The sequence below is a fragment of the Bombina bombina genome, chromosome 3 (genome assembly GCF_027579735.1).
Source record: "Bombina bombina isolate aBomBom1 chromosome 3, aBomBom1.pri, whole genome shotgun sequence".
NCBI lineage: Eukaryota > Metazoa > Chordata > Amphibia > Anura > Bombinatoridae > Bombina > Bombina bombina.
The window spans coordinates 1,167,411,180-1,167,483,268 of NC_069501.1; the positions used below are offsets into that span (position 1 = coordinate 1,167,411,180).

The window sequence follows — 72,089 nt, forward strand, 5'->3', positions numbered from 1 at the left end:
AGGATGTGTAAAAGTGCACAGTATATACGTATATGCATTTTGTAATCGACTGATGGCTTTCACATGATACGGGGAGGGAAAATAGGATTAACTTTGAAACGAGCAATAGAATATTTTCTGGCAAATGTCAAAGTCTAAGTAAGTGCTGTAGCATTGTCTCTTTAGTGTGTATTTTGGCAATTATTCAATTCTACTGTATTAAGTGTTCCTTTAAAAGAGGGGAATCCTCTCACTGCATTTACTAAGTATATATGAAGGTTAAAGGTACACTAAACAACTCTTGCTTTTATGTAAAAAATGCTTTGTCTGATGCTCCCTAGAAAGGCCAAAAAGCTAATTTGATTTGCAGCATTTGCAGGTTAAAGAATTTGGCCTAGATTTAGAGTTTTGCGGTAGCCGTGAAAACCAGCGTTAGAGGCTCCTAACGCTGGTTTTAGGCTACCGCCGGTATTTGGAGTCACTCAAAATAGGGTCTAACGCTCACTTTTCAGCCGCGACTTTTCCATACCGCAGATCCCCTTACGTCAATTGCGTATCCTATCTTTTCAATGGGATCTTCCTAACTCCGGTATTTAGAGTCGTTTCTGAAGTGAGCGTTAGAGCTCTAACGACAAAACTCCAGCCGCAGAAAAAAAGCAGGAGTTAAGAGCTTTCTGGGCTAACGCCGGTTCATAAAGCTCTTAACTACTGTACCCTAAAGTACACTAACACCCATAAACTACCTATGTACCCCTAAACTGAGGTCCCCCCACATCGCCGCAACTCGATTAAATTTTTTAACCCCTAATCTGCCGACCGCCACCTACGTTATACTTATGTACCCCTAATCTGCTGCCCCTAACCCCGCCGACCCCTGTATTATATTTATTAACCCCTAACCTGCCCCCCACAACGTCGCCGCCAGCTACTTACAATAATTAACCCCTAATCTGCCGACCGCAAAGCGCCGCCACCTACGTTATCCTTATGTACCCCTAATCTGCTGCCCCTAACACCGCCGACCCCTATATTATATTTATTAACCCCTAATCTGCCCCCCTCAACGTCGCCGACACCTGCCTACACTTATTAACCCCTAATCTGCCGAGCGGACCTGAGCGCTACTATAATAAAGTTATTAACCCCTAATCCGCCTCACTAACCCTATCATAAATAGTATTAACCCCTAATCTGCCCTCCCTAACATCGCCGACACCTAACTTCAATTATTAACCCCTAATCTGAAGACCGGAGCTCACCGCTACTATAATAAATGGATTAACCCCTAAAGCTAAGTCTAACCCTAACACTAACACCCCCCCTAACTTAAATATAATTTACATCTAACGAAATTAATTAACTCTTATTAAATAAATTATTCCTATTTAAAGCTAAATACTTACCTGTAAAATACATCCTAATATAGCTACAATATAAATGATAATTACATTGTAGCTATTTTAGGATTAATATTTATTTTACAGGCAACTTTGTAATTATTTTAACCAGGTACAATAGCTATTAAATAGTTAAGAACTATTTAATAGTTACCTAGTTAAAATAATAACAAAATTACCTGTAAAATAAATCCTAACCTAAGTTATAATTAAACCTAACACTACCCTATCAATAAATTAATTAAATAAAATACCTACAATTACCTACAATAAAACCTAACACTACACTATCAATAAATAAATTAAATACAATTCCTACAAATAACTACAATTACATAAAATAACTAAAGTACAAAAAATAAAAAAGAACTAAGTTACAAAAAATAAAAAAATATTTACAAACATAAGAAAAATATTACAACAATTTTAAACTAATTACACCTACTCTAAGCCCCCTAATAAAATAACAAAGACCCCCAAAATAAAAAAATGCCCTACCCTATTCTAAATTAATAAAGTTAAAAGCTCTTTTACGTTACCAGCCCTGAACAGGGCCCTTTGCGGGGCATGCCCCAAGAAAATCAGCTCTTTTGCCTGTAAAAAAAACCATACAATACCCCCCCAACATTACAACCCACCACCCACATACCCCTAATCTAACCCAAACCCCCCTTAAATAAACCTAACACTAAGCCCCTGAAGATCTTCCTACCTTGTCTTCACCTCAACAGGTATCACCGATCCGTCCTGGCATCCGGTGCTGAAGAGGTCCAGAAGAGGCTCCAAAGTCTTCCTCCTATCCGGCAAGAAGAGGACATCCGGACCGGCAAACATCTTCATCCAAGCGGCATCTTCGATCTTCTTCCATCCGGTGCGGAGCGGGTCCATGTTGAAGCAGCCGACGCGGATCCATCCTCTTCTTTCTGCGTCTCCCGACGAATGACGGTTCCTTTAAGGGACGTCATCCAAGATGGCGTCCCTCGAATTCCGATTGGCTGATAGGATTCTATCAGCCAATCGGAATTAAGGTAGGAATATTCTGATTGGCTGATGGAATCAGCCAATCAGAATCAAGTTCAATCCGATTGGCTGATCCAATCAGCCAATCAGATTGAGCTCGCATTCTATTGGCTGTTCCAATAGGATTTATTTTACAGGTAATTTTGTTATTATTTTAACTAGGTAACTATTAAATAGTTCTTAACTATTTAATAGCTATTGTACCTGGTTAAAATAATTACAAAGTTGCCTGTAAAATAAATATTAATCCTAAAATAGCTACAATGTAATTATAATTTATATTGTAGCTATATTAGGATTTATTTAACAGGTAAGTATTTAGCTTTAAATAGGAATAATTTATTTAATAAGAGTTAATTAATTTCGTTAGATAAAAATTATATTTAACTTAGGGGGGTGTTAGTGTTAGGGTTAGACTTAGCTTTAGGGGTTAATCCATTTATTATAGTAGCGGTGAGCTCCGGTCATCAGATTAGGGGTTAATAATTGAAGTTAGGTGTCGGCGATGTTAGGGAGGGCAGATTAGGGGTTAATACTATTTATTATAGGGTTAGTGAGGCGGATTAGGGGTTAATACATTTATTATAGTAGCGGTGCGGTCCGCTCGGCAGATTAGGGGTTAATAAGTGTAGGAAGGTGTCGGCGACGTTGAGGGGGGCAGATTAGGGGTTAATAAATATAATATAGGGGTCGGCGGTGTTAGGGGCAGCAGATTAGGGGTACATAGGGATAATGTAAGTTGCGGCGGTTTACGGAGCGGAAGATTAGGGGTTAATAATATAATGCAGGGGTCAGCGATAGCGGGGGCGGCAGAATAGGGGTTAATAAGTGTAAGGTTAGGGGTGTTTAGAATCGGGGTACATGTTAGAGTGTTAGGTGCAGACGTAGGAAGTGTTTCCCCATAGGAAACAATGGGGCTGCGTTAGGAGCTGAACGCGGCTTTTTTGCAGGTGTTAGGTTTTTTTTCAGCTCAAACAGCCCCATTGTTTCCTATGGGGATATCGTGCACGAGCACGTTTTTGAGGCTGGCCGCGTCCGTAAGCAACTCTGGTATCGAGAGTTGCATTTGCGGTAAAAATGCTCTACGCTCCTTTTTTGGAGCCTAACGCAGCATTTTTTTGGACTCTCGATACCAGAGTTAATTTTATGGTGCGGCAAGAAAAAAGCCTGCGTAGCGTTAACAACCCATCTACCGCCAAACTCCAAATCTAGGCCTCAGTGTTTTGGATTTGTACGGAGTGTGGAAAATGCACAATCCTTACACATAATCAAGACTTGTTTAAAAGGACACGAAACCCAACATTTTTCTTTTGTGATTCAGTTAGAAAATACAATTTTAAACAACTTTCCAATTTACTTCTATTATCTATTTTGCCTCATTCGCTTTGTATCCTTTGTAGAAGAAACAGCAATGCACATAGGTGAGCCAATAACATGAGGCATATATGTGCAGCCACCAATCAACAGCTCCTGAGCCTACCTAAGTATGTTTACAACAAAGCATACCAAGAGAACAAATTAAATTAGATAATAAAAGTAAATTCGAAAGTTGTTTAAACTCACGTTCTCTCTCTATATCATGAAAGAAAAAAAATTGGGTTTCATATCCCTTTAATACCCTTTTAATATAAAATTTAAGCTAAGAAAATGTTAAAATGAAAATGAGATGACAATTGGAACACTGACTAAAACTTGTAACATCAGAAAAACAGAATTTATGCTTACCTGATAAATTACTTTCTCCAACGGTGTGTCCGGTCCACGGCGTCATCCTTACTTGTGGGATATTCTCTTCCCCAACAGGAAATGGCAAAGAGTCCCAGCAAAGCTGGCCATATAGTCCCTCCTAGGCTCCGCCCACCCCAGTCATTCGACCGACGGACAGGAGGAAATATGTATAGGAGAAACCATATGGTACCGTGGTGACTGTAGTTAGAGAAAATAATTCATCAGACCTGATTAAAAAACCAGGGCGGGCCGTGGGCCGGACACACCGTTGGAGAAAGTAATTTATCAGGTAAGCATAAATTCTGTTTTCTCCAACATTGGTGTGTCCGGTCCACGGCGTCATCCTTACTTGTGGGAACCAATACCAAAGCTTTAGGACACGGATGAAGGGAGGGAGCAAATCAGGTTACCTAAACGGAAGGCACCACAGCTTGCAAAACCTTTCTCCCAAAAATAGCCTCCGAAGAAGCAAAAGTATCAAATTTGTAAAATTTGGCAAAAGTGTGCAGTGAAGACCAAGTCGCTGCCTTACATATCTGGTCAACAGAAGCCTCGTTCTTGAAGGCCCATGTGGAAGCCACAGCCCTAGTAGAGTGAGCTGTGATTCTTTCAGGAGGCTGCCGTCCGGCAGTCTCATAAGCCAATCGGATGATGCTTTTAAGCCAAAAGGAAAGAGAGGTAGAAGTCGCTTTTTGACCCCCTCCTTTTACCAGAATAAACAACAAACAAAGAAGATGTTTGTCTGAAATCTTTTGTAGCCTCTAAATAGAATTTTAGAGCACGGACTACGTCCAAATTGTGTAACAAACGTTCCTTCTTTGAAACTGGATTCGGACACAAAGAAGGTACAACTATCTCCTGGTTAATATTCTTGTTAGAAACAACCTTAAGAAGAAAACCAGGCTTAGTACGCAAAACCACCTTATCTGCATGGAACACCAGATAGGGCGGAGAACACTGCAGAGCAGATAACTCTGAAACTCTTCTAGCAGAAGAAATTGCAACCAAAAACAAAACTTTCCAAGATAGTAACTTAATATCTATGGAATGTAAAGGTTCAAACGGAACCCCTTGAAGAACTGAAAGAACTAGATTTAGACTCCAGGGGGGAGTCAAAGGTCTGTAAACAGGCTTGATCCTAACCAGAGCCTGAACAAATGCTTGAACATCTGGCACAGCTGCCAGTCTTTTGTGTAGTAAGACAGATAAAGCAGAGATCTGTCCTTTTAGAGAACTTGCAGATAATCCTTTCTCCAAACCTTCTTGTAGAAAGGAGAGAATCTTAGGAATTTTTATCTTATCCCATGGGAATCCTTTGGATTCACACCAACATATATATTTTTTCCATATTTTATGGTAAATCTTTCTAGTTACCGGTTTTCTGGCATGAACCAGAGTATCTATCACAGAATCTGAAAACCCACGCTTCGATAGAATCAAGCGTTCAATCTCCAAGCCGTCAGCTGGAGGGAGACCAGATTTGGATGTTCGAATGGACCCTGAACAAGAAGGTCTTGTCTCAAAGGTAGCTTCCATGGTGGAGCCGATGACATATTCACCAGGTCTGCATACCAAGTCCTGCGTGGCCACGCAGGAGCTATCAAGATCACCGAGGCCCTCTCCTGATTGATCCTGGCTACCAGCCTGGGAATGAGAGGAAACGGTGGAAATACATAAGCTAGGTTGAAGGTCCAAGGTGCTACTAGTGCATCTACTAGAGTCGCCTTGGGATCCCTGTATCTGGACCCGTAGCAAGGAACCTTGAAGTTCTGACGAGACGCCATCAGATCCATGTCTGGAATGCCCCATAATTGAGTTATTTGGGCAAAGATCTCCGGATGGAGTTCCCACTCCCCCGGATGGAATGTCTGACGACTCAGAAAATCCGCCTCCCAGTTTTCCACACCTGGGATGTGGATCGCAGACAGGTGGCAGGAGTGATCCTCCGCCCATTGAATTATTTTGCTCACTTCTTTCATCGCCAGGGAACTCCTTGTTCCCCCCTGATGATTGATATACGCAACGGTCGTCAAGTTGTCTGATTGGAACCTTATGAATCTGGCCTATGCTAGCTGAGGCCAAGCCCTGAGAGCATTGAATATCGCTCTGAGTTCCAGAATGTTTATCGGGAGAAGAGACTCTTCCCGAGACCATAGACCCTGAGCTTTTAGGGATTCCCAGACCGCGCCCCAGCCCACTAGACTGGCGTAGGTCGTGACAATGACCCACTCTGGTCTGCGGAAGCTCATTCCCTGGGACAGATGGTCCAGGGTCAGCCACCAACGGAGTGAATCTCTGGTCTTCTGATCTACTTGAATCATTGGAGACAAGTCTGTATAGTCCCCATTCCACTGTTTGAGCATGCACAGTTGTAATGGTCTTAGATGAATTCGTGCAAAAGGAACTATGTCCATTGTTGCAACCATCAACCCTATTACTTCCATGCACTGCGCTATGGAAGGACGAGGAACAGAATGAAGCACTTGACAAGAGCTTAGAAGTTTTGATTTTCTGACCTCTGTCAGAAAAATCCTCATTTCTAAGGAATCTATTATTGTTCCCAAGAAGGGAACTCTTGTCGACGGAGACAGAGAACTTTTTTCTATGTTCACCTTCCAACCGTGTGATCTGAGAAAGGCTAGAACTATGTCTGTATGAGCCTTTGCTTCTGACAGGGGCGACGCTTGTATTAGAATGTCGTCCAAGTAAGGTACTACTGCAATGCCCCTCGGTCTTAGAACCGCTAGAAGGGACCCTAGCACCTTTGTGAAAATCCTTGGAGCAGTGGCTAACCCGAATGAGAGGGCCACAAACTGGTAATGCTTGTCCAGAAAAGCGAACCTTAGGAACTGATGATGTTCTTTGTGGATAGGAATATGTAGGTACGCATCCTTTAGATCCACGGTAGTCATAAATTGACTTTCCTGGATAGTGGGTAGAATCGTTCGAATGGTTTCCATCTTGAACGATGGTACCCTGAGAAATTTGTTTAGGATCTTCAAATCCAAAATTGGTCTGAAAGTTCCCTCTTTTTTGGGAACTACAAACAGATTGGAATAAAATCCCATTCCTTGTTCCTTTATTGGAACTGGGTGTATCACTCCCATTTTTAACAGGTCTTCTACACAAAGTAAGAATGCCTGTCTCTTTATTTGGTTTGAGGATAAGTGAGACATGTGGAACCTTCCCCTTGGGGGTAGTTCCTTGAATTCCAGGATATAACCCTGAGAAACTATTTCTAGCGCCCAGGGATCCTGAACATCTCTTGCCCAAGCCTGAGCAAAGAGAGAGAGTCTGCCCCCCACTAGATCCGGTCCCGGATCGGGGGCTACTCCTTCATGCTGTTTTGTTAGCAGCGGCAGGCTTCTTGGCCTGCTTACCCTTGTTCCAGCCTTGCATCGGTTTCCAGGCTGGTTTGGGTTGTGAGGCATTACTCTCTTGCTTAGAGGATGCAGAATTAGAGGCCGGTCCGTTCCTGAAATTGCGAAAGGGACGAAAATTAGACTTATTTTTAGCCTTGAAATACCTATCTTGTGGAAAGGCGTGGCCCTTTCCCCCAGTGATGTCTGAAATAATCTCTTTCAATTCTGGTCCAAATAGAGTTTTACCTTTGAAAGGGATGTTAAGCAATTTTGTCTTGGATGACACATCTGCTGACCAAGACTTTAGCCAAAGCGCTCTGCGCGCCACGATAGCAAACCCTGAATTTTTCGCCGCTAATCTAGCTAATTGCAAAGCGGCATCTAAAATAAAAGAGTTTGCCAATTTAGGTGTGTGAACTCTGTCCATAACCTCCTCATATGGAGTCTCTCTACTGAGCGACTTTTCTAGTTCCTCGAACCAGAACCACGCTGCTGTAGTGACAGGAACAATGCATGAAATTGGTTGTAGAAGGTAACCTTGCTGTACAAAAATCTTTTTAAGCAAACCTTCCAATTTTTTATCCATAGGATCTTTGAAAGCACAACTATCTTCGATAGGAATAGTAGTGCGTTTGTTTAGAGTAGAAACTGCCCCCTCGACCTTAGGGACTGTCTGCCATAAGTCCTTTCTGGGGTCGACCATAGGAAATAATTTCTTAAATATAGGGGGGGGGGACAAAAAGGTATGCCGGGCTTTTCCCACTCCTTATTTACTATGTCCGCCACCCGCGTGGGTATAGGAAAAGCGTCGGGGTGCACCGGAACCTCTAGGAACTTGTCCATCTTGCATAATTTCTCTGGAATGACCAAGTTGTCACAATCATCCAGAGTAGATAACACCTCCTTAAGCAGTGCGCGGAGATGTTCTAATTTAAATTTAAATGTCACAACATCAGGTTCAGCTTGATGAGAATTTTTTCCTGAATCTGAGATTTCTCCATCTGACAAAACCTCCCTCATGGCCCCTTCAGATTGGTGTGAGGGTATGACAGAACAATTATCATCAGCGCCCTCTTGCTCTTCAGTGTTTAAAACAGAGCAATCGCGCTTTCTCTGATAAGTAGGCATTTTGGATAAAATATTTGCTATGGAGTTATCCATTACAGCCGTTAACTGTTGCATGGTAATAAGCATTGGCGCACTAGATGTACTAGGGGCCTCCTGCGTGGGCAAAACTGGTGTAGACACAGTAGGAGATGATGTAGTATCATGTTTACTCCCCTCATCTGAGGAATCATCTTGGGCAATTACATTATCTGTGGCAGTACTGTCCTTACTTTGTTTGGACGCTATGGCACAATTATCACATAAATTTAAATGGGGAGACACATTGGCTTTCATACATATAGAACATAGCTTATCTGAAAGTACAGACATGTTAAACAGGCTTAAACTTGTCAACAAAGCACAAAAAACTTTTAAAACAAAACCGTTACTGTCTCTTTAAATTTTAAACAGAAAACACTTTATTACTGAATATGTGAAAAAGTATGAAGGAATTGTTCAAAAATTACCAAAATTTCACCACAGTGTCTTAAAGCATTAATAGTATTGCACACCAAATTTCAAAGCTTTAACCCTTAAAATAACCGGAACCGGAGCCGTTTATAAATTTAACCCCTATACAGTCCCAGCTATAGTCTTTGCTGAGACCCAACCAAGCCCAGAGGGGAATACGATACCAATTGACGCCTTCTAGAAGCTTTTCCAGCAATTTTTAGATCCTCACACATGCATCTGCATGCCCTGCTCTCAAAAAACAACTGCGCAGTAATGGCGCGAAAATGAGGCTCAGTCTATAACTAGGAAGGCCCCCTGACTGGAAAAGGTGTCTAACACAGTGCCTGCCGTTTAATAAACGTTCCCCAAGTTTATAAATGCAAATTGTCAGCCTAAATCTGAATAAAATGCCCAAATAAAGCAATCGATTTAGCCCATAAAAATGTCTACCAGTTTTTTAGCCCATAATAAGCCCTTTATTCTGTTTGTTTGACTAAGAAAATGGCTTACCGGTCCCCATGAGGGGGAATGACAGCCTTCCAGCATTACAAGGTCTTGTTAGAAATATGGCTAGTCATACCTTAAGCAGAAAAGTCTGCTAACTGTTTCCCCCAACTGAAGTTACTTCATCTCAACAGTCCTATGTGGAAACAGCAATCGATTTTAGTTACTGTCTAAAATCATCTTCCTCTCACAAACAGAAATCTTCATCCTTTTCTGTTTCAGAGTAAATAGTACATACCAGCACTATTTTAAAATAACAAACACTTAATAGAAGAATAAAAATTACATTTAAACACCAAAAAACTCTTAACCATCTCCGTGGAGATGTTGCCTGTGCAACGGCAAAGAGAATGACTGGGGTGGGCGGAGCATAGGAGGGACTATATGGCCAGCTTTGCTGGGACTCTTTGCCATTTCCTGTTGGGGAAGAGAATATCCCACAAGTAAGGATGACGCCGTGGACCGGACACACCAATGTTGGAGAAATATGACACTGTAAACTCCGTATTTAAAGGGACACTCAAGTCAAAATAAACTTTTATGATTCAGAAAGAGCATGCAGTTTTAAGACACTTTCCAATTTACTTCCATTATCAATTTTTGCACAGTCTTTTTATATTCACACTCTCTGGGGAACAAGATCCTACTGAGCATGTGCCCAAGCTCACAGGGTATACCTATACTAGTCTGTGATTGGCTGATGTCTGTCACATGATAAAGGGGGCCGGAAAATGGGAGGGGGAAAAAAATAGTGAGAAAAAAGATCTACTGCTTATTTGAAATTCAGAGTAGGTGTTAAATCATTGTCTTTTTATTATGTACATGTTAATTCAGTAATTCTACTGCTTTGAGTGGTCCTTTAAGTTGTTTTTTATTTGTTAATTCTCTTTAAAAAAACTAATAATAATAAAAAAAAATTAAAACAACATACACACTTTGGTTGGTAAGTCCTGTTCTAAGACAGAATTTCTATTCACAGAGACAAAACACTGAGAAAAAAATATAATTTAAAAAACTAATAAATTAGAAAAAAAATTATTATTTCCAACATGATTTATTTTAATTTGAACTACTTCATGAAGATCTTGATAATTAAAAAAACGAATAAATATTTAGTTTAAATGAACCTTCACGTGGCTAAAAATACTTTGACATTAATACCAAGTGAGCGACCAGAACAAATAGCAAATAGGTGATTGTTATGTGGCAGTGTAAGTTTCAGGATCATAATACTAATGACTGGTTTATACTTTCTAATAGCATTAGTGTAACAGAAGGCTGAACTGGACACTTTATCCGTCTGCAGATTATAATATGCTCTGGTAGAGGCAAATGCCTTTAACTAAAATATATAATTGCCTTGAGTGGGTCCAGACTAGAAGGAAATTAATATAAACATGTAACAATTGCAAAACGTTTATAATTAGTTTTGTGTTTCTAATCACTGGTAATACAACTTGCAGAGTATAAAATGTACAGGAAACTGCTCCTTTAGGTTTATTTTTGGTCACTAAAAAGCACAACTAATTTTTCTTGAGAACATACACATTCAGATGAAGAAAGGAAGAGTAGAGTTCCTTATGTTATCTCTCTACACAAAACCCCCACTTTTCTTAACTCTCTATACACAAAGGTCAATACTTATAGAGAGGAATTGAAAACGTCTGTAATTATTTCTCCCACGCCTAAGCTGAGGTTAATTTCTTTTGCTGTCTTTTGTTTACATAGCCCTTCTATATAAAATACTGCAGTATTCATATTTCTAGTTTAGGTGGCAACAGGCAAATGCAGCTATTTGAAATGACAAAATAAAGGTAAAATAGCTATTTGTAATGTTTAAAAGGGACATAAAGCCTACATTTTATTTCATGATTCGTATAGAACATACAATTTTAAACAACTTTCCAATTTACTTCTATTAAAAAAAATTTTTTTCCTTGTTATCCATTGTTGAAAAGCAGTAAGGTAAGTTCAGGAGCGTGCACGTGTCTGCAGCACTATATGGCAGCAGTTTTGAAACAGTGTTATACATTTGCAAGAGCACTAAATGGCAGCACTATTTCCTGTCATGTAGTGCTCCAGCCATCTCTTCAACAAAAAAATAACATGAGAATGAAGCAAATTTGATAAAAGAAGTAAATTGTATTTTCTAACAGAAATTTTGGGCTTCATGTCCCTTTAATACACTCCAGCAGGTACAATGCATCATTGAGAACACATTAAATGGGAGAACAAATTACAGTAAGGTTAGGCTGGGACACTCAGTTAAAGGGGCTGGGAAAGCAGAACAAGCCGACACTGCCCCTCCCCTGCATATGAAAAGACAGGTTACACAAACTGGAATCTGTAGACCGGGGTCTACATCTGATAATTTGGGACTTGGTTAGCAGTCTGAAAATCAGCACAATGTTATTAAAAAATAAGCAAAACTATACATTGGGATGTATAGATGGGCTATATAAATGGATCACCTACAAAACGTTTAAGCAAAGAAAAATCTAGTGAACTATGTCCCTTTAAGGAGGATGAGAATTATATTTAGCCCTTGGCATCCAGGTGACAGTACAAAAGGTGCAGATAGCAAAACCTGAAATTGTCACACGTAACCAAAATGACAGCAGAGAGTTTGTGTAATCCAGCAATAGTTCACATTTGGTCTATGTAACAAATTACAAAAATAGACACAACTCAGCAGTTTACACACAGCAGCTATTAGATACTCCTTATAGTAACCAATAAAAATAAAAACCTTCAGTAGTTTTGAAATTCATTTTTAAATGTAAAAACGAAATCTATTTTGAGACTACACTGGGATTGTAAAATATGTTTAGTTTTTTACTTCTCTTTTTCTTATGTGCTATTTTGTTAGGGACCGTGTGTAGTGTAACAATTGTTTCCCCTAAATTTGTTCCAAATCACTTGCTATACTTGCTAAGAAGCATAAAATGTATGGAAATGTGTCTATCATGTTTATTTTTGTTTTTGAAATAGTTTGTTTTGTTCATTAAAACCATCACCTATTGTTCTCAGAAGCAAACTTTTTTCTTCTTGTTAAAGTGCAACACACCAAGATCTATGTAAATCACATCTACAGACAGTGAACAAAATTGTAAATACAATAATAAAAACAAAATGCCACAATACAAAAAAGGAACATATAAAAAAATTAAATATAGAAGAGTTCAGTCAAAAAAAAAAAAAAAAAGTAGATTCCCCATACAGAACGCAACATGAATTCAGTAACAAAATATTATCCATACATCAATGGAATCTCAACAACAGAACATAGTGCATGGAAAAAACTACACCTCTGCTAATATCTGGAAAAACAGCGAATAGTCAACGCGTTTCAGCTCAGTATCAGATCTTTCTCAAACTGTGCTGAATTTATTTTTACCTTAAATGTTCTGAAAATTCAAGACTCGTACATCAAGTGCTTCAAGCAAGAAAGGTTTGGTATGTGTAAATCAATGCACACCTCATCTATAAAAACATTTTTGTTGGTTTTCCGATAGGAGGCAACCAGTACTTACAGTAGTTATAAGCTGATTATTATTTTTCTTCATATTTTGTGAATTTGGGTATTTTGTTTTTCTATATGTTACCTATAACATTGATTTTTTCCTCTTTTTTTTTAACTAGTAGCAATTTCTAAAAAAAAAAAGATACCTTTAGTTTCTAATTATAACCTAAAACACACATTGCTGCTTGAGAAAATGGATCACCGCTTGAAATCCAGAAAAGGGAACAGTTGCATCTTTAAAGGGCAGAGGTATATTTAAAGTCAAAATTAAACTTTCAAAATTCAGATAGAGCATTCAATTAAATTCAAAATTAAAGGGATTAGTTGCATTTGTATGTGTGTGTATATATATATATGGTGGTTTCAATTAATATTTATGTACAAATACCTAAATGAACAGTTTCCAGTACATATGTAGCTGGCATAAAAAGTAATTGCGAACACATTGATTACAGTACAGTGTACTTTTAACCACAGGCACTGAGCATAATAAAATAAGGACATATTTTGCATTCAAGTTGTATTAATGTTATTTAATTGTAGATTTATTATCTGACAAATTCTCTAGCAAAACATTTAGTAAACAAGCAGGATATAATCTTCATGAAGAGGTGATTATAAATGCAAACAAATACAGCAAAATAAGATTAAGGGGACACGAAACCCAACATTTTTCTTTCCTGATTCAGATAGAGCAGACATTTTTAAACAACTTTCCAATTTACTTCTGTTTACAAATTTGTTTTGTTCTTTTGGTGTCTTTTGTTGAAGGAACAATGATGCACTACTGGGAGCTACATGAATACATTGGAAAGCCAATCCTGAAGCATATGTGTACAGTCACCAATTAGTAGCTAGCTCCCAGCTTCTGAGCCTACTTAGGTATGCGTTTTTTAACAAAGGTTACCAAGAGATCTAAAAAATATATATAATGTAAGTAAATCAGAAAGTTGTTTAAAACTGTATGATCTGTCTTAATCATAAAAGGAAACATTTTGGGTTTTGTGTCCCTTTAAAGGGATACTAAACCCAATTTATTTCTTCTTTGATGATTCAGATAGAGCATGCAATTGTAAGCAACTTTCTAATTTACTCCTATCATCAATTATTCTTTGTTCTCTTGCTATCTGTATTTGAAAAAGCAGGAATCTATGCTAAGGAGCTGGCACATTTTTGATTCAGCACCCTGGATAGCGCTTGCTGATTGTTGGCTACATTTAGCACAACCCAGGTGCTGAACCAAAAATGGGCCGGCTGCTAAAGCTTACATTCTTGCTTTTGAAATAAAGATAGCAAGAGAACAAAGAAAAATTAATAATAGTATTAAATTAGAAAAGTTGCTTCGAATTGCAAGCTCTTTCTGAGTCACGAAAGAAAAAAAATTGGGTTTAGTGTCCCTTTAATTGTGCAATATAAGTACTCACTTTCTTCGTCGGTTTGTCTCTGTAGATAGTTTCTGAGCACGTCTTCGATATGTCTTCTGATCTTCTAACAAAGCTTGGCGTTCTTCCTCCAAGTCGATTTCCAACTGACTTGTTACATTTCTTGTTACAAACTACAGTTAAGAATATTTATAAATATAAAGTCATCCCACCATGGACTGTATATATATTGCAGTTACATACTTTTGACATCATTTTAATACCAGATGGGAATAGTAAAAATTGTATTTTTTTTCCTCCACTGATGTAATCTTATAGTTATTACTTAAAGGGTATCTCTTATGCCAAACATCATATGTTCAGAATCAGTAGAGAGTGTTGTACTTGTATTTGTCCCTAGAAAGCTAAAATTATATTTTGAAATGCTAGGATTTACCAGTGCAACAAGGGGGGATTTCAGTCATGAAGTATAAAATACTTCATGCTGAAAGTTCCTTTATTTGCCGTGCTGAGAGCCTCAGGCAGCCCACAGCAGAACGCTATTTTATCACTGAGGTGATCTTAGCCAATAGTGTGCTAGATATCCGGCATAATGCCAGCTGGCCTGCACAGCTATTGGTTATGAGGTGAAAACATCACCTCATTGAAAAATAGCGTTCTGCTGTGGGCGGCCTGAGGCGCTTAGCGTTGCCAAACGCTGCAGACAAATAAAGGAACTTTCAGCATGAAGTATTTTAGTATTTTATATTTCATGGCTGAAAGTCCCCTTTATTTGTTGCACTGTTAAATCCTAGTGTTTCAGAAACACTAGGATTTACTATCACTTTAATAAACTAAAAAAGGTATTGGCAGCATTTGTTATACTCAGACATAGTAATCATAATTAAGCAACCTAGAACACTAGTGTTTAATTACTCGTACACAATTCAATCAATAATGGATCAACATAACAGTTATGTAAAGCAAACTGTTACAGGATTCAAATGTTTGAAAAGGTAATTTTTGATGCTTTGACCTATTTGGTGCTATAAGAAGCTTAATTGTTTGGTCACTTAAAGGGACGATGTACGTTTTCTTCCCTTTAATGTGTTCCCAATTATCCATTTTACTTGCCTGTGTATATTAAATAGTTTACAAATGTCTCCTTTACCTTTATTTTGTCATCTGAAAAGGCGGATTTTGTCTAGTTAAACAGTCACCTTTACTGAAAATATAAATAGTGCAGTATTCTCTACAGAAATGTTATGAAATTAAGAGGCAGCAGCAGAAGCCAACTTCTCTGTGGGTTTTTATTTCCAGAGAGAGAGAAAAGATAAGGAGGCCTTTTTGAGGATCAGCCCATTCAAATGGGTTTGTTTTTGAGAACAAAACAACAAAAGAGACTATAACAAGGAATTGTAAACACATTAAAATGACACCAATTTTACAGTGCAGTGCCCCTTTAAATATATCACAGAAATACATATATTGTCAATATTAACAATCAGAAGAACTGATGCAGTAAACAGGTAAACTATTTTTAACCTTGATTAACTCTAAGAGGCCCATTTATCAAGCTCCATATGAAGCGTGCGGGCCCGTGTTTCTAAAGACCGCTGCTCAGAGCAGGCGGACAGGAATTGACACAATTCAACCCGATCGAGTACGATCGGGTTGATTGACACCTCCCTGCTGGCGGCCCATTAGCCACGAGTCTGCAGGGGGCGGCGTTGCACCAGCAGCTCTTGTGAGCTGCTGGTGCAATGCTGAATACGGAGAGCGCATTGCACTGTCGGATCAGGTCCGCAAGACCTTTGATACATAGGCCTCTAAGGATAACTTTCAGCATAACCTAAGTATTCTTTTTTTGCTGCATTTATCCTTAGCACTTACAATGGAGGGCTATCCACACTGCTAACATTTCTACAAGCAAAGGGATCGTTAATTGCGCTAGAAGTAAGCTTTTTGTGTCCATCAGGTTGTGCTCGAATTATGAATTGAAAGTAAACTGTTTTCATAAATACATACTTCTACATATATCTGATGGTATTTTGGTACAATATATATATATATATATATATACACACACACACATATATATATATATATATATATATATATATATATAAAAATAGGTATATATATATATATAAATATCTATATAAATATATAGAACATATTCTGCTATGTGCAGAACATTGTAATGTGAAATATATATATATATTTTTTTTTTAAAGATTTTTATTGAGGTTGTTCAAGAAAAAAAACGGTAAACGAAAGTTCAGTTACATATATACATCAGGTACAGCAATTATAGTTTTGCTATTACATTCAGGTACAGGATATTGCATTACAATATACATAACTGTGTATAACCAAAAGGGAGATACAGTACCATTATACAGAATAACACTGAACAAATATATTGAAACCACCTTTTCTTTTTATGTTTTGTAGGAAATGAATGCCCCTCCAGGACTTCAACAGGCCACTGATGGACCTATGTAGTCTAAATGGTTAGAGGAGGAGCCCTAATGTTACCAACGGTCACTCTTGGACCTTGGGATTTGGTTAATTAGTATGATATAAGGCCACTCTTGGGCAAGATAAATGAATAAATAACTATAAACATAACATAGTATCCTTATTTAATGTAGAACAATGGATCTTAGGATACATATATTATATCAGTCGCTAAAAGTTACCTTGAGTGGTATATACGGATAACATCTCATGTAATGAAAAGCGTGTATCATAAAATAATCATATAGAGGGAACCATCATAATTAATGTTTCAGGAAAACTTTATGAACTAGAAGGCAACTGTAAAGTCATTATATATCACAGAAGTAGAATATATAGCTGTTTATATACATTTAGGGTCAGCATACTCACAGTGGGTAATAAAGATATATATACTCTAGGATACTATTACCTCTCTATATCCAAAGTAACTGATACAATTATGTGAAGGTGGGATAATTCAGTGTAAGGTGTAATCAGGTAGATGGGCATTAACCCACTAATATATATGTGATCAGTTCCTGATAGGAAACTAAGGTGCACTGTTACGGCAACTGACAGCATATTAGCGCAGTAAAATCAGTGAGAGTGACCAATCTACATTAGATAGAGTCCCACCTTCAAGATTTGGAGGGCAGACAATAGAGATATAACTTTGGAACCCACATACATTTTTAATGGGGGGATTATACCCACATTACTTTGCCTGGAGTATTAATGTATATCTTGCTAGGGCTGAAATGCTAAGATTCACTAGAGAATTGAACATTCTGGTGGCAGTGTTGAGCATGTGAGTGCAGAAGTGTGTTATACCCACTGGTCTGTAATGAACCATCAATTTTGGGGCTAAGGTCAAAGCCATATTCATTCTGTGTCATTTATAGTAGTTTGTATGTTATTCAGCTATAAGTGATTTTACTTGTTGATGTGACAATTCAGATATAGAAAACGGTAAACATCAATTGTGTATTTACAACTGTAACTGAAATATCTAATTGACTGTGAGGGCTACTATATATACACGTCACAGCAAGTAATCGTAATTCAATACAACCACACCTCCTAACAGGTTTAACTTAACCAGCTAACATAAAAATTCTCTATAAATACTCAAAAGAACTTCTTAACCTCACAACATTTGAATGTCACAAATCCCGCCACGTCTCTAAGGTTAAGAGAGAGAGGCATATTATGGGAGCAAATTACTATATAGGATATGGGAGAACAATTCATAATCTTTCAATTTCATTGTGCGGTATGGTACTTAGCTGCATAAAGTCTTAACCAGATAGTAAAGGCTAAACAGTTGTAGGGAGACAATAAACCTCTAGTATACGATATTTTACTATTGTAATAACATAAATAATAGTAATCTTGAATTCTCTAGAGGGGAATAATGACTGCCAAACGCAGCTATAGCATAGCAATATACATAACAAAATAGGAAGTTTGCATCCCTAAGCATATATAGTGTGGACATATAACAATTATACCTCCAATTGTCTAACACCTTTGGGCTAGTAGATAAAGGAGCTATATGGGGAGCAAGTGTGGTATTGATTGTACAGAAAACGTTCTCCTGAGCCAAAGGCTTTATCAGGCTCTGATGATTAGAACTAGCCAGAGTGACCCCAAAAACATATAATGTCTCTATCTTTTCTCCAGTTATGCCAGCGTAAGGTAGGCGTTAGATTTGGCAATCAGGTGCTCACTATCCCACTCCAAGTCGCAAGGCCAGATGGGCTCCCCCCGAAACACAATGTTCCGTGTGACATCTCTGCCACTCAATAGACATCAGGGACCGATCGTCCCGCACACACCTCTGAATCCCAGGAGAGGAGCAGAGCCCACCACCATCCCCACTGCTGATGACAGCCATAGGCATAAGCGGGTGAGCTGGGTTAAACGCTACCTTCAAGTTGGGTGGGGTCAGGTCTGACGTTTTGGCGATGTCCACTCCCTCTGTCTTGAAGTCAAAATCCCCATGATAGCAGGAGTCGCGTGTGGGAATAACCTCCTCCATGTTGCCAGGTATAAACTCCGTTGCGGTCGCACATTGGGGTAAGATCTGTTCTTGATCTGCATATAGCCACGGTTCTTGTGCTGAGGTTCCCAATGACATATGATCTTTCTGCTGATCTTCCGCTGAAGTTGGTATAGTGCTATCGCCATATTTCTCTATCCGCCCTTTCATTCCTGCAGGTTAAACATTTTGCATGGATCTTGATGTTAAAGGGGCAGTATACTATAAAATCGTTTTTCCCTTAATGTGTTTCCAATTACTTGTTTTTCCAGTTGCAGAGTATAAAATGTATGATATTTGCTTTTTTAAGGCTTATTTGTGTATATGAATGAGCTGATTTTGTGTTTTGAAGCCACAACCTAATAAAATGGGTTGAGCTTGTAGGTATAATCAGATCTCATTACTTTATCACATGGTGTAATATCACCTGCTTCTTTATCTTATATCTGTCCATAAACCAATCACCAATACTGGAGAGAACAATGGAAAATTAACATTTTCTTACCTTATCTCTTCTATAAACAACTGGGAGTGTAATTTCTTCTACTGGCTGTGTTAACAGAGCTAGGCCTCGAGACCAAAAATCAGGATGGGTGGGGATACCACAGGCTAAATAAACTATTTCAAATGCCATTATAAGGCTAATGGAAATACTTGTAAACAATTTAATACACTCCAGCAGGTAAAGTGGATCATTGGGAACAAATTAAAGGGGAGACATTTTTTGAGTAAACTGTCCCTTTAAGAGTAGGTTGCACAGTTCAATTTTTAAACTTTGGTAGTGATTTTCTAGAAATTGCGTAATCCTGCTTTCCCACTTGTTCAAAGCCTCCTTATTCAAAGCAAGTTTTGAGTGGCTTAATACCTTGAGCAGTCTTTTTTTCAGGATAGATGGTTCCCTTTTTAGGTAAATTCAGATGTGGTAGTTATAAACTACTTTGTAACCCAGGAGTCTGGGGGTTTCATGCGGCAGCCCCAGACACGCGGTATGCTGAACGAGTTATTTCTATCTCCAGGGATTATGCAGATGCAGGCCCGCATGGCTTTCTGAAGAGCATTGGTCAGGGTTGCAGTCGAAAATCTACTCCGGTATCTTGTAGATATTGAGCTATACATTTCCTCACTCAATTAGGTAGAATTGCCAGGTAGATTATTTAAAAACATGAATTAAAATACTTCAAAAACCAGGAGCTTCACTGAGACGCGCCCTGCCGCTTCAGAAGTTGGCTCCGACACCAATGTGAAATATTTATAGTAAATACATAGTTAAAACCTTTATTAAAAATGAATATTGCAAAAATATTATTTTTCATGTTTTCATCGACTTAACTGCAAAGGGCTGCAATGCACTTCTATATATGGCTATATATGTATTTATGTACATATAAATATATACATATATACGTATGTGTATATATATATATATATATATATATATATATATCTGTAAATACATATATATATATACACATAGAAATATATATATATATATATATATATATATGCATATCTAGACTTTTTTTTCTAACACCTGAGACCTCATATCTTTAAGCCCTTATAACTTTTGTGTACAAAATGTTTTTAATCATTTTTATTAGATAGTTATTATGAGTATAACTATACTTTGTAATGTGTTTTTGATGTGTTATGTGCAACCTTTTAGTTTCATGAAACAGTTAACCAGAGCTCTGAAGTAGCAGTAATAATTTTAGCATAAATCATTATTGCGCTAAAGCGATCGTATTTACTTTCAACTCGTAATACCAGCGTTAAGCCCAACGAGCGCAAACACCCACTATAAACCCCTTATTGCACGATCGTTGTTCCGATGTAGACAAATTAACCTGGTCATCAAAGGGTTAACAGATCTAAGATCTTTATTTATTTTATATTCATGTCTAGTTCATCACTGTAGAACGATATCCTCTAGCACTTTATTAAAGTCTTTGAACTGATTTTTTTTTTACAGATAATGCACATTTTAAGTCTTCATCATCACTTCACTATGTAGTAAATAACAACAACCTCTTTTAACCCCTTAACGTCGTTAGGATGTTCCATGCAATCCTAACAGCACTGGGCTTTAACGATGTTAGGAGGGCATGGAATGTCATAACTGATTTGGCGTAACTGATCTGCGCTTTAAAAATGTGAACTGTGTTTGTGGGCGTGCCTAGAATCGTAGGCAGTCCCTCATGATCCAATCCCACCCTTGAAATCATGTGATCGCATCCACAATTGCGTGATTTCATTTTTTAAAGTTTGTTCCAATGTTAAAAACACTTGGCCCCGGCATGAAGGGGTTAAAAATCAACTAAAATAAAAATATAAACAAGCATGCCACCAAACATTTTTTATCAAAATTCATATCACTATTATATTTTTATATTTCTAATAATCGTGGGTTGTTTTTACACCTTTGAGGAAAAAAAATGTAAATGGATTTTACCTTTTATTTTATTTATTTTTTACAAATTTGCTTTATTTTCTTGGAATTCTTGGTTGGAAGCAGAACCTAGGTAGGCTCATATGCTAATTTCTAAGCCCTTGAAGGCCACCGCTTATCTCAGTGCATTTTGACATTTTTGTCACAACTGAACAGTGCTAGTTTCTGTGTGCCATATAGATAACATTGTGTTCACTCCCGTAGAGTTATGTATGAGTCAGCACTGATTGGCTATAATGAAAGTCTGTCAAAAGAATTTAAAGGGACAGTATACACCAATTTTCATAAAACTGCATGTAATAGATGCTATAAAGAATAATATGAACAGATACTAATATAAAAATCCAGTATAAAAATGTTTAAAAACGTACTTAGAAGCTCCCAGTTTAGCTCTTTTGAAAAGGTTTGCTAGAACACCCACTGAAAGTGGGTGTATAGCAACAAAAAACAGACACTTCCCTGCATATGAAAATACTCTTTACACAAACAGGAGAAACCTGGAGTATGTATACATCAGTAAACTTTAAAACTATGGGGCTTGGTTAGGAGTCTGAAAATCAGGGCAATGTTATTTAAAAATAAGCAAAACTATACATTTAAAAAACAAAACAAACAAAAAACACCTGTATGGGCAATATAAATGGATCATCTACAAAACATTTATGCAAAGAAAAATCTAGTGTATAATGTCCCTTTAAATAAGGGGGCAGTCTGCAGATGTACAAGGTAATCACAGAGGTAAAAAGTATATTTTTATAACAGTGTTGGTTATGCAAAACTGGGAATGGGTAATAAAGAGATTATCTATCTTTTTAAACAATAAATTCTGGAGTAGACTGTCCCTTTACGACTTCTTGTACCTTGTCACAGATGCGATGCACATTCACAGATCAATGACAATGAAGTCTTTTTGACAACCCATATTGTTTGCATTGTACATTTTTTTTTCAGTGGATGCATCATTCCATATTATTACTGAGGACTTTTTTTATACTTGTTATGTAACTTTTAAAATGTGTAAAAAAAAAACATGCAAAAATGTAAAGCTTATAATCTCTTGATTGTGCAAAGCTAAATTGAGCTGTGTGATACAGCTGTCAAAAAGACGGTGTTCTAAAGTAAATGGTAAACCATAGGAATGTGTATACTACGTCACTTTCAGTGACGTATTATCAGCTGTTGGAGTGGTGTGGCGCACAATGCGCATGCGCAAGAAGACCAACCTCCTATAAACAGCTGTTTAAGGAGATTTACTTGTGAACAACGGGTCGAGGAATTCTATGGACTGTAAGCTGAAATATGCATGCACAAACAATGCTGCGCATGCGCACACGGTCCGTGAAATGTGTGACAGGAGCTGGTGTCGTGTTGAGTAGCCAGGATACTGCTAATGACACATGATCTGAATCTCCCAGACTTTGCCAGTGGAGAGAAGGGTAAGGCCTGTCACCCTGTACTGGGGCCTGGGATAAGCACATAGCAAGTTGACAGGATATCCCCGGAAGGGTTAGCTAAGTTTTTATTATATGGATGGACTATATGAACTGATCAATCAGGGTATACAGCCTTTTTTCTTATGATCGAAATACACAAAACAAATACTTCAATATACACAAACTTCAGATGCGTAATAGTTAACACGGTTATTGGCCACATATCAAAACAGACCAAAAATGTATATATTTATCTATATATGTATATATTTAACTGCACAGGGTGGGTATATTGAATATAGCAACCGCAGTGCGCGCGCATGCGCAGTGAAGGCTATTAACCTCTATAAATTATGATTACGGGCCATATATATCATCGACCTGTTGCTTAATTTACATCAGCTGTTTGGAGGAGGTTGGGGCTCTTGCGCATTGAGAGCCACACCCCTCCAGCAGCTGAATTCCTATGCGGTATACCAGTTTCTTTAGAACACCGGCAATGTTACTGATCTGTAAATGTGAAATGCTTCTGTCAGAGGGCGTAAGAATACGTGTGCTCCATGATGGCGGAACCCAGTATGAAGAGCTGGAGCTTTACCTACAAGTACCTGTAACAGGTTAAAATAAGAGAACTACTTTGAAGAGAACTGCAAGCACAAGAGGAAAAAAATAGCTCGGTAAGAATTAACCCTGCTAATGTAGCTGTACTCAGCTGTTGATGTCCTTCTAACGTGATGTTAAACCGTCAGTTTGATTGTTGTAAATAAAAACACTAAGCAGTGTCTTATACTTAATAGAAATCATTCCAATATGTATTATTCGTCTTTTTTAATGAATGTTACCTTTTATTTCTTTTTTACACTACATTTGTACAGTGTCCATTACTTCCTGTCACAGCCCTACAAGGAGGAGAAGGCCTCTGCAGGAAGGTTTATCTTAGACTGATGTCATCAACCTTCTGAAATTACATGAGCAGGTTTACTATAAAGTGAATAGACTACAGTAGATAACAGGGAGTCAGACTTGCTCATGCCCAGGATAGTTAGAATATACCCTAAACATGTCAGCTCCCTTATCACACTGAAGGCAGTGGCTACACTGAGAATTTATAAGTGCTCATTATGCAAAAAACAAGTAAGTTGTTTGCTGGGTTTTTTTTTTTTTTTTTTTTTACAAAATCTTTTTCTACCAAAGGAGCACTGTTGAATATCCCTCTAAGCTCCATGTTTACTTTCACAAATACATATACTGTATATGCTACTATATATCAGAAAATATATTATAAACTCTATTTAATTACAACATTCTGTAATACAATGCTAAGTAGGCCTCCAAAAAGTCACTGTGATTTATCAAGCTGCGGCAGACAGGGGAGCACATACGCGCTCTGTCCGCCGCAGCTCACCTCTGGCGGGCTGAATTCCGCTGCTGGAATTCAGCATTGCACACGAGTGCTATTTTGCTCTTGCGTGCAATCCCGCCCCCCTACCCAGGCACAACCAATCACGTGCAGGCTGGAGTTGTCAATCTCCCTGGTCGGACGAGACTGGGGAGACTGAAATTCGCCACCTAAGAGGTGGCGCAAGGTTAGGGAAGCAGCGGTCTGATGATCGCTGCTTGTTACATACGGACTGCAGATTCTCTTGTGAGAACCTGCAGTCGTAGGCAGGCGAAGCCTGTCGAAAGGGTTTGATAAATCAACCCCCATCTCTTACTAAGAAGGTCCATACTTTCTAATTTTCCCATCTGACATCCTGAAAATCTCCTTACAAAATACATACTGACAAATAGGAAATTAAACTTTTAAAAGGATACGAATAAGGGTTAATTGTTTGGTGTTGCATTTTTTCCTTTGCGCTTTAATGGATTGTATCAAAAAAGTGTTCACATATTTTCTTCATTGACCAAAAAAGAATCTTATCCATGCTTTAAACCTACGTCCCCGGTAAAGTTGGGATGAGGTTGCTGCTAGGCCCGTAACATCACAAAGGTTGCACCTTATTAAGTTCCTGTGCAAGGATGATATCAAAATCTATATTGTCAAAAGGTTTATTCTCCCCTGGTGTTTGAATTCTGGAAACATAAATAAAAAACAGAAAACATTTTATTAGTAAGATATGCTAACAATGATTCATGTACAAAATGCTAATAAATGTGCTCATTGTACATGACAGAGATGTGAGGAGATATTGGCACATACTGTTAGTAATTAAAAAATGATATGATGCAGGGAAGAAAGGTTATACTAGCTCAGGTAATTATGTTGCAGTCTATAATGGTCTGATTACAGTAGAGAGAAAGAGATCATATGTGCAAAATTCAAAAACAGTAATAACTATGTAAATCAGGGATGGCCAACTAGCGACCAGTGGACTACATAAGGCCTTCCGCACTAGCCTATGCAGTCCCTGGGAAAAACAGAACTAAAAATGTTTGCCACAATTTTTGTAGCCCCTAAGATGTGTGTTTAGGGTTTTTTGGTAAGTGCCAATAAGGTGGCCAAAACAAAAAAGAACCCTCTGTAGGAGTGGAGACAGAGGGTACCTTGCAACCGTAGATAAAACTGGCCCTGTTCCACTGAACAATTTTAGGAAATGCAGTAAATTATTATTTGGGTATTTCAAAGCCATACATTTATGTGTGACCCTTATGGCTTCTAAAAAATATTAATCAATAAGTTAGGAAGTTGAACATAACTAATGCAAATGAATGCAGGTTAAAATGACATAAACTTTCTTAAAGGGATATGAAAGTTAAAATTAAATTTTCATGGTTCAGATATACCTAGCATGCAATTTCAAAATACTTTTCAATTTGCTTATATTATCAAATATGTGTTCTCTTCATATCCTTTATTGAAAAGCACAGCTATGTGAGCTCAGAAACAGCAATCCACTACTAGGGTTTAGCTGGTGTTTGGTGGCTACACATATATTTACCTCTTGTCATTGAGTCACCATATGTGCTCAGCTATCTTCAGATACTGTGAAGTATAAAGGTGTTAATGGCATTTAACACCTTATGGGGCAGCCAAGGGGTGTAAACAAAAGTGTGTGTGCAATCAGAGACAATACAATTTAATTAGGTGGTAGTTTATTTAGATTAGGCAAGTAATAGAGGGGCATATATATATAAATATAAGTGCTTGGTGTATATTAAACGCTTAGCTGCCAGAGGGGGTATATTACATAGCAATGTGATGCTGCCAGAAGGGGGCTATTAAACATACATACAGCAATGTGATGCAATTTTGTGCTAGAAAAAATAAAATAATGTCCCTTATGCATGTGCCCGTTAGTAGGTAACGGTGACAATTTTATTTGTCCCGACAATTGCAGTTAATATACAGTCCACCTGACACGGGTTCTCTGAAGTAATGAATAACTTACCATCGTGTCAGGAACATGAAGGTCTGTCTATGGTCAGAGGTAGTGGAAGCCTGCGAGATTCCGGTGTGAGAGTGCCCCGCCATCTTAACAACCAGACGCTGCTTCCTTCACAACGGAAACCAAGGAAACCGTCTGGGCAGGGTAGAAGGAGGAGATCGCCAGTATGAATAAGAGAGAAAAGAAAGAAGCAGGGAGGGAACAACGAGAACAGAAGGAGAGGACGGAGGGGGAGAGCCGTGCTATAGGCGGTGTTGGGATGACTGGAATTTAGGGGGAAGGATCTTTGTGGGTGACAATGAATAAAGAGTGCAGGAAATAAAGGGAAAATGAACGGTGACAAAGTATAAAGAGAGCAGCATTGAAGGGAAAAAGAAGAGGCATGGCGATAAGAAAGCTTGAGATGTGTACAAATACAAAGCTTGTCGGGGTAATATTTATTAAAATGGAGAGAAAAAAAAAGGCAAAGTGTATCAACTATGTCGTTTGAATATAGGAACACTGGAGCAAATATGTACCAGAACTAAATTGTGACTATACACTGTTAAAAATGTTTTTGCTTGGGGACACAATATTTCCTTTTTTTTCGTTTTAAAGACTGTTCAATCAATATAACTCATCTTTCTGCCACATGTAGATCTACTTAGTTACAAACGTTATTATAAATGTTTTATTCAATGCCCGTTCTGAAGATTAGCTGTTCAATCAACACGGTTCCTATAGGAACTCATAGCTGTCACTCTCGTAATATATGAAGAACCCATACTGTCAGTGGCGTCACTAGGGTTGGTGTCACCCGGTGCGGTAAGTCATGGTGTCACCCCCCCCCCCCCCAGAAAGCAGACACACACAAAAACACAGGCAAACACACATACAAACACTCAGACACACTTAAACACATACTCAGATGCACACACAAACACTCGGAAACACACTCAGACAGACACACAAAAACACACACACAAAAACACTGAGACACACACACACAAAAGCACTGAGACACACACACACACAAAAACTCAGACACACACATACAAAATATGTAAACTGCACTGCATTAATTATAAAGCTCATGCCTAGAGCTGCTCCCTGGCTCAGCAGAGCATCAAATGAAAGATAAACAGAGCACTCTAAAATAATCACTGAAGAAAAGGTTTAGGCACGCAAACTATGAAAATTCTGCTCTCTGACTCTGTTCCAAGTCTGTCAGTGCACAGCCCTGGGCCGCATGTCACTGAGCAGTGAGCACAGATAGGCAGGCAGGTTTAGGCTAGCAGCGCAACTTTGCAAGCCCCACGGCACACCCACAACATTCATAGTGAAATTGGGCAGGGGAGGAGCAAAGTACAAACAAGCAAAAGCAGCCGGGAAAACTATTTGTTGAAATTGCAGCACTGGCTCAAGGGGCAAAAAAAATTGTGTGTCTACAACTTCCCCAGTCCCACTAATGTTCACAAATGTCAGCCTCAAATAAAATAATCTATGCATCTCAACATTGTATTTCTTTGAATTTCAATAAAATTTAAAATTTAAAAAAAAAAAAAAAAATTTTTTTTTTTTTTTTGGTGTCACCCACTGGAGGGTGTCACCCGGGTGCGGCCCGCCCCCCCCGCCCCCCCCCTAGTGACGCCACTGCATACTGTGATATTTTACGTTCGTGTAAGAAACTGTCCTCTTCATATATCAAAGTGTGTAGCACAAAAAACCCCCACACATTTCAACTGCACGATCTCTAACAATTATTTACCATACCGTTTGTTATTCTCACAGTCTAGTTCCTACAGGCAAAAAAAAACAAAAAAAAAACGATAAAACAAGAAAAAGGGAACAATGCACCTTCCAAAATAACCAGTCCATCTTGATTTAATCAATATGACAGTATGCACATGTGCACTTGTGCAGCAGTGAAAGTGCAATGGTGACAGTTGTAAGTGTGCAACATTGTTAGTTCTATGGCGATAGGATGCTGGGTGTCCTGTCAAAAAATCCAAGTTGTTGAAATCTCCAATTACACCCAAACCATTCATCTGATTGGTTGTGCATCCTGTCCCTCACTAAGACATGGGCCAATCAGATGGACACTGTAATTCAGCATTAGCTCCTATCTTCACTATCTATTTTTGCCTCCGCCTGGGGGGTTCCCCCTTTTAAACCTCATTTCCAAAGTTCACTTGGGTGGATGCCAGAGGATCGGCGGTGCGCCCCCATAACCCCCCAGACAGATGCAAAAACAAATAGTGAAAACGGGAGAGTCACCGGAAGTGACGTAATTGGAGATGTCGACGACTTGGAGTTTTTGACAGCCAGATTACGAATGGATCGCTAATTAATGCTCCCGCTCGAGCGCTAATTGTGCTAGAAGTAAGCTTTTTGCTCTCATTGGGTTGCACTCGTATCATGAGTTGAAAGTAAACTGTTTTTGCTCACTTGCTAACCCGATAAGTACAAAAAGATCAAACTTACAATATCGCGTGCGTGTTCACGTGTTTCCACATAGAAGTCAATGGAGAAAGAAAAGTGGAAAAAACCTAGCATCCCACTCTTTTACCTGCTGGAGTGTATTGAATTGTTTACAAGTAACTTGTTTACTCTTTTTTCAGTATTTGAAATACTGATTTAGTATAGGTGGGAATACAGCAGACTAAATCAGCTATTTCAAATGCCAAAAGAACTAATGCATTTATATATACATATATACATCTTTAGAAATGTATATGTATGTATCGCTATGTTAAAAACCCTTGAGCTACCTTTTTTTTCCCTAACACTTGAGATTTCATATCTTTAAACCCTTATAACTTTTGTGTGCAATAAAATAATTTTTATTAGATAGTGTTATTATGAATCAATTGTTAGTTCATTACTAGTCCATCTTATATCCTCTCTCTTATCCTTTTGAGTTTCATCATTTAGCTTTTTTCTCCATCACAAAGCTTTTACTGTCATAGTAGATCTCTGAAGCAATATATAATTTCCACTCCCTTGTGTCTTCTATAATCTGCCCCTCCCTCTGTTTGCTTTGCCCCTTTATGTTCCACCCCTGTCCTAACATTTAGTGTTACCTATATAAAGAATAACAGTATATATTGCACCTCTTCTTCATACTTCTTCAGGATATACATTGCACCTTCTAATACTTTCACCCCTAAAAGTGCAAACCTCCCCAAAGCACGGGGCCCTGGGCGGTGCCCCTGTTGCCTAGCCCTCATCCGTTTTATTTTATTGTTCTTCAGCCACTGTTTCTTACTCTGTTTATTCCGTATTTTTCCCTACAGTTTAGTAAGATATGGGTTTCAAATTGTTCATGTGACAACCAGAATAATACAATTTTAAAAAAACATTTAAAAAAATACTAGTTTGGTTTTTTAAATAGCGAATCTCATGCAAACAAAGCAGTAAACAAAGTAAATGTGAAACATTTGATTCTTCATGGGATATTATTATTTTATTTATTATTATACTTTATTCATGAAGCGCCAACATATTCTGCAGCGCTGTCCATGGGTACAATTCATTTAAATAAAACAATGATATCAAACTTGTAAGAGACAATACAACATTTTACAAACACATACAGGAGGAATTGAGGGCCCTACTACTGTGGGGATTTACTATCTAGAAGGGTAGGAGGTTGAGAAACAGGAGGTGAGAACTGTTATATGAGGGAAATGTTAGGTAATTGAAATTAATTTTTTACTGAGTCTTCAGGGAGCATTTAAAGGAAGAGAGATTAGGGCAAAGCTTGATATGAAACTTCCGGTGACGTCTTATCAGCTGTTGGAGGGGTTTGCCTCTTACTGCGCATGCGCAAGAGGCCCAACCTCCTTAAAACAGCTGATGATAATTCGAGGAATTATATGGCACGCGCACGTTACTGGTTGCAAAATCAGACTGAACAAGCTGTCTGTCATTGGATTTTGCAACCAGAAAGGGTCGCAGAATCTGTACACAACCACACAACAGTCTGGTCAACTTTTACTAGTTCAAGGCGTGACAACTGACAACTCTCACAGCTGTGAATGTTGAGTGAAAACAATAGGTTCGTTTAGCTAAGGGATATGTATCAAATAAATAAAAAAATAGTGAATGCAATAATGAAAAATATGCTTTTGATATCCATTTTAATGACTGACAGTTCTTTTTATTATTGAAAATGGAAAATAATGTACCTAAATGTTTATCATTCTGCATCCCTCTGTTCTGTCACTCAACCTCTTTACCCTGCCCCTGTTATTAGCTAATGTCTCATGTACAGTTGCCAGTTTCTCACCCTGCTTTTTAAATCCATGTTCTGCAATAGCTGGTTGCTTCTACAAGAGTTTTACAATAGATGTGCACACACATTTTGTATTTAATCATTAGTTGGCATAGTGCTTGATGTATTTCCCTTTAGTGCAGATACATTCTTTTTATGCCTAGGTTATATAATGAAAAAATAAAGAGCTATAGGAGCGCTTGAGATACCTGTATAGGAATCTTAGCTGAGTAGGGTCAAAGGTATTTGAGCCAAACCAAATGTTTAAAAATGGTTTTAAAATACGTATTTATTACACAATGTTAAAAAACAGTATCATAAAATAAATATAAAATCAGTATGCAAATGGTATATATAATTATACCATAATTTAGATATAGTATAGAGTATTAGCCCTATCTAAACATAAATCTCTATCTGACAATATGAATATGAGATCGCTTCGCAAATAATTTAAATTCTATGGTTCACGGTATGTAGTTCAAACCTTAGGAGACTTGTTAAGCCATAAGATAAAAAACACATAAGATAAAAAACATATATAAATTGCCAATACAATTGATAGCGTGGTTAACCTTAAAAAAAGTGAAAAATGTGTATAAAAAATGAAAAAATTTTTTTTTCAAAAAATCAAAAATAGAAGCCGGTGTACACCTTTAAAGGCTTAATGTGAATGTCCTTGCAAATAGTGAAAAAATGTGTATAATTGTGAAAAGTCTTAATCCAATCTAATATTCTTTATGTGACAGTTTATATCCGATATGTGTTGATGTCAATGTTCTTACAAATGATGTTTGAATCCTAATGTTCCTTTAGTCCAAATATCGATGTTCACAGATTCTTCTATGTCCTAAATAGAAGAAAATAGACAAACATAGTGCAATATGCCAATCCAAATGTGGCTTAATAGGTATAGAACTCACCGATTGGGGACCTGAGCCTTCAATATCAGTTCACAATCAGGATTGTTTGTGTTTAGCTACCAATCACCAGCAAACTTCTAACAGAGCATTGCTGCTGATGAGCCTACCTGGGTATGCTTTTCAACAAATGATACCAATAGGATGAAGTCAATTTGATAACGGAGCATGCCATTTTAAGAGACTATTTTTCTATCTGAAGTTTGTTTCACTTTCATGTCCCTTTTAAATTGAATTTTAACTTTCATATTAAAGTGCCTGTTTTTTTAAAAAAAAATATTAAAAACTGGGGCACTTTCATTCATGAAAGTTTACATTGCACCAGATTTTACAAATACTTACCTTCTTCTCCTGAAACGTTGGATCGCCGATACCCCGCCTGCTTCTTCCTTTTGAACTTTTCCAGCAATGATGAAACCGGCTTTCTACAATCATGGCGTGGCCCTACAAGATGAACGCTCCTGGGGGGAAGCTGTGATTGGAGGAAACCGGTTTCATCATTCCTGATGAAGTACAGAGGACCTGCAGGCGGGGGAACGGCGAGTTCCAGTGTTTCAGAAGAAGGTAAGTATTTGTAAAATCCGGTGCAATGTAAACTTTCATGAATGTTTTTAATAGTTTTTTACAAATACTTTCTTCTCCTGAAACGCCGAATCGCCAATTCCCCCGTCTGCAGGTCCTCTGTACTTCGTCAGGAATGACGAAACCGGCTTCCTCCAATCACTGCTTCCCCCCCAGGAGTGTCCATCTGGTGAGGCCATGCCGTGATTGGAGGAAGCCGGTTTCGTCATTGCTGTGTAAGTACATCAGGAAGAAGCAGGCGGCGATCCGGCGTTTCAGGAGAAGGTAAGTATTTGTAAAATCCGGTGCAATGTAAACTTTCATGAATGAAAGTGCCCCTGTTTTTAATAGTTTTTTTTTAAAAAAAAACGGGCACTTTATCATGAAAGTTGACATTCACTTTAAAGGAACACTAAACCCACATTTTTTCTTTCATTATTCAGGTAAATAATACAATTTTAAACAACATTTCAATTTACTTCTATTATCTAATTTGCTTCAATCTTTAGATATCCTTTGTTGAAGAAATAGCAATGCACATGGATGAGCCAATCACACAAGGCATCTATGGGCAGCTACCAATCAGAAGCTACTGAGCCTATCTAGATATGCTTTTCAGCAAAGTAGGTAGTGATTGATGGACAGTTATGTTCTCATAAATGAAATGCACTGTTTGTTTACTTTTTGTGACTATATTTACAACTTTCATTTATTTGTCAACTATATTTTTAATACTGTAAATATAAAAAAAATATGCAAAGTTTATATTTTTATAACAGCCATGGTTGTTTCTGGTCTCACAGAAAACAAGCTAAAGAATATAGAAAAGTGTTGTCATCAAGGTAAGGCGAGACAGGACTTTCTGTGGAAGACAATGCTACATTATTATGTACATGACTTCTGTCAGGACAAGTTATACCACAACAAAGATGGCGGCTCACTCATGCGGCAAGCACCACGTGTGCTATCACGGCTTTGCCGGTGTTCTAAAATAATCTACCATAGGAATGTGTTCACCTCGTCACCTCCGGTGACGTGTAATCAGCTGCTGGAGGTTTGTGACGCTCACTGCGCATGCGCTAGAGGCCCAACCTCCTTAAAACAGCTGATTTACACGGGTCGAGGAATTATATGGCATGCGCACGTTACTGGTTGCAAAATCAGACTGAACAAGCTGTCTGTCATTGGATTTTGTAACCAGAAAGGGTTGCAGAATCTGTACACCACCACACAACGGCTGCAACGACTTGCACAGCTGTTAACCCCTTATACTCAGTCACCAAGTTCAGCCAGTCCCTTCACTGTGTAACAATCTGAGGGGGAATTACCATGGCATGCTAGGGGGAAATCAGTACTCTAGTCTATACTTTGTGCAACCAGATGCGACTCTCTTAAGTCAAATCAATCTATTATTTTAAATTATTAGCTCAGTTACATTCAAAGCCATTATGAGAATCAAATGAATTGGAACTTTTTCTCATAGAATGTCAGCCCTAGTGTCCTTTTTTAACACATTATTATCACATGTTGCCCTGTGCTCAGGATACACCCTTTGTATTCTTTAACATTGTGTGATGTTTAAAGGACTGGTTGAAGCATGTGCAAGAATATATAGTATAGCATTATGGATATCTTTTCTAGGCTGTATAGCACTGTGCAATGATTAATAGCAAAGTTAGATGTAAAGCACAAATATCATTCTTCTTTGATTTTTTTCTACACAGGCAAAAGCGACTTGAGTGATTTTAACACTATTTCTTTTTTGCATTAATTATTCTAATTTTGATAACATTTCATACTACATGGGTCTGATTGTCACAAAGTCTTGATCAGGATTGCTATACAATGTGATCTAGGTAAAGTGTGTTTATCTGAGTTTAAATAATTTTAACCCAATCCTTCTCTTTTTTGTCCTAATAAAACTAAAGGTGCGTAAATAGATATTAAAGTAATTTTATATTTCTATAGTATATATCAGCAATTGACTACTGTATTGGGAAATTTTAGAAGTATTTAAGAATATCTGAACACCGGTGCTCTAAAATAATCCGTCTACCATAGGAATGTGTCCACCACGTCACTTCCGGTGACGTGTAATCATCTGCTGGAGGTTTGTGGCGCTCACTGCGCATGCGCTAGAGGCCCAACCTCCTACAAACAGCTGATTTACACGGGTCGAGGGAATATATGCCACCACACTCCTGAGCACACGTTACTGGTTGCAAAATCAGACGGAACAAGCTGTCTGTCATCGTATTTTGTAACCAGAAAGTGCGCCAGATGGCTCAAACAATCTGTACATAACCAAACAACATTCTAATTTACTTCTATTATCTATTTTGTTTTGTCCTCTTGGTATCCTTTGTCGAAAATAACATTTATTATGTGAAAAGTAAAATCTACTCCATGATTCATTCTTACTTAGCTGGAAGGGAAGCTTTAGCCAAATGACTACATGAACACTTACAATTAGTTCCACATTTTCTTTCTTAATTGTAACTTTGGCCAGCTCTTTTTCTCTGAAAAATAATACAAGTACTTTAAAAAAAATATATATTAGTGGAAATAAAGAAATTAATAATTTGATTTAATTACAGAATATGTTAAATTATAAATAATTAGATAAGTGGACCAGAACTTTATCCTGTAACTGGAGTATTGTGTGATTTCTCAAAACCAACAGCCCTAAAACACAGGACAATATTATACAAGATGCATGACTAAAATATAGTAGGAGCTGATGTAAATGAAATACTGACAAGTAGTTACAGTGGCTATATACACAGTTTTTGTGGCATAAAACAAGTGCATGGTGCCACTCAAAAAAAGCTATCTGTGCAGGTCAATCTTGTGAAAGACCACTGCAACTATACCCTATACCCAGAGCGTGTGCTATGGTTTGTTTTCTGCTTTAAGCAATCTGATGCGCTCTCTAGGTAAATATAATCTGTACAGTTTAATGTTCCGTATAGATTCAAACAGAAATAATAAATTTAAGTCATTTCTGGTAAATTGGAAAAAATAATAATTTTGAACTATGGAATATGAAGAAATGCTATGTAGTTAAATCAGAACTTTTTTCACAAGTGCATCTCACCTTTCTGGTTTTGCTTTCTGCTCTCTTGATCTCCTGTCACCAATAACAGACATGACCTAAAAGAATGGAAAACAAAAGTAATTTATTCTAAAATGTAACAATGAAATAAGTTAGATCCTAGTGACAAATACTATGTATAAATACAAAGCTGGGTGAAGAAGCCATTCCCACCACTTTTACAAACACGGCTTGACTAGGTGACAATAGAGGTGAACAATAAATAGGAAAAAGTGAAAAAAAATGTTTTATAAAAAAAATATTTTATAGTCCAGGGACACACCCTTTTATCTCCTCTGCTGAGGAAAATAAGCTATTATAATAATCGAAGTCATACTGAGCGTACTTTGTATAAATAGTTTTATTCTTAAAAGTTTTGGGAGCGTGGACCTGACTGCCATATCTGTAGGTGCAAGAATTAGTTGTGATTGTGTGTGTATGTATGTATATATATATATATATATTATTATTTTTTTATACATTCACACACACACACACACACAATTGTGTGCTATACACTTCCATTTGTGCAGCTAGATTTGTGTCTGTGGTATCCATGACATTTTTTTATTACACATTTTAAAGAATCCTGCAGAATCTCAAGATTAACAGGCTGTAAAGCAGAAATAATGTAATGCTTATAGCTAAGGGCATGTTATTATGGCCATTAAACCTCAGATGAATTATTCAGTCTGTGCTGGGGGATGCAAGTAATAGGGAGATATAAGCAACAAGAAAGGACCTGCTTCAACGTATCCCCTTCAAGCAAAGGGAACAGCAACGAGTTCCTTTGCACCCCAAAACATGCACAAATATTTGTATTATCTCTTAATCTGTCATCCATCCATCCCTTAAATTAAATACTAATTTTGCATTTTAGTGTAGTGCATTCCAGTGCAGTACCACAATGCTCAGCAATCCAGGTCACATCATAGCATCAGAGGAACACAACATCTGATTGTATGAAGCTTAACTTGTCACAAAGAGTTATACCTGCTGTATATATTGTATTCCATGATGTTAACCAGCAGAAACATATGCAAACAGCTGCAACCCCAGAATTGTCACTGCACAGCGCTGTCAGCTTGCTGATGAATAATAATTATGTTTGTTGTAAAATAACTTTATGGTTCTACTTCATTAACCCAAAAGAATACAAATGACTCCTTTATTCACTAACGGCTAGATTACGAGTTGTGCGTTAGGGTAAAAAAGCAGCATTAAGAGGTCCCAACGCTGCTTTTTTACGCCCGCTGGTATTACGAGTCTTGAAGGTTTAGGGGCACCGCACACTTCTTTGGCCTTACCGCAAAACGACTTATGTAAACTTCGTAAAGTCTTTTTTCTATGGGACTTCCATAGCGCTGATATTACGAGTCTGTCCTGGGAGGCCAAAAAGTGAGCGGTACACCCTACCCTCTCAAGATCCCTAACGCATTTAAAAGTCAGTAGTTAAGAGTTTTATGGTACAACGCCGTAGCATAAAACTCATAACTAAAGTGCTAAAAAGTACACTAACACCCATAAACTACCTATTAACCCCTAAACTAATTACACCTAATCTAATAGCCTTATTAAAATAAAAAAAGCCCCCCCAAAATAAAAAAAAACCCTAGCCTAAACTAAACTACCAATAACCCTTAAAAGGGCCTTTTGCGGGGCATTGCCCCAAAGTAATCAGCTCTTTACCTGTAAAAAAAAAATACAAACAACCCCCCCAACAGTAAAACCCACCACCCACACAACCAACCCCCCAAATAAAATACTAGCTAAAAAAACCTAAGCTCCCCATTGCCCTGAAAAGGGCATTTGGATGGGCATAACCCTTAAAAGGGCAGTTAGCTCTTTTGCTGCCCAAACCCTAATCTAAAAAATAAAACCCACCCAATACACCCTTAAAAAAACCTATCACTAACCCCCTGAAGATCGACTTACCGGGCGACGTCTTCCAATGTTCCAATCAGCCAATAGAATGCGAGCTCAATCCTATTGGCTGATTGGATCAGCCAATAGGATTGAACTTCAATCCTATTGGCTGATTGCATCAGCCAATAGGATTTTTCTACCTTAATTCTGATTGGCTGATAGAATTCTATCAGCCAATCGGAATCTAAAGGATGCCATCTTGGATGACGTCACTTAAAGGTACCTTCATTCTGTTTTAGTCGTCGGATGAAGAGGATGCTCCTCGTCGGATGTCTTGAAGATGGACCCGCTCCACGCTGGATGGATAAAGATAGAAGATGCCGTCTGGATGAAGACTTCTCACTTCTGCCCGGCTTGGATGAAGACTTCTGCCCGTCTGGAGGACCACTTCGCCCGGCTTGGATGAAGACGTCTCCCGGTAAGTCGATCTTCAGGGGGTTAGTGTTAGGTTTTTTTAAGGGTGTATTGGGTGGGTTTTATTTTTTAGATTAGGGTTTGGGCGGCAAAAAAGCTAACTGCCCTTTTAAGGGCAATGCCCATCCAAATGCCCTTTTCAGGGCAATGGGGAGCTTAGGTTTTTTAGATAGTATTTTATTTGGGGGGTTGGTTGTGTGGGTGGTGGGTTTTACTGTTGAGGGGGTTGTTTGTATTTTTTTTTACAGGTAAAAGAGCTGATTACTTTCGGGCAATGCCCCGCAAAAGGCCGTTTTAAGGGCTATTGGTAGTTTAGTTTAGGCTAGGTTTTATTTTTATTTTGGGGGGACTTTTTTATTTTAATAGAGCTATTAGATTAGCTGTAATTAGTTTAAATTTCTGTAATTTGTTTATTATTTTCTGTAATTTAGTGTTTGTTTTTTGTACTTTAGCTAATTTAATTTAATGTAGGTAATTGTATATAATTTAGTTAATTTATTTAATTATAGTGTAGTGTTAGGTGTTAGTGTAACTTAGGTTAGGTTTTATTTTACAGGTAAATTTGTCTTTATTTTAACTAGGCAGTTATTAAATATTTAATAACTATTCTACCTAGTTAAAATAAATACAAACTTGCCTGTAAATTAAAAATAAATCCTAAACTAGCTACAATGTAACTATTAGTTATATTGTAGCTATCTTAGGGTTTATTTTATAGGTAAGTATTTAGTTTTAAATAGGAATAATTTAGTTAATGATAGTAATATTTATTTAGATTTATTTAAATTATATTTAAGTTAGGGGGTGTTATGTTTAGGGTTAGACTTAGGTTTAGTGGTTAATAACTTTAATATAGTGGCGGCGACGTTGGGGGCGGCAGATTAGGGGTTAATAAGTGTAGGTAGGTGGCGGCGACATTGGGGGTGGCAGATTAGGGGTTAATAAATATAATGTAGGTGTCGGCGATGTTGGGGGCAGCAGATTAGGGGTTCATAAGTATAATGTAGGTGGCGGCGGTGTCCGGAGCGGCAGATTAGGGGTTAATAATTATAATGTAGGTGGCGGCGATGTCGGGGGCGGTAGATTAGGGGTTAAGTGTAAGATTATGGGTGTTTAGACTCGGGGTTCATGTTAGGGTGTTAGGTTTAGATATACATTTATTTCCCCATAGGAATCAATGGGGCTGCGTTACTGAGTTTTACGCTGCTTTTTTGCAAGTGTTAGACTTTTTTTCAGCCGGCTCTCCCTGTTGATTACTATGGGGAAATCGTGCACGAGCACGTTACACCAGCTCACCGCTGACTTAAGCAGCGGTGGTATTGGAGTGCGGTAATGAGCAAAATTTTGCTCAACGCTCACTTCTTGTTTTTTAACGACGGGTTTCTGAAAACTCTTAATGCCAGCGCTGCAGGTAAGTGAGCTGTGAGGGAAAACTGCTTGTTAGCACCGCACAGCCTCTAACGCAAAACTCATAATCTAGGTGTAAGACTGGGATGACTTCTTATTGTTTCCAATATTTAATTAATGCACTCTATTTATTAAAGGGACATGGCACACATGAACAAGTGCTGTCTTGCTGTGAAAAACTGTCAAAATGCACTGAGATAAGAGGCGGCCTTACAAGGGCTTAGAAATTAGCATATGAGCCTACCTAGGTTTAGCTTTCCACAAAGAATACCAAGAGAAGAAAGCAAATTTGATGATGCAAGTAAATTGGAAAGTTGTTTAAAATTGCATGTCCTGTCTGAATAATGAAAGTTTAATGTGGACTTTACTGTCCCTTTAATATTGCATGTTCTATCTGAATAATGAAAGTTTAATTTTGATTTAACTGTCCCTTTAAAATCACTTGCTCTATCTGAATTATGAAGGAAATATTTGAGTTTCATGTCCCTTTAACTATCATCCGCAGGCTCTCTCTAAAGGCAATCCTAAGGTGCATCTGCAGTTTGTTAAATAAAGCCCATAGTGCTCAAGACATGTGCACACTCCAGAGCCTACCTAAGTATGCTGTTATGGAATGTTTCAACAAAGGAGACCAAAAGAAAATAAAACAAGTTTTTTCTATAGCTCACTCTAATTTAGTTGTTTTACTTTCATGCCCGTTTAAAGCTGAAACGTTGCTCCATTGTGTGAAGAATGTGTTTATTTAACAGTCCTTAATAAAGCTGAAAGGCTATGTAATTTACCCTTCCAGCACCGTGCTTCTCACTGTGTATCTAAATGGTTAACATACTTGCATGAAGATGTTGATATAAAAAAAGTTTCTCTGACATGTAATTGACAGAAAAGCCATTTAAGAAATTTTCATATCTAGAGATTGAGGAGAAGTAAAGGTCTATATATATGACGGGAGAGGTTATTAAGATGTACTGCAGCGGTTGCTTTTTAAGTTTCACGGGTTATGAAGATATACTGCATGTCAGTAGGAGAGATTGTGTGTAGGAGAGCAGGCACAAGGAGATTTACAGGTGAGCCCTGTGTGGGTTAAGGAAGAGCTATGAAGAAGCTGGTTTCCCATGAGTAAAGCTGGGAAGAGACTGTAGTATTAAGATATACTGCTATGTCAATAGACTTGTAAATACATTGCTAGCAGAGAGTGTTAATGGTCCAGGCTCAGCCTTCACTGTGTCATTTGCACCAGAGACTGCTCCTTTAGCTGCCACCTGTGGATATCCCCTGAGAATCCAGCCTCTTACCCAAGTCCTTTCATGTTCAATTACTAAAGGTTGATTGTCCTTGTTGTCTGCAAGAGGTGGTGGGGTCACTCTCCGCCCCTCTGTGTGCCGGCCAATCTGCTCACATTAATGCCTCTATTGGAGAGGGGGGAATTTAAATGAGGGTATTAATCACTGGACAGTTGGTAGAAGGATGGTCTGTCTTTTCACTAGAAGGATTCGCCAAATTATTGAAGTGATCCTACTTCCAACAACTTCCAATATTTCTGTAATATCATCCTTTATTATATACATGAAAGGCATATGCGCATCTACATTGCAATACACAAGATTCCCTAAGGGATCAAATTTATTTTCTTTTATTTTGGGGTTCTGCTACAGTGCCAGATATATCAGTCTAAATATAAGTGTTTAATTTGTTACACAGATTCCTTATGGGCAAATGGAGAAAGGTATAGAAAATGCAAAATAATTTATTTCTTGTTTATCCCTCAAGGACCAGCATGCTTGCAGACAGGCTAAGTAAGTATTTTAGAGATATTTGCTTCTCCACAATATCAGTCTTTTTGATGGGCAGGTATTAAAAAAATGAACCTTTAAAAGCATTGTCAACAGCTAGTGCATAAAAAGTGTTATTAGGAATTCTCAAGAAAGTTGATATGATTTAGTTTCTGTAAAGGGAAACACATTCAGACCCCAAGCAACTTCTTGGCTCTGTCAGTATGTATTAACAGGGCAACCTAATCATAACTTCAGTCTAACTACAACAGCTCTGTAGTGAAATCATCTCCACAGAAACACGAGCTCCCCAGATATCTACACTATACAGCCACCTCCATCATTCAAGCTCCACACTACTCTCACCGTCTCCAGGTTGGAGCTCTGAATCTCTTTTTCTTTGGCATAATCAGTGACCCTTTCCAAGTCAGCCGCTCCGCTGTCATGTTTATGCGGTTTGTCTGAAGGTCTTTCACTGAATTTTCCTCAGTTTCGAGCTCCAACTCCATGTCTCCCTCAGCCGCCATGTTTCCCACCTGGACCGGTGTTCTAAAATAAGTTGTCTACCAATGAGCTAATGCAATATCTGTGAAGATGCAGCTCAGTCACCTATTGTGCCTTAAACAGCTGTTTGTAGGAGGTTGGGCCTCTAGCGCATGCACAGTGAGCGCCACAAACCTCCAGCAGCTGATTACACGTCACCAGAAGTGACGTGGTAGACACATTCCTACGAGGTAGACAACTTCGTTTGTCTACCTGTTCTAAAATAAATTGTCTACCATAGGAATGTGTCCACCACATCACTTCCGGTGGACACAATCAGCTGCTGGAGGTTTGTGGCGCTCACTGCGCATGCGCTAGAGGCTCATCCTCCTACAAACAGCTGATCGAGGAAATAACACTGCGCGCAAGTTACTGGTTGCAAAATCAGACAGAACAAGCTGTCTGACATTGGATTTTGTAACCATAAAACGGGTCGCAGAATCTGTACACCACCACACAACAGCTGCAACAACTTGCACAGCTATTAACCCCTTATACTCAGTCAACAAGTTCAGCCAGTCCCTTCACTGTGTAACAATCTGAGGGGGGGGAGTATTTGAAACAAGTTATCTCTTTTTGTGAGTCTCAGTCACCCTCTGTCAATAATCTTTTCTTATTCGCAAAAATAGATAACTTGTTTCAAATACTCCCCCCCTCAGATTGTTCTTGATTTTCTGAGGTTGTTCACAGTTGTCTTCCTGTGATCAAGAAAGACCTGATGCTCATATCTTATCTATGTGCATTCAATTGTCAAGGGGAACATGACACTGTTTTCTATTGCCTTACTATGCCCAAGAGAGACGCAAGACAATATGTATTATCTATTTGTGACAAGGTGGAATAAAAGGATGATCTCTATTACCTTTAGGGAACAAGAAACTACTTTATAATACCTTCATGTGACCAGAGATGCAAGGCAACTCTGGAGTAGAAGTGAAGCTGGGCTTCCATTACTTCCTACCTCTGAGTTTAAACTTGATGCTGCCACCTATTGCCTATATGATTGGAGTAGATGTGAGATTGCTATTGCATTACTGGGATTGCAATATGATGTTGCAGTGGATTGCCTTCTTCTAATTGGGTAAATGTGAAGCTGTCTACCATCTTCCAATGAGTGAAGCTGCTGTCTTGCTTTATTGTGACAGAAGGAAATAAATGGCTTTATTTTATTGAGTCCCTATGATTGGTATAAGTGTGAGGCTATGAGACATGAGTAGATGTGAGGTTATTGTCTTCCTGTGACTGGGACAGATGTCAGGTTGCTGTCCAACACTTCTCAATGACTAGGGGTAGAGATGTGGGGCTGCTGTCTGTTGCCTTAGTATCCCTGGGTAGATGTAGAGATTTGTTCTATTGTCTCCCCGTGCCTAGGGTAGATGTGGGGCTGTTGTCTATTACCACCCAATGACTGGGATAGATGTGGGGTTGTTGTGTTTTGACTACCCATGACTGAAGGAACAATCTACTGCCATTCTATTACCAGAGTAGATGTCAGACTGTTAATTATAATCTCACTATAGGGATAGATGTTGGGCTGTTGTATACTGACTTATTACCACTGAAGGAACATGTAAATCTGTAGTCTACTGCCTAAAAGTGGTCAAGATGTGAGGTTGCAATCTATTCTGTTCTGACCAAGGTAGATGTAAGGCTTGGGTAAATATGAGGCTGTTGTTTATTGCCTCCACGTCAGTGATAGTTGTCAGCCAGGTTGCGGTTTGTTAATTTATTGTTACTTAATTCAGGGTGAGCGGACAGCCAAGGGGTTAATGTGATAATAGTGTCTACCCAGCTGCTTTCTTTAGATCATCTTCAGTGCATTCCCTGTGAACACCGAGCATCTCATAGTGACACTTCATAGCTGAAACCCGATGTCATCTGTCTGCCATCAGCTGTTTTAAGAAGGTTGGGCCTCTAGCGCATGCGCAGTGAGCGCCACAAACCTCAAGAAGCTGATTCACGTCACCGGAAGTGACCTGGTAGACACATTCCTATGCAGTAGACAACTTATTTTAGAACACCGGCTCCTAAGCTTTAAATTCTGCTTTTTCAAATATAGACACCAAAAGAACTAATAAAAATTGATAATAGGAATAAATTAGAAAATTGCATGCTCTATCTGAATCATGAAAGAAAAAAAATTGGGTTTCATATCCCTTTAAATAATAATAGCTTACTTTACTCTTTAGTCTTAGTATGTTTCTTAGATTACATAACAAAAACTATGATTACTATAATAAAGCAGATACAATAATAAATAATTTATTTTGATATTAAAGTGAAAGTAAATCCTAGCGTTTTACAAACGCTAGGATTGACTATTGAAACTAATAAAGGGGACTTTCATTCATGAAGTATAAGATACTTCATGTAGAAAGCTCCTTTATTTGATTCAATCGATCACCGTTTTAAGCTGGTACAGCAGCCCACGGCTAAAAATTTTTTTTGCTAAGAGGTGACGTTTTCACCTCTTAGCCAAAAGCCGTGCGATAAATCCCGCTTGGCGCCCATAGGAGCCGGATTTACCGCACGGCTATTGACTAAGAGGTGAAAACGTCACCTCTTAGCAAACAATTTTTTTAGCCGTGGACTGCTGTACCAGGTAAAAACGGTGATGGGTTGAAACAAATAAAGGAGCTTTCTACATGAAGTATCTTATGTTTCATGTATGAAAGTCCCCTTTATTTGTTTCAATAGTCAATCCTAGCGTTTTACAAACGGTAGGGTTGACTTTCACTTTAAATGAGTATGGTTATATTTGATGAACCTGCATGTTAGCCAAAAAACGTGTTACATTCTTTATGTGTTTTATATATTTAGCCTAAAAGGTGCTTTTCCTGTTCTGAGGAGTAGAAATTGCTCAATTTTCAGAGCTTAATTACATGAAAAGGGGGTACATACATATTGAAAATATAATGTAAAGTCGTTTCATTATACATAACTAAATACTTCATTTAAAAATCTAAAGATGTTTACTGTTCCTGGACCATTAACCCCTTAATGACCAACGATGTGCAGGGTACGTCCTCCAAAAAAATACCCTTAACGACCGAGGACGTACCCTGTATGTCGTCGGTCTCTGAAAGCGGTGGAAGCAATCCTGATCACTTCCAGATGCTTTCCGGTTATTGCAGTGATGCCTCGATATCGATATCGTGTGCACGGGGAGGGAGCGGGTGGGAACCGCTACACTGCAGAAAAATGTTGAAGAAAAAGTGGGAGAGAGGGGGATATAAAAGTAAAATAAAAAAGATCTAAGGGATCTGGGAGGGGGTGGGGGGAAGCTACACTACAGAAAAAATTAAAAAAAATAATAAAAAAATCTTTTATTGTAAACTAGGTACTGGCAGGCAGTACCCAAGATGGCTCCCAATAAGTTAGAGGGGGAGGGTTAGAGAGCTGTTTGGGGGGAATCAGGGAGGTTGGAGGTCAAGGGGGATCCTACACAGCAGCATATGTAAATATGCTTTAAAAAATAAAAATTAAAATATTGCTTTTATTTTAGTACTGGCAGACTTGCTGCCAGTACATAGCATGGCGGGGACAGTTGTGGGATGTGGGAGGGAAGAGAGCTGTTTGGGAGGGATCAGGGGGTCTGATGTGTCAGGTGGGAGGCTGATCTCTACACTAAAGCTAAAATTAACAAGCAAGCTCCCTACAAGATACTAAATTAACCCCTTCACTGCTAGCCATAATACACGTGTGATGCGCAGCAGCATTTAGTGGCCTTCTAATAACCAAAAAGCAATTTACAAATGCACAAGCTGTTTGTAAATAATTTCAGTGAGAAACCAAAAATTGTGAAAAGTTTTACGTTTTTTTTTAATTTGATCGCATTTGGCGGTGAAATGGTGGCATGAAATATACCAAAATGGGCCTAGATCAATACTTGGGGTTGTCTACTACACTACACTAAAGATAAAATTAACCCTACAAGCTCCCTACATGCTCCCTAATTAACCCCTTCACTGCTGGGCATAATACACGTATGGTGCGCAGCGGCATTTAGCGGCCTTCTAATTACCAAAAAGCAACGCCAAAGCCATATATGTCTGCTATTTATGAACAAAGGGTATCCCAGAGAAGCATTTACAACCATTTATGCCATAATTGCACAAGTTGTTTGTAAATAATTTCAGTGAGAAACCTAAAGTTTGTGAAAAAATTTGTGAAAAAGTGAATTTTTATTTGATTGCATTTGGCGGTGAAAAGGTGGCATGAAATATACCAAAATGGGCCTAGATCAATACATGTCATGGGATATTCAGGGATTCCTGAAAGATATCAGTGTCCCAATGTAACTAGCGCTAAAAAAGTGGTTTGGAAATAGCAAAGTGCTACTTGTATTTATTGCCCTATAACTTGCAAAAAAAGCAAAGAACATGTAAACATTGGGTATTTCTAACCTCAGGACAAAATTTAGAAACTATTTAGCATGTTTTTTTTTGTGGTTGTAAATGTGTAACAGATTTTGGGGGTCAAAGTTAGAAAAAGTGTGTTTTTTTTCATTTTTTCCTCATATTTTATCATTTTTTTATAGTAAATTATAAGATATGATGAAAATAATGGTATCTTTAGAAAGTCCATTTAATGGCGAGAATAACGGTATATAATATGTGTGGGTACAGTAAATGAATAAGAGGAAAATTACAGCTAAACATAAACACCGCAAAATGTAAAAATAGCCTTGGTCCCAAACGGACAGAAAATGGAAAAGTGCTGTGGTCATTAAAGGGTTAAACTTGACATTTCAACAACACATACAATGTTTCATTATTGCAAGTGAAACATTATTGCAATATACATTCACATTTGCTGTAAAATACATCTAAAAGTTGTGCTTATTTGACTTTCTCCCAGGGAGGCTTGGGTTAATAGGTTTAAAGGGACAGTATACACTAATTTTCATATAACTGCATGTAATAGACAGTGTCACTACTATAAAGAATAAGATGCACAGATACTGATATAAAAATCCAGTATAAAATGGTTTAAAAACTTACTTAGAAGCTTTCAGTTTAGCTCTGTTGAAAAGGCAGTTGGAAAGCCCACTGCAAGTGGGAAATAAGACACTCCCCCCTCCCCCTTCTTTTGCATATGAAAATACCCTTTACACAAACAGGAGCAAGCTGGAGAAGGTAGCTGACGGTATTCAAATAAAACTTTGGGGCTTGGTTGGTTAGGATTCTGAAAATCAGAGCAATGTTATATAAAAATAAGCAAAATTATACATTTAAAAAAAACAAAAAACTTTATGGGCTTTATAAATAGATCATCTACAAAACATTTATGCAAAGAAAAAATGAGTGTATAATGGCCCTTTAAGCAATTTATGTAACCTTTTGTTTACATTTCCCTCCCTAAGTTGCTATGGTGCCACATGCTTTTAAAAGGTGGATTATCAGTTATGCATCAACAATCATGATAGAAAAATCATTCTTTGCAATAATAACTAAGTTGAATAAATGCTAAACTTCCTTAAAGGGACAGTCTACTTGAAAATTGTTATTATTTAAAAAAAATAATACATTTATTACCCATTCCACAGTTTTGCATAACCAAAATTGTTATATTTATACAATTTTTACCTTTGTGATTACCTTGTATCTAAGGCTCTGCAGACTGCCCCTTATCTTAGTTCTTTTGACAGACTTGCATTTTAGCCAATAAGTGCTGAGTCTTAAATAACTCCACGGAAGTGAGTGCAATGTTATTTATACGGCACACATGAACTAGCTCTGTGTAGCTTCATTGCAAAATTATTCTTATATATGAAGTTTTATAATCATATAGTTTACAATTTGTTTTTAATGTCCCTTTAAGTGGTGGCTGTTCAGTGAAGTGCATAAACAACTGCAAGAAGAAATTAAAGAAAATGAAATGTTGTTTGCAAAGTTAGAGTACTTACTGTATATCTAAACTAATGTAATAGTTATTACTCAAGGTCATAGCTGCAATGTTAGTTATGATTAGCCAAGTTATTAAAACATATTAATGCTTGTATGCACCACCCTTTGTCCGTATTCCCTAAAATGCTACATGTCAATATTTTTTTATTTTATTTTTGTGTGCAAGGCTAACAAGTGGAATATAGCAGGATGGGGTTAAAGGGACAGGAACGTCAGAATTAAATTTGCATGATTCTGATAGAGCATGTCATTTTAAGACACTTTAAAATTTAATTCTATTGTTCTCTTCATATCCCTTTTTGAAAAATAATACACACATATCTTACACTTATGGGATCTAATTACTGATTGGTACCTGCACACATTTGTAAAATGATGATGGTCCACAGTCCCCCATAACATATGGGATATATTTCCCGCCACTAGGAGGAGGACAGAACCCATATCAGAGCTTAAAATCCCTTCCACCTTCCTTCTCTTTCTTAGTTTTGTTCTTGGCCTTGTAGGAGATGGTTGACTGTTCGCTGCAGTTTGATAAATCGACTCCTTAGTGTAGAATTTTCTCTACCAATTGTATTGTTTGTGTATGTCTGGTATATCTACATACTCTGTCATTACACACTATGTAAAAACATGTAAAATAGCACATTAGAGGAATAATTTCCTGATAACCCTCCCTGTACATATATTACATGTGTTTTACAAGCATGTTCCATTATGTAAGATATTTACCTCAGATTTACCTCAGATTGTGCATGTGATTTAACCACACCCTTTTAATTTCCTTTAAGGAATTATGTACTGTCTATGTTGCTCAGAACCTACTCACTTTACCTACTGAGTACGGGAATAGCTAGAAAGGCTGTGGCAACATATTTTGTGCCTATTATTATTATTGAGTTTTATACTCTTATTAAACTCTCTACTAATAAAGCACTACATGCTGTATATACACCCTCTGCTAATAAAGCACTACATGCTGTATATACACCCTCTGCTAATAAAGCACTACATGCTGTATATACACCCTCTGCTAATAAAGCACTACATGCTGTACATACACCCTCTGCTAATAAAGCACTACATGCTGTATATACACCCTCTGCTAATAAAGCACTACATGCTGTATATACACCCCCTGCTAATAAAGCACTACATGCTGTATATACACCCCCTGCTAATAAAGCACTACATGCTGTACATATACCCTCTGCTAATAAAGCACTACATGCTGTACATATACCCTCTGCTAATAAAGCACTACATGCTGTATATACACCCTCTGCTAATAAAGCACTACATGCTGCACATACACCCTCTGCTAATAAAGCACTACATGCTGTATATACACCCTCTGCTAATAAAGCACTACATGCTGTATATACGATCTTTGCAAATAAAGCACTACATGCTGTACATACACCCTCTGCTAATAAAGCACTACATGCCGTACATACACCCTCTGCTAATAAAGCACTACATGCTGTACATACACCCTCTGCTAATAAAGCAATACATGCTGTATATACACCCCCTGTTAATAAAGCACTACATGCTGTACATACACCCTCTGCTAATAAAGCACTACATGCTGTACATACACCCTCTGCTAATAAAGCACTGCATGCTGTACATACAACTTCTGCTAATAAAGCACTACATGCTGTATATACACCCTCTGCTAATAAAGCACTACATGCTGTATATACACCCTCTGCTAACAAAGCACTACATGCTGTACATACACCCTCTTCTAATAAAGCACTACATGCTGTACATACACCCTCTGCTAATAAAGCACTACATGCTGTACATACACGCTCTGCTAATAAAGCACTACATGCTGTATATACACCCTCTGCTAATAAAGCACTACATGCTGTACATACACTCTCTGCTAATAAAGCACTACATGCTGTACATACACCCTCTGCTAATAAAGCACTACATGCTGTACATACACTCTCTGCTAATAAAGCACTACATGCTGTACATACACCCTCTGCTAATAAAGCACTACATGCTGTATATACACCCTCTGCTAATAAAGCACTACATGCTGTACATACACTCTCTGCTAATAAAGCACTATGTGCTGTACATACACCCTCTGCTAATAAAGCACTACGTGCTGTACATAGACCCTCTGCTAATAAAGCACTACATGCTGTACATACACCCTCTGCTAATAAAGCACTACATGCTGTACATACATGCTCTGCTAATAAAGCACTACATGCTGTATATACACCCTCTGCTAATAAAGCACTACATGCTGTACATACACTCTCTGCTAATAAAGCACTACATGCTGTACATACACCCTCTGCTAATAAAGCACTACATGCTGTACATACACTCTCTGCTAATAAAGCACTACATGCTGTACATACACCCTCTGCTAATAAAGCACTACATGCTGTATATACACCCTCTGCTAATAAAGCACTACATGCTGTACATACACTCTCTGCTAATAAAGCACTATGTGCTGTACATACACCCTCTGCTAATAAAGCACTACGTGCTGTACATAGACCCTCTGCTAATAAAGCACTACATGCTGTATATACACCCTCTGCTAATAAAGCACTACATGCTGTATATACACCCTCTGTTAATAAAGCACTACATGCTGTACATACACCCTCTGCTAATAAAGCACTACATGCTGTACATACACCCTCTGCTAATAAAGCACTGCATGCTGTACATACAACTTCTGCTAATAAAGCACTACATACTGTACATACACTCTCAGCTAATAAAGCACTACATGCTGTATATACACCCTCTGCTAATAAAGCACTACATGCTGTACATACACCCTCTGCTAATAAAGCACTAGATGATGTACATACACCCTCTGCTAATAAAGCACTGCATGCTGTACATACATCCTCTGCTAATAAAACACTACATGCTGTACATACATCCTCTGCTAATAAAACACTACATGCTGTACATACACCCTCTGCTAATAAAGCACTACATGCTGTACATAGACTCTCTGCTAATAAAGCACTGCATGCTGTACATACACCCTCTGCTAATAAAACACTACATGCTGTACATACACCCTCTGCTAATAAAGCACTAAATGCTGTACATACACCCTATGGTAATAAAGCACTACATGCTGTATATACACCCTCTGCTAATAAAGCACTACATGCTGTATATACACCCTCTGCTAATAAAACACTGCATGCTGTACATACACCCTCTGTTAATAAAGCACTACATGCTGTACATACACCCTCTGCTAATAAAGCACTACATGCTGTACATACACCCTCTGCTAATAAAGCACTACATGCTGTACATACACTCTCTGCTAATAAAGCACTGCATGCTGTACATACACCCTCTGCTAATAAAACACTACATGCTGTACATACACCCTCTGCTAATAAAGCACTACATGCTGTACATAGACCCTATGGTAATAAAGCACTACATGCTGTATATACACCCTCTGCTAATAAAGCACTACATGCTGTACATACACCCTCTGCTAATAAAGCACTACATGCTGTACATAGACCCTCTGCTAATAAAGCACTACATGCTGTACATACACCCTCTGCTAATAAAGCACTACATGCTGCACATAAACCCTCTGCTAATAAAGCACTACATGCTGTACATACACCCTCTGCTAATAAAGCACTACATGCTGTACATACACCCTCTGCTAATAAAGCACTACATGCTGTACATACACCCTCTGTTAATAAAGCACTACATGCTGTACATACACTCTCTTCTAATAAAGCACTACATGCTGTACATACACCCTCTGCTAATAAAGCACTACATGCTGTACATACACTCTCTGCTAATAAAGCACTGCATGCTGTACATACACCCTCTGCTAATAAAACACTACATGCTGTACATACACCCTCTGCTAATAAAGCACTACATGCTGTACATACACTCTCTGCTAATAAAGCACTACATGCTGTACATACACCCTCTGCTAATAAAGCACTACATGCTGTATATACACCCTCTGCTAATAAAGCACTACATGCTGTACATACACCCTCTGCTAATAAAGCACTACATGCTGTATATACACCCTCTGCTAATAAAGCACTACATGCTGTACATACACCCTCTGCTAATAAAGCACTACATGCTGTACATACACCCTCTGCTAATACAGCACTACATGCTGTATATACACCCTCTGCTAATAAAGCACTACATGCTGTACATACACCCTCTGCTAATAAAGCACTACATGCTGTATATACACCCTCTGCTAATAAAGCACTACATGCTGTATATACACCCTCTGCTAATACAGCACTACATGCTGTATATACACCCTCTGCTAATAAAACACTGCATGCTGTACATACACCCTCTGTTAATAAAGCACTACATGCTGTACATACACCCTCTGCTAATAATACACTACATGCTGTACATACACCCTCTGCTAATAAAACACTACATGCTGTATATACACCCTCTGCTAATAAAACACTACATGCTGTACATACACCCTCTGGTAATAAAACACTACATGCTGTACATACACTCTCTGCTAATAAAGCACTGCATGCTGTACATACACCCTTTGCTAATAAAACACTACATGCTGTACATACACCCTCTGCTAATAAAGCACTAAATGCTGTACATACACCCTATGGTAATAAAGCACTACATGCTGTATATACACCCTCTGCTAATAAAGCACTACATGCTGTATATACACCCTCTGCTAATAAAACACTGCATGCTGTACATACACCCTCTGTTAATAAAGCACTACATGCTGTACATACACCCTCTGCTAATAAAGCACTACATGCTGTACATACACCCTCTGCTAATAAAGCACTACATGCTGTACATACACTCTCTGCTAATAAAGCACTGCATGCTGTACATACACCCTCTGCTAATAAAACACTACATGCTGTACATACACCCTCTGCTAATAAAGCACTACATGCTGTACATAGACCCTATGGTAATAAAGCACTACATGCTGTATATACACCCTCTGCTAATAAAGCACTACATGCTGTACATACACCCTCTGCTAATAAAGCACTACATGCTGTACATAGACCCTCTGCTAATAAAGCACTACATGCTGTACATACACCCTCTGCTAATAAAGCACTACATGCTGCACATAAACCCTCTGCTAATAAAGCACTACATGCTGTACATACACCCTCTGCTAATAAAGCACTACATGCTGTACATAGACCCTCTGCTAATAAAGCACTACATGCTGTACATACACCCTCTGTTAATAAAGCACTACATGCTGTACATACACTCTCTTCTAATAAAGCACTACATGCTGTACATACACCCTCTGCTAATAAAGCACTACATGCTGTACATACACTCTCTGCTAATAAAGCACTGCATGCTGTACATACACCCTCTGCTAATAAAACACTACATGCTGTACATACACCCTCTGCTAATAAAGCACTACATGCTGTACATACACTCTCTGCTAATAAAGCACTACATGCTGTACATACACCCTCTGCTAATAAAGCACTACATGCTGTATATACACCCTCTGCTAATAAAGCACTACATGCTGTACATACACCCTCTGCTAATAAAGCACTACATGCTGTATATACACCCTCTGCTAATAAAGCACTACATGCTGTACATACACCCTCTGCTAATAAAGCACTACATGCTGTACATACACCCTCTGCTAATAAAGCACTACATGCTGTATATACACCCTCTGCTAATAAAGCACTACATGCTGTACATACACCCTCTGCTAATAAAGCACTACATGCTGTATATACACCCTCTGCTAATAAAGCACTACATGCTGTATATACACCCTCTGCTAATACAGCACTACATGCTGTATATACACCCTCTGCTAATAAAACACTGCATGCTGTACATACACCCTCTGTTAATAAAGCACTACATGCTGTACATACACCCTCTGCTAATAATACACTACATGCTGTACATACACCCTCTGCTAATAAAACACTACATGCTGTATATACACCCTCTGCTAATAAAACACTACATGCTGTACATACACCCTCTGGTAATAAAACACTACATGCTGTACATACACTCTCTGCTAATAAAGCACTGCATGCTGTACATACACCCTTTGCTAATAAAACACTACATGCTGTACATACACCCTCTGCTAATAAAGCACTAAATGCTGTACATACACCCTATGGTAATAAAGCACTACATGCTGTATATACACCCTCTGCTAATAAAGCACTACATGCTGTACATACACCCTCTGCTAATAAAGCACTACATGCTGTACATAGACCCTCTGCTAATAAAGCACTACATGCTGTACATACACCCTCTGCTAATAAAGCACTACATGCTGTACATACACCCTCTGTTAATAAAGCACTATATGCTGTACATACACTCTCTGCTAATAAAGCACTACATGCTGTACATACTCCCTCTGCTAATAAAGCACTACATGCTGTATATACACCCTCTGCTAATAAAGCACTACATGCTGTACATACACCCTCTGCTATTAAAGCACTACACACTGTATATACACCCTCTGCTAATAAAGCACTACATGCTGTACATACACTCTCTGCTAATAAAACATTACATGCTGTACATACACCCTCTGTTAATAAAGCACTACATGCTGTATATACACCCTCTGCTAATAAAGCACTACATGCTGTACATACACCCTCTGCTAATAAAGCACTACATGCTGTATATACACCATCTGCTAATAAAGCACTACATGCTGTACATACACCCTCTGCTAATAAAGCACTACATGCTGTATATACACCCTCTGCTAATAAAGCACTACATGCTGTATATACACCCTCTGCTAATAAAGCACTACATGCTGTACATACACTCTCTGCTAATAAAGCACTACATGCTGTACATACACCTTCTGCTAATAAACACTACATGCTGTATATACACCCTCTGTTAATAAAGCACTACATGCTGTACATACACCCTCTGCTAATAAAGCACTACATGCTGTATATACACCCTCTGCTAATAAAGCACTACATGCTGTACATACACCCTCTGCTAATAAAGCACTACATACTGTACATACACTCTCTGCTAATAAAGCACTACATGCTGTACATACACCCTCTGCTAATAAAGCACTACATGCTGTAAATACACCCTCTGCTAATAAAGCACTACATGCTGTGTATACACCCTCTGCTAATAAAGCACTACATACTGTACATACACTCTCTGCTAATAAAGCACTACATGCTGTATATAAACCCTCTGCTAATAAAGCACTACATGCTGTACATACACCCTCTGCTAATAAAGAACTACATGCTGTACATGCACCCTCTACATTCACAGAGGTGTAATCATTTAATACTAAGGTTTCAGATTTGATAACCTCAGCACATTCTTATGTGATCTATAGTGTACACAATGTATTACAATATGTGCAATTATCTATTGTACTGAACATAATGACACATGGTGCCATTATCATTTGTTATAACTATCTGCACTATTAATACTTATTTATAAGTCAATTAACCATTGTACTCTTATCAGTCTGCATTTTTTATACCGTTGTACATTATATGCTCTTTGGAATGTTATTTGGTGTAAATGTACTTCATGTACAATATTATTATATGCAAATCTCTAGAAGCTGTTTGTTTATCGCATGTGCACTACCACACATAATAATTTTTACATAGGCAAAACTTGTGTCTCTGTAGATATGCAAGACACTATGGGCTAGATTACAAGTGGAGTGCTAATGTGCACTGGTATTACAAGTTGTCAGCGTGCTTCCTATGGGAGCCTCGTTCTGATGCCGGGGGTAAGAAGCGCAATGATGGCAGCAACTTTAAATATAAATGTATATGATTATATATATATATATATTTATATGTTAATAAGCATATACATATATTTACTGGGAACACACAGTTGCCATAGACAGCAATGTAAAGTCACCTTTCAGTGCCGTTTTTTTTTTTAACATCCCACTCCCGCCAACTTTAGCCCCAAAATACTGCCTAGACTGTTTTTTGGGACATATTTATAAAATTAACCAGAGATATGATCGGTAGCAATAACCAGCCACTTGTAATAGCTGATTAATTATCACATGCCCACAAACAGGCAAATTTGCCCATTGCGGGGAGCTAAATCATTTATCTCTAGCCCTATGCTATTGGTGTACACAATAATATAATATATGCTCCTCTAGGTATGTACCTTTTGTGAAGATTACTCTGCAAGTTTAATTTCAAAAGCAGTCATACAGGATTTCTCCAACATTGGTGTGTCCGGTCCACGGCGTCATCCTTACTTGTGGGATATTCTCTTCCCCAACAGGAAATGGCAAAGAGTCCCAGTAAAGCTGGTCACATGGTCCCTCCTAGGCTCCGCCCACCCCAGTCATTCTCTTTGCCGTTGCACAGGCAACATCTCCACGGAGATGGTTAAGAGTTTTTTTGGTGTTTAAATGTAGTTTTTATTCTTCTATCAAGTGTTTGTTATTTTAAAATAGTGCTGGTATGTACTATTTACTCTGAAACAGAAAAGGATGAAGATTTCTGTTTGTAAGAGGAAGATGATTTTAGCAGACAGTAACTAAAATCGATTGCTGTTTCCACATAGGACTGTTGAGATGAAGTAACTTCAGTTGGGGGAAACAGTTAGCAGACTTTTCTGCTTAAGGTATGACTAGCCATATTTCTAACAAGACTGTGTAATGCTGGAAGGCTGTCATTTCCCCTCATGGGGACCGGTAAGCCATTTTCTTAGTCAAACAAACAGAATAAAGGGCTTATTATGGGCTAAAAAACTGGTAGACATTTTTATGGGCTAAATCGATTGCTTTATTTGTGCATATTATTCAGATTTAGGCTAACATTTGACATTTATAATCTTGGGGAACGCTTATAAAACGGCAGGCACTGTATTGGACACCTTTTTCAGTCAGGGAGCCTTTCTAGTTATAGACTGAGCCTCATTTTCGCGCCATTAATGCGCAGTTGTTTTTTGAGAGCAGGGCATGCAGATGCATGTGTGAGGATCTAAGAATCTCTGAAAAAGCTTTTAGAAGGCGTCATTTGGTATCGTATTCCCCTCAGGGCTTGGTTGGGTCTTAGCAAAGACTATAGCTGGGACTGTATAGGGGTTAATTATTTTAAGGGTTAAAGCTCTGAAATTTGGTGTGCAATACTTTTAAGGCTTTAAGACAATGTGGTGAAATTTTGGTAATTTTTGAACAATTCCTTCATACTTTTTCACATATTCAGTAATAAAGTGTTTTCTGTTTGAAATTTAAAGTGACAGTAACGGTTTTATTTTAAAACGTTTTTTGTGCTTTGTTGACAAGTTTAAGCCTGTTTAACATGTCTGTACCTTCAGATAAGCTATGTACTATATGTATGAAAGCCAATGTGTCTCCCCATTTAAATTTATGTGATAATTGTGCCATAGCGTCCAAACAAAGTAAGGACAGTACTGCCACAGATAATGATATTGCCCAAGATGATTCCTCAAATGAGGGGAGTAAACATGATACTACATCATCTCCTACTGTGTCTACACCAGTTTTGCCCATGCAGGAGGCCCCTAGTACATCTAGTGCGCCAATACTTATTACCATGCAACAATTAACGGCTGTAATGGATAACTCCATAGCAAATCTTTTATCCAAAATGCCTACTTATCAGAGAAAGCGCGATTGCTCTGTTTTAAACACTGAAGAGCAAGAGGACGCTGATGATAATTGTTCTGTCATACCCTCACACCAATCTGAAGGGGCCATGAGGGAGGTTTTGTCTGATGGAGAAATTTCAGATTCAGGAAAAATTTCTCATCAAGCTGAACCTGATGTTGTGACATTTAAATTTAAATTAGAACATCTCCGTGCACTGCTTAAGGAGGTGTTATCTACTCTGGATGATTGTGACAATTTGGTCATTCCAGAGAAATTATGCAAGATGGACAGGTTCCTAGAGGTTCCGGTGCCCCCCGACGCTTTTCCTATACCCAAGCGGGTGGCGGACATAGTAAATAAGGAGTGGGAAAAACCCGGCATACCTTTTGTTCTTCCCCCTATATTTAAGAAATTATTTCCTATGGTCGACCCCAGAAAGGACTTATGGCAGACAGTCCCCAAGGTCCAGGGGGCAGTTTCTACTCTAAACAAACGCACTACTATTCCTATTGAAGATAGTTGTGTTTTCAAAGATCCTATGGATAAAAAATTGGAAGGTTTGCTTAAAAAGATTTTTGTACAGCAAGGCTACCTTCTACAACCAATTTCATGCATTGTTCCTGTCACTACAGCAGCGTGGTTCTGGTTCGAGGAACTAGAAAAGTCGCTCAGTAGAGAAACTCCATATGAGGAGGTTATGGACAGAGTTCACGCACTTAAATTGGTTAACTCTTTTATTTTAGATGCCGCTTTGCAATTAGCAAGATTAGCAGCGAAAAATTCAGGGTTTGCTATCGTGGCGCGCAGAGCGCTTTGGCTAAAGTCTTGGTCAGCGGATTTGTCATCCAAGACAAAATTGCTTAACATCCCTTTCAAAGGTAAAACTTTATTTGGACCTGATTTGAAAGAGATTATTTCAGACATCACTGGGGGAAAGGGCCACGCCCTTCCACAGGATAGGTCTTTTAAGGCTAAAAATAAGCCTAATTTTCGTCCCTTTCGCAGAAATGGACCAGTCTCTAATTCTGCATCCTCTGAGCAAGAGGGTAATGCCTCACAACCCAAACCAGCCTGGAAACCAATGCAAGGTTGGAACAAGGGTAAGCAGGCCAAGAAGCCTGCCACTGCTAACAAAACAGCATGAAGGAGTAGCCCCCGATCCGGGACCGGATCTGGTGGGGGGCAGACTCTCTCTCTTTGCTCAGGCTTGGGCAAGAGATGTTCAGGATCCTTGGGCGCTAGAAATAGTTTCTCAAGGTTATCTCCTGGAATTCAAGGAACTACCCCCAAGGGGAAGGTTCCACAAGTCTCACTTATCCTCAAACCAAATAAAGAGACAGGCATTCTTACATTGTGTAGAAGACCTGTTAAAGATGGGAGTGATACACCCAGTTCCAATAAAGGAACAAGGAATGGGATTTTATTCCAATCTGTTCGTAGTTCCCAAAAAAGAGGGAACGTTCAGACCAATTTTGGATTTGAAGATCCTAAACAAATTTCTCAGGGTACCATCGTTCAAAATGGAAACTATTCGAACGATTCTACCTACCATCCAGGAAAGTCAATTTATGACTACCGTGGACCTAAAGGATGCGTACCTACATATTCCTATCCACAAAGAACATCATCAGTTCCTAAGGTTCGCTTTTCTGGACAAACATTACCAGTTTGTGGCTCTCCCATTCGGATTAGCCACTGCTCCAAGGATTTTCACAAAGGTGCTAGGGTCCCTTCTAGCGGTTCTAAGACCAAGGGGCATTGCAGTAGTACCTTACTTGGACGACATTCTAATACAAGCGTCGTCCCTGTCAAAAGCAAAGGCTCATACGGACATCGTTCTAGCCTTTCTCACATCTCACGGATGGAAGGTGAACAAAGAAAAGAGTTCTCTGTCCCCGTCAACAAGAGTTCCCTTCTTGGGAACAATAATAGATTCCTTAGAAATGAGGATTTTTCTGACAGAGGTCAGAAAATCAAAACTTCTAAGCTCTTGTCAAGTGCTTCATTCTGTTCCTCGTCCTTCCATAGCGCAGTGCATGGAAGTAGTAGGATTGATGGTTGCAACAATGGACATAGTTCTTTTTGCACGAATTCATCTAAGACCATTACAACTGTGCATGCTCAAACAGTGGAATGGGGATTATACAGACTTGTCTCCAATGATTCAAGTAGATCAAAAGACCAGAGATTCACTCCGTTGGTGGCTGACCCTGGACCATCTTTCCCAGGGAATGAGCTTCCGCAGGCCAGAGTGGGTCATTGTCACGACCAACGCCAGTCTAGTGGGCTGGGGTGCAGTCTGGGAATCTCTGAAAGCTCAGGGTCTATGGTCTCGGGAAGAGTCTCTTCTCCCGATAAACATTCTGGAACTGAGAGCGATATTCAATGCTCTCAGAGCTTGGCCTCAACTAGCAAAGGCCAAATTCATAAGGTTCCAATCAGACAACATGACGACTGTTGCATATTTCAATCATCAGGGGGGAACAAAGAGTTCCCTGGCGATGAAAGAAGTGACCAAAATAATTCAATGGGTGGAGGATCACTCCTGCCACTTGTCTGCGATCCACATCCCAGGAGTGGAAAATTGGGAAGCGGATTTTCTGAGTCGTCAGACATTTCATCCGGGGGAGTGGGAACTCCATCCGGAAATCTTTGCCCAAATAACTCAATTATGGGGCATTCCAGACATGGATCTGATGGCGTCTCGTCAGAACTTCAAGGTTCCTTGCTACGGGTCCAGATCCAGGGATCCCAAGGCGACTCTAGTAGATGCACTAGTAGCACCTTGGACTTTCAACCTAGCTTACGTATTCCCACCGTTTCCTCTCATTCCCAGGCTGGTAGCCAGGATCAATCAGGAGAGGGCCTCGGTGATCTTGATAGCTCCTGCGTGGCCACGCAGGACTTGGTATGCAGACCTGGTGAATATGTCATCGGCTCCACCATGGAAGCTACCTTTGAGACAGGACCTTCTTGTTCAGGGTCCATTCGAACATCCAAATCTGGTTTCCCTCCAACTGACGGCTTGGAGATTGAACGCTTGATTCTATCAAAGCGTGGGTTTTCAGATTCTGTGATAGATACTCTGGTTCAGGCCAGAAAACCTGTAACTAGAAAGATTTACCATAAAATATGGAAAAAATATATCTGTTGGTGTGAATCCAAAGGATTCCCATGGAATAAGATAAAAATTCCTAAGATTCTCTCCTTTCTACAAGAAGGTTTTGAGAAAGGATTATCTGCAAGTTCTCTAAAGGGACAGATCTCTGCTTTATCTGTCTTACTACACAAAAGACTGGCAGCTGTGCCAGATGTTCAAGCATTTGTTCAGGCTCTGGTTAGGATCAAGCCTGTTTACAGACCTTTGACTCCTCCCTGGAGTCTAAATCTAGTTCTTTCAGTTCTTCAAGGGGTTCCGTTTGAACCTTTACATTCCATAGATATTAAGTTACTATCTTGGAAAGTTTTGTTTTTGGTTGCAATTTCTTCTGCTAGAAGAGTTTCAGAGTTATCTGCTCTGCAGTGTTCTCCTCCTTATCTGGTGTTCCATGCAGATAAGGTGGTTTTACGTACTAAGCCTGGTTTTCTTCCTAAAGTTGTTTCTAACAAAAATATTAACCAGGAGATAGTTGTACCTTCTTTGTGTCCGAATCCAGTTTCAAAGAAGGAACGTTTGTTACACAATTTGGACGTTGTCCGTGCTCTAAAGTTCTATTTAGAGGCTACTAAAGATTTCAGACAAACATCTTCCTTGTTTGTTGTTTATTCTGGTAAAAGGAGAGGTCAAAAAGCGACTTCTATCTCTCTTTCCTTTTGGCTTAAAAGCATTATCCGATTGGCTTATGAGACTGCCGGACGGCAGCCTCCTGAAAGAATCACAGCTCACTCCACTAGGGCTGTGGCTTCCACATGGGCCTTCAAGAACGAGGCTTCTGTTGACCAGATATGTAAGGCAGCGACTTGGTCTTCACTGCACACTTTTGCCAAATTTTACAAATTTGATACTTTTGCTTCTTCGGAGGCTATTTTTGGGAGAAAGGTTTTGCAAGCTGTGGTGCCTTCCGTTTAGGTAACCTGATTTGCTCCCTCCCTTCATCCGTGTCCTAAAGCTTTGGTATTGGTTCCCACAAGTAAGGATGACGCCGTGGACCGGACACACCAATGTTGGAGAAAACAGAATTTATGCTTACCTGATAAATTACTTTCTCCAACGGTGTGTCCGGTCCACGGCCCGCCCTGGTTTTTTAATCAGGTCTGATGAATTATTTTCTCTAACTACAGTCACCACGGTACCATATGGTTTCTCCTATATATATTCCTCCTGTCCGTCGGTCGAATGACTGGGGTGGGCGGAGCCTAGGAGGGACCATGTGACCAGCTTTGCTGGGACTCTTTGCCATTTCCTGTTGGGGAAGAGAGTATCCCACAAGTAAGGATGACGCCGTGGACCGGACACACCGTTGGAGAAAGTAATTTATCAGGTAAGCATAAATTCTGTTTTCTCTGTATTTTATTACAACAGTGGAGATACTTTAGAGGTAATATCTATTGGTATCTCTTTTATACCTATATAATATGTAATTTATATCTATTCACAAAGGTTATATTATGCAATACTGAACATTGATCAGGAATATTTTCATTAACAGTAGTGATCTTTTAGAGATATTGGTATCTATTTTATACCTATTGTATGAGTAATTTATATGTATGCACATACGTTTATCTGGCAGATACTGAACATTAATTATGAATATTTTCATTAATAATCTACAGTGTGTATCCACTTTGTAAGTATACAAAGTCTTGGCTTATTCTGGACATGAATTTACAAGTATCTACTGTGTACCTGTTGGTCTATATGTAATGCTTCTCTAGTCAGTAAAGCCGCATGACAGGCTAAATATGTGTGTATGCTTACATATATACATATATACTACATACTGATGCTTATGTCATGTACAGATTTATAACTTTGTGTAAATTTATGTATAAGTTTGTATACAGTTGTGCTCATAAATTTACATACCCTGGCAGAATTTATGATTTCTTGGCCATTTTTCAGAGAATATGAATGATAAGACAAAAACTTTTCTTTCACTCATGGTTAGTGTTTGGCTGAAGCCATTTATTATCAATAAACTGTGTTTACTTTTTTAAAATCATAATGACAACAGAAACTACCCAAATGAACCTGATCAAAAGTTTACATACCCTGGTGATTTTGGCCTGATAACATGCACACAAGTTGACACAAAAGGGTTTGAATGGCTATTAAAGGTAACCATCCTCACATGTAATCTGTTTGCTTGTAATTAGTGTGTGTGTATAAAAGGTCAATTAGTTTCTGGACTCCTGACAGACCCTTGCATCTTTCATTCAGTGCTGCACTGACGATTCTGGATTCTGAGTCATGGGTAAAGCAAAAGAATTGTCAAAGGATCTGCGGGAAAAGGTAGTTGAACTGTATAAAATAGGAAAGGGATTTAAAAAGATATCCAAGGAATTGAGAATTCAAATCAGCAGTGTTCAAACTCTAATAAAGAAGTAGAAAATGAGGGGTTCTGTTGAAACCAAACCACGTTCAGGTAGACTAACTAAAATTTCAGCCACAACTGCCAGGAAAATTGTTCGGGACGCAAAGACAAATCCACAAATAACTTTAAGTGAAATACAAGACATGTGGTGTGGCTGTTTCAAGATGCACAATAAGGAGGCACTTGAAGAAAGATGGGCTTCATGGTCGAGTCGCCAGAAGAAAGCCATTACTGCGCAAATGCCACAAAGTATCCCGCTTACAATACGCCAAACAGCACAGAGACAAGCCTCAAACCTTCTGGCACAAAGTCATTTGGAGTGATGAGACCAAAATTGAGCTTTTTGGTCATAACCATAAACACTACATTTGGAGAGGAATCAACAAGGCCTATGATGAAAGGTACACCATTCCTACTGTGAAACACGGAGATGGATCGCTGATGTTTTGGGGATGTGTGAGCTACAAAGGCAAAGGAAATTTGGTCAGAATTGATGGCAACACAAATGCAGTATGTTATCAAACAGAATGCCTCATTTTCCACTTCTTGATTATTATTATTATTGGTTATTTGTAGAGCGCCAACAGATTCCGCAGCACTAATTGATTAGAGTTTGAACACTGCTGATTTGCATTCTCAATTCCTTGGATATCTTTTTATATCTCTTTCCTGTTTTATACAGTTCAACTACCTTTTTCCCACAGATCCTTTGACAATTATTTTTCTTTCCCCATGACTCAGAATCCAGAAACTGAAATAATTACAACTAGAGATTGTTGTAAATAAGAATACACTTATAGCACTCTGTTCTCCTGAATTATTGTATGGTTTAGAAGTTTAATCATAAACAGTTAAAAATAAAACTTTTTTACATTTTTTTTAAAATTGGGTACTTAAAATCACTTGCAAGTATAAGGTATGTACAATGCTCAAAAGATTAGTTCATCAAATTGATTCGAGACTGGGGGGCTCTAGTACAGATGTCCCTCATTCAGTCATTATTAAGTGTCAAAAAACAATACTCTGAGTAAGTCCAATAAAGCTAGATACTCTCCAGTTGTTAAACTGCTGTATGTTGCAACATCTTGGAGAAAATTAGATCAATATTTGTTGATTAGTTTGTATGAATAATAAGTTATATTGCACAAGTATTATTTACCACTAGAGGGTAGTGTTGTATAACTAATGATAAGGAAAAATTGAAAACAGAAAGTTGGATCTCTGTAACAATAATAATTAGAACCAAGTTTATTTAAATTAATTCACTGTTATAGTGTGCAAACTTATTACAACTTATACACAGGGAAACTCTAATAGTTAATGGTAGTTATGTTGAAGTGGTGAGCGTTCAAAAAATTTGTAAGCTTAGTACATATACATTTGGTGGGATCACCATAAAAAGACTAAATATCCAAGTATCAAACACTCTCCCACTAATAGTTATCAACCTTCACTGTTGTGTAGCTAAGTACTGGTATGCTACCCCAGTGGTAGCAAACATTTATGATAAGAAGCCTGTTGAGATCTGATGTTGATGTACTTGAGTAATTACTGCATATCTAGGTATCCACCAGGCGTTTTATTTTGTATAAAAATTACTGCACATGCACTAGAAAATAGTGTTTTATAATAGGTGATAGAGGATAATTGAGAGCCGAAAACTGGTTCACTTTATAACGATCCCTTAATGGAATTATCTGAAGCAAGTTTATTTAAACTGATTCATTGTATAGTATGCAGATTTAATACAACTTATCCAGAGGGAAATTCTAATGGTTATTGGTAGCAATCACCATAGTAAAGTGGTAAGCGTTCAAAAAATGTGTGGGTTTATATATGTGCATTAGATAGAATCACCGTAAGAGGCTAAATATCTTAGTAAACGTTAGGCATTCTCCCACTAATAGTTAACAACCTCCTCTATAATGTGACCATGTGCTAGTATGCTACCCCAGTGGTAACATGAATTTTAAATGAAAAACCTGTTGAAATCCGATGTAAATATACATTAGTAGTTATTGCATATTTAGGTATCCAGCAGTCGTTATTTTGCTTAGCTTGAGTTACCCCATCAATTATACAGATTCTCTGATATATATAAGTTTGATTATATGTAGAGATTACTGCAACTTAAACGATCATAATATATTCTGAGAGTATTGTTATGAGTATCAGTTATACAACCTAAGTATACGGCACTAATGAAACTGACAGCTTCTGTCAGTTAGTTGTATGATAAATACATTGCTTACTAATAAAGTCTGAGTATACATAAATATCAGCTCAGACATCAATAATAGTTAAACTTATACTGCATTTAGAACGGTTAAAAAAGAAGGGTCCCAAGTGCCCTTTCCCCTAACATATTTCGCCGGCAACTCCGGCTTTTTCAAAAAAGAATCCAGAAACGTCAGTTCACCACTTGATGAAAGATGAAAGGATCTGTCAGGAGTCCAGAAACTCATTGACCTTTTATACACACACACTAATTACAAGCAAACAGATCACAGGTGAGGATGGTTACCTTTAATAGCCATTCAAACCCCTTTGTGCCAACTTGTGTGCATGTTATCAGGCCAAAATCACCTGACCTTTTGATGAGGGTCATTTGGGTAGTTTGTGTTGTCATTATGATTTAAAAAGAGTAAACACAGTTGATTGATAAAAAATGACTTCAGCCAAACACTAACCATGAGTGAAAGAAAGGTTTTTGTGTTATCATTCATATTCTCTGAAAAATGGCCATAAATTCTGCCAGGGTATGTAAACTTATGAGCACAACTGTATTTTAAGATTCACAAAAAAAATGTACGGATATCCGGACTGATTATTTTTATCCTTCAAGAAATTGAGAGTTTGTTCTCTTTGAAGCTGAGTTTTCTTTATTGACCAGCTGTCCTATCGAATGTTGTCAATGATCCTTAAGAGGCAGCAGCGTTTATAAAATAATTTGGAGTATATGGGAATTAATCCCAGTACCAGTGTCACCCCAATCTGTTTATTGTACAAAGGGATTTACAGTTCTGTCCTAGATTTAACAACCCTAAACATGCTTGTCAAGGTTACCTTTTCTATAATGAGAACATTGCGGCCAATGTTATCCTTTATCCAAAAGGGTCAGTTTATGGCTACCATAGATCTCAATGATGCATATCCGCACATCCCTATACACAGGGATCACTTTCAGCTCCTGAGGTTTGCATAACACTGCCAGTTTGCCACTCTGTGTTGGGTTCCATGGTGGTCAAAAATTATCTACATTTGAAATAACAGTTTGCTTTGGATTTCTCCATCAGACAATCTTTTTCTTGGCACGTAAAATCTTTCTTTGACCATTGGGGCATCCTTCCTTTGTCAGTCATTGGCAATTGTGCTGATGGACACCAGTCTCTCAGGCTGGGGGTGGTCTGGGTTTCTTGAAGAGTGCAAGGAGTTTGGTCTCTTCTAGAAGCAAGGATACTAATTGACATTCTGCAACTTTGAATGATTCTACAGGCTCTTCAGACCTGACCCCTATTGAAGGAGGAAACACATTTTCAGTCGAGCAATATCACAGTGGTGGGCTACAGAAATCATCAAGGTGGTACCTGCAGTCCACTGACCATTCAGGTAGTGTCTCAAAACTCTGTCTTAGGCAGGTAGAAATAATGTTCTCCCTATTCCATATACCAGGTGTACTCAACTAGGAGATGAATTATCTCAGCAGTCAACCAGTCCATCATAGAGAATGGTCTCTCCATCAGGAAACTTTTGATCCTTTAATGATCAAATGGGGCTTACAGAACACAGATCTGATGGCCTCTCACTTAAATCACAAGTTTCCAAGGTATTGTACAACATCAAGAGACCCACATGCTCACATGATAGATGCCTTTGTATATCCATGGGATTTGAATCCAGCATACCTGTTTCCTCTGTCTGTTCTTCAATGCTTGGATCAGACAGGAGTCAGCATCAGTGATCTTAATTGTTCCATCCTGCCCTTGCAGGACATGGTATGTGGATCTAGTGCAGATGTCCTCATCTCTTCCATGGATTCTTCCTCTTAGACAAGACCTATTGTTGCATGGTCCTCTTTTCCATCAGGATCTCAAATATAACGACATGGAGGTTGAATGCCTAGTTTTGAGACATAGAGGTTTGGCCATTGAGACTCTGATACAAGCTATAAAGCCTGTGACACAAAATATTTATTACAAAATTTCGAAGGCCTATTATGAGTGGTACTCTTCCAAAATGATTTTCTTGATATTCCTTTAAGGATTCCTAGAATCCTTCAATTTTTAAAGGATGGACTTGACAAGGGTTTGTCCGTTACTTTCCTAAAGTGTCAACATTTTGCTTTATCTCTTCTTTTTCAAATGAAGTTATCTAAGCTTCCTGATGTTCAGACTTTTGTCCAGGTGTTAGTTCGAACTAGGCCAGTTGTTAAACATATTTCTCCACTATGGAATTTGAATTTAGTTATTTCCGTATTACAAGGTTCTCCCTTTGAGCCAATGCATTCCATTGAAATCTTTCTGTGGTCTACGAAAGTACTTTTTATGTTATCAATCTTTTCTGCAAGGAGAGTTTCAGAATTGTCAGCACTGTTTTGTGATTCTCCACTTTCATTTCATTTCATCATTCACAAGGATAAGGCTGTACTTCGTACCAAATAGGATTTCCTTCCTAAGGTAGTTTCTAAGGAAAATTTCAATAAAAAAAGCTGTTATTCCTTCATTGTGTCCAGATCCTTCTAACTCTAAGGAGCGACTGTTACAGTAAAGGACAAAAAGCTCCTAAGGTAGCGTTGGCTTTTTGGCTTTAGCAAGTGATTCACAAGGATTAGTTGATGGAGGGAAAGTCACCTCCTAAGAGTATCACAAGAGCAGTTGTAACATTGTGGGCTTTTAAAAATGATGTGTCTTTGGAGCAGACCTGCAAAACTGTCACATGGTCTTCTTTGCATACATTTTCCAAATGTTAAAATTGTCCGCCCCTTTCCGTAACATAGATCACCTGCTTGGGTATTTATCCAATATGTTATTGAGGACCTTGTAATGGCTGGTTATTTATTGCACGCCTGCAAAAGGCGGAATTTGCCCATCGACTTGTAATCTAGCCCTTAGTGCGTGAGGTTATAATGCTGTAAGGCTAAATGATGTGTTTAAAGAAGTAAAAATGATGACAGTTGGAGTATAAAAGCAGAAACAATATAAAGGTATAACAGATTATACTTTTATTTTATCAACTGAATATAAAATCCCAGTTTGACCAAATTTGCAATATATTAAAAAATAATTTACATATTTTAAAAGCAGATGCTTTTTTGTCCCCATTATTAAATAAATTTGTTTTAAATAAAGCTTTACACATAATCTGCGAGGTTGTCACCTAGTTTAGTCACTTTCCGCAAACCACAAACTAGAATGAAAGGTACCTTTAAATGCTACACTCATAATTGTGTAATATGTGCTGTAATCAAATGTGGTGACACTTTTATAATGGCAGTACTGGTCAGTCTTTTACTATCGAATTTTATGCTAATTTTATGCTAATTGCTCATTAACTTTTGTCATCTGTTTGTTGGAATGTATTTGTGTTCCATTAAATACATAGGACAAACCTCTATGGAGTTAAGATCCAGGATTAGAGAACATTTTAGGGATATTAAGAATTTTAACAAGGATTCAGTTGTAGCAAGGTATTTTAATAATGAACATTTTACTAATGAATCTTCTCTTTATGTACAAATTATAGACATGGTTAGGTTGCCACTTAGTGGTAGAAACAAATATAAGATTCTTAGGCCTAGATTTAGAGTTTTGTCGGTAACGACCCGCGTAGCTAACGCTGGCTTTTTTCTGGCCGCACCTTTTAAATACCTCTCGTATTGAGAGTTCACAGAATGGCTGCGTTAGGCTCCAAAAAGGGAGCGTACAGGCATATTTACCGCCACTGCAACTCTCGATACCAGAGTTGCTTACGGACGCGGCCAGCTTAAAAAACGTGCTCGTGCACGATTCCCCCATAGAAAACAATGGGGCTGTTTGAGCTGAAAAAAAACCTAACACCTGCAAAAAAGCCGCGTTCAGCTCCTAACGCAGCCCCATTGTTGTCTATGGGGAAACACTTCCTACGTCTGCACCTAACACTCTAACATGTACCCCGAGTCTAAACACCCCTAACCTTACACTAATCTGCCGCCCCCGCTATCGCTGACCCCTGCATATTTTTTTTAACCCCTAATCTGCCGCTCGTCAACCGCCGCTACTTACATTATCCCTATGTACCCCTAATCTGCTGCCCCTAACACCGCCGACCCCTATATTATATTTATTAACCCCTAATCTGCCCCCCACAACGTCGCCTCCACCTGCCTACACTTATTAACCCCTAATCTGCCGAGCGGACCGCAACGCTATTATAATAAAGTTATTAACCCCTAATCCGCCTCACTAACCCTATAATAAATAGTATTAACCCCTAATCTGCCCTCCCTAACATCGCCGACACCTAACTTCAAACATTAAACCCTAATCTGCCGACTGGAGCTCACCGCTATTCTAATAAATGTATTAACCCCTAAAGCTAAGTCTAACCCTAACACTAACACCCCCCTAAGTTAAATATAATTTAAATCTAACGAAATAAATTAACTCTTATTAAATAAATTATTCCTTTTTTAAAGCTAAATACTTACCTGTAAAATAAATACTAATATAGCTACAATATAAATTATAATTATATTATAGCTATTTTAGGATTTATATTTATTTTACAGGTAACTTTGTATTTATTTTAACCAGGTACAATAGCTATTAAATAGTTAAGAACTATTTAATAACTAAAATAGTTAAAATAATTACAAAATTACCTGTAAAATAAATCCTAACCTAAGTTACAATTAAACCTAACACTACACTATCAATAAATTAATTAAATAAAATACCTACAATTACCTACAATTAAACCTAACACTACACATTTTACAAAAAATAAAAAAATATTTACAAACATCAGAAAAATATTACAACAATTTTAAACTAATTACACCTACTCTAAGCCCCCTAATAAAATAACAAAGCCCCCCAAAATAAAAAAATGCCCTACCCTATTCTAAATTACAAAAGTTCAAAGCTCTTTTACCTTACCAGCCCTGAACAGGGCCCTTTGCGGGGCATGCCCCAAAGAATTCAGCTCTTTTGCCTGTAAAAAAAACACATACAATACCCCCCCAACATTACAACCCACCACCCACATACCACTAATCTAACCCAAACCCCCCTTAAATAAACCTAACACTAAGCCCCTGAAGATCTTCCTACCTTATCTTCACCATACCAGGTTCACCGATCGATCCAGAAGAGCTCCTCCGATGTCTTGATCCAAGCCCAAGCGGGGGGCTGAAGATGTCCATGATCCGGCTGAAGTCTTCATCCAAGCGGGAGCTGAAGAGGTCCATGATCCGGATGAAGTCTTCTATCAATGGCATCTTCAATCTTCTTTCTTCCGGAGCCATCATCTTCCACCCGACGCGGAACATCCTCTTCTCCCGACGCCTACTCGCCGAATGACGGTTCCTTTAAATGACGTCATCCAAGATGGTGTCCGTCGAATTCCGATTGGCTGATAGGATTCTATCAGCCAATCGGAATTAAGGTAGGAAAATTCTGATTGGCTGATGGAATCAGCCAATCAGATTGAGCTCGCATTCTATTGGCTGATCGGAACAGCCAATAGAATGCGAGCTCAATCTGATTGGCTGATCGGATCAGCCAATCGGATTGAACTTCAATCTGATTGGCTGATTCCATCAGCCAATCAGAATTTTCCTACCTTAATTCCGATTGGCTGATAGAATCATATCAGCCAATCGGAATTCGACGGATGCCATCTTGGATGACGTCATTTAAAGGAACCGTCATTCGGCGAGTAGGCGTCGGGAGAAGAGGATGTTCCGCGTCGGCTGGAAGATGATGGCTCCGGAAGAAAGAAGATTGAAGATGCCGTTGATAGAAGCATCAACTTCATCCGGGTCATGGACCTCTTCAGCTCCCGCTTGGATGAAGACTTCAGCCGGATCATGGACATCTTCAGCCCCCCGCTTGGGCTTGGATCAAGACATCGGAGGAGCTCTTCTGGATCGATCGGTGAACCTGGTATGGTGAAGATAAGGTAGGAAGATCTTCAGGGGCTTAGTGTTAGGTTTATTTAAGGGGGGGGTTGGGTTAGATTAGGGGTATGTGGGTGGTGGGTTGTAATGTTGGGGGGGGGGTATTGTATGTGGTTTTTTTACAGGCAAAAGAGCTGAATTCTTTGGGGCATGCCCCGCAAAGGGCCCTGTTCAGGGCTGGTAAGGTAAAAGAGCTTTGAACTTTAGTAATTTAGAATAGGGTAGGGCATTTTTTTATTTTGGGGGGCTTTGTTATTTTATTAGGGGGCTTAGAGTAGGTGTAATTAGTTTAAAATTGTTGCAATATTTTTCTGATGTTTGTAAATATTTTTTTATTTTTTGTAACTTAGTTCTTTTTTATTTTTTGTACTTTAGTTAGTTTATTTCATTGTATTTATTTGTAGATATTGTATTTAATTAATTTATTGATAGTGTAGTGTTAGGTTTAATTGTAGGTAATTGTAGGTATTTTATTTAATTAATTTATTGATAGTGTAGTGTTAGGTTTAATTGTAACTTAGGTTAGGATTTATTTTACAGGTAATTTTGTAATTATTTTAACTATTTTAGCTATTAAATAGTTCTTAACTATTTAATAGCTATTGTACCTGGTTAAAATAAATATAAAGTTGCCTGTAAAATAAATATTAATCCTAAAATAGCTATAATATAATTATAATTTATATTGTAGCTATATTAGGGTTTATTTTACAGGTAAGTATTTAGATTTAAATAGGAATAATTTATTTAATAAGAGTTAATTTATTTTGTTAGAATAAAATTATATTTAACTTAGGGGGGTGTTAGGGTTAAAATTAGCTTTAGGGGTTAAAAAATTTATTAGAGTAGCGGTGAGCTCCGATCGGCAGATTAGGGGTTAATACTTGAAGTTAGGTGTTGGCGATGTTAGGGAGGGCAGATTAGGGGTTAATACTATTTATTATAGGGTTATTGAGGCGGGAGTGAGGCGGATTAGGGGTTAATAACTTTATTATAGTAGCGGTGCGGTCTGCTCGGCAGATTAGGGGTTAATAAGTGTAGGCAGGTGGAGGCGACGTTGAGGGGGGCAGATTAGGGGTTAATAAATATAATATAGGGGTCGGCGGTGTTAGGGACAGCAGATTAGGGGGTACATAGCTATAATGTAGCTGACGGCGGCGTGGGGACGGCAGATTAGGGGTTAATAATAATATGCAGGGGTCAGCGATAGCGGGGGCGGCAGATTAGGGGTTAATAAATATAATATAGGGGTCGGCGGTGTTAGGGGCAGCAGATTAGTGGTACATAAGTATAACGTAGGTGGCGGTCGGCAGATTAGGGGTTAAAAAATTTAATCGAGTGGCGGCGATGTGGGGGGACCTCGGTTTAGGGGTACATAGATAGTTTATGGGTGTTAGTGTACTTTAGAGCACAGTAGTTAAGAGCTTTATGAACCGGCGTTAGCCCAGAAAGCTCTTAACTACTGAGTTTTTTCTGCGGCTGGAGTTTTGTCGTTAGATTTCTAACGCTCACTTCAGCCACGACTCTAAATACCGGAGTTAGAAAGATCCCATTGAAAAGATAGGATACGCAATTGACGTAAGGGGATCTGCGGTATGGAAAAGTCGCGGCTGAAAAGTGAGCGTTAGACCCTTTCCTG

At 38.4% G+C, this 72,089-nt stretch overlaps 2 long non-coding RNA genes and 1 pseudogene across 2 annotated transcripts; 1 reads left to right on the top strand and 2 right to left on the bottom strand.

Annotated features, from left to right (window-relative positions):
- The first annotated feature begins 13,171 nt into the window (after window positions 1-13,171).
- On the top strand, window positions 13,172-17,068 carry LOC128654590 (uncharacterized). Its single transcript, XR_008401469.1, has 2 exons — window positions 13,172-13,322; window positions 16,892-17,068. It is a non-coding gene; the product is annotated as an uncharacterized LOC128654590 (long non-coding RNA).
- Window positions 14,549-26,456, bottom strand: LOC128654589 (uncharacterized). The gene is made up of 3 exons (XR_008401468.1): window positions 26,249-26,456; window positions 24,675-24,932; window positions 14,549-14,617 (listed from the first exon to the last, which is right to left on the bottom strand). It is a non-coding gene; the product is annotated as an uncharacterized LOC128654589 (long non-coding RNA).
- A 4,825-nt stretch (window positions 26,457-31,281) lies between these two features.
- On the bottom strand, window positions 31,282-41,118 carry LOC128652654 (huntingtin-interacting protein K-like; annotated as a pseudogene).
- Between the last annotated feature and the right edge of the window lie 30,971 nt (window positions 41,119-72,089).